Source organism: Phaseolus vulgaris, chromosome 3 (assembly GCF_051622355.1).
Source record: "Phaseolus vulgaris cultivar YP4 chromosome 3, ASM5162235v1, whole genome shotgun sequence".
NCBI lineage: Eukaryota > Viridiplantae > Streptophyta > Magnoliopsida > Fabales > Fabaceae > Phaseolus > Phaseolus vulgaris.
The window spans coordinates 29189831-29261919 of record NC_143500.1 but is presented as its reverse complement, the minus strand read 5'-3'; the positions used below and the strand labels follow the sequence as shown (position 1 = coordinate 29261919).

The 72089-nt window shown below is 37.0% G+C and overlaps 5 protein-coding genes across 8 annotated transcripts in view; 2 read left to right on the top strand and 3 right to left on the bottom strand.

The window, feature by feature from the left end:
- The window catches only part of LOC137806953 (lysine--tRNA ligase, cytoplasmic), a 7393-nt gene extending 5707 nt beyond the window's left edge, over positions 1-1686 (top strand). Inside the window, exons 15-17 of one of the 2 annotated variants that reach the window (XM_068607354.1) lie at positions 1-112; positions 187-270; positions 1458-1686. The exon at positions 1-112 is cut by the window's left edge and continues 32 nt beyond it. In XM_068607354.1, coding sequence (XP_068463455.1) covers positions 1-112; positions 187-225 — 151 coding nt within the window. In that variant the 3' untranslated portion in view covers positions 226-270; positions 1458-1686. Of the gene's footprint in view, positions 271-1457 lie in introns of both variants that reach the window. The other variant, XR_016519654.1, reaches the window with a different exon arrangement.
- Positions 1687-12270: 10584 nt separating this feature from the next.
- Positions 12271-14418, top strand: LOC137806952 (epoxide hydrolase 1). 2 transcript variants are annotated; one of them, XM_068607353.2, is made up of 3 exons: positions 12271-12901; positions 13196-13437; positions 13851-14418. In XM_068607353.2, the coding sequence occupies exons 1-3, from the start codon at positions 12431-12433 to the stop codon at positions 14095-14097; spliced, it is 960 nt and encodes a 319-aa protein (XP_068463454.1). In that variant the 5' UTR covers positions 12271-12430; the 3' UTR covers positions 14098-14418. The 2 variants fall into 2 exon arrangements, with proteins under 2 accessions (XP_068463454.1, XP_068463453.1); XM_068607352.2 differs by having other exon boundaries at positions 12339-12901; positions 13094-13437.
- Positions 14419-40719: 26301 nt separating this feature from the next.
- LOC137806951 (Fumarylacetoacetate (FAA) hydrolase family) lies at positions 40720-44530 on the bottom strand. Its single transcript, XM_068607349.2, has 7 exons — positions 44259-44530; positions 44006-44171; positions 43225-43277; positions 42908-42970; positions 42409-42459; positions 42164-42281; positions 40720-41113 (listed from the first exon to the last, which is right to left on the bottom strand). Exons 1-7 carry the CDS (start codon positions 44364-44366, stop codon positions 40998-41000), a joined length of 675 nt encoding a protein of 224 aa, XP_068463450.1. The 5' UTR covers positions 44367-44530; the 3' UTR covers positions 40720-40997.
- An 8602-nt stretch (positions 44531-53132) lies between these two features.
- On the bottom strand, positions 53133-53753 carry LOC137839460 (uncharacterized). The gene has a single exon (XM_068648574.2). The coding sequence runs from the start codon at positions 53751-53753 to the stop codon at positions 53133-53135; it is 621 nt and encodes a 206-aa protein (XP_068504675.1).
- Positions 53754-57821: 4068 nt separating this feature from the next.
- On the bottom strand, positions 57822-62867 carry BCE2 (2-oxoacid dehydrogenases acyltransferase family protein). 2 transcript variants are annotated; one of them, XR_011080454.2, is made up of 8 exons: positions 62537-62818; positions 62309-62452; positions 62045-62170; positions 60707-61158; positions 60214-60461; positions 59639-59755; positions 58735-58962; positions 57822-58241 (listed from the first exon to the last, which is right to left on the bottom strand). XR_011080454.2 is itself a non-coding variant. In XM_068607348.1 (8 exons), the coding sequence occupies exons 1-8, from the start codon at positions 62684-62686 to the stop codon at positions 58128-58130; spliced, it is 1551 nt and encodes a 516-aa protein (XP_068463449.1). In that variant the 5' UTR covers positions 62687-62867; the 3' UTR covers positions 57822-58127. The 2 variants fall into 2 exon arrangements, 1 of the variants encoding a protein (XP_068463449.1); XM_068607348.1 differs by having other exon boundaries at positions 59639-59727; positions 62537-62867.
- Between the last annotated feature and the right edge of the window lie 9222 nt (positions 62868-72089).

Genomic DNA, 72089 nt, shown 5'->3' with positions numbered 1-72089 from the left:
CTTGGATGAAACATTTTGTACGGCTCTGGAATATGGTTTGCCACCTACTGGTGGTTGGGGCTTGGGCATTGATCGGTTGACCATGTTACTGACAGATTCACAGAATATTAAGGTTTCTACTCTTTCTCTATCTGCATGCTATTTTGTTTCACAATTTCTTACTATGTTCTGTCTTCTTGGTGACAGGAGGTTCTTCTCTTCCCTGCGATGAAACCTCAAGACTGAACCTTGGACCAAATGTGTTTAAATTAGTGAAATCATCATACACAGGTATGTTCTGCCTTAATGTGACTGATAATTTGTGTGTGAAACATGTTGCAGCCTTTTAAATACCAAGTATTTCCAAGAAAAGTGCAAGCACGGCACTAGATAATTTGTTAATCGTTGTTATTGATTTTGAGTATACAACCCCAATAACGATAGCAGTTTAGTGGACCGTGGAACAGCTGCTACATAATGATGGCAGATAGAAATCATATAAATTCCCAATACAGGCATAATAAAAGTGCTCAGAAGTACTAAAAAGCTTCAGATCTTCATCATCACTACCCAGAAGTCGTACCTTGTTGACTCAATCATCATTAACACGAGGTTTAATTAAACAATTTGAAAAATAAAACGGGCTGGGTCTCGGGTGGGGAAGACTACAACTAGGTGCTAACTGACTCTGAAACAGATGATGACCTACCTCTTATGCACCAGATTCAGCTATAGAATGGGGTGGGCATGGTTAGAAAATGGGTGGGCAACAGAGTAGGCTGGCTGCTCCATGAACTAAAAAAAATCAAGTCACCCTTTTTTTTATTTTGGAAACAGGCAAGCGCCTGTTCTGTGTGTAATTTTGGAAAAAAAAAACAATAAAAGTGTTTCTGATTGTTTGCGAAGGGTGGGTTTAAGGGACAGGGATGGACTATTAAAGTCTGCGTTTTTTTAACGTGCGGTCTGGCACGAAGTTGGGCCACTAAATCTGAGAAATAGTTTCCTTGTAGCATGTGCATTAGGTCATAAAAAACAAAGAATTCAAACAATGGAACCAGATGTGTTTTTGTGTGGGCAAAGTGAAAATTTTACTAGCTCGAGTGAGCATAAAACCGAATTTTAATTGAAGAAGAAAGTTTAAACAGATTTCAATCTCCAAAGATGCACTACCTATTAATCATACTATATTTTGGCTACCGTGGCCCTAACACTATTTGTATTGGCAGCAGTCTATGCGCTCTTTGTTCACAGTGTACTGCCATTTGCCGCAATGGATAACCGTACATATTTTTAATGAAAAGGACATGCTTAGAAGTGATATTATTTGATTCAAATATCCACTAAGAATTTTCAGGGGTTAATTCCTATCTAGTATAAATGGCAATGCTTCCTCTCGATGATTAGCGTTGCTGTATGAATTTTCAGTTATGTTACTGTTGGTAATAATTATGACTTTTTTGGCTCTTTATCTCTTTCAGGAACTTGAAAATGCAAGATGATTAATATGGGATCTCAGTTTTGATTTTCGTATTTTATTAGTAGACTTTTGATGAACTGGTCATGCATAATTTCTCAGTTGATTTATATTTTATCTTTTGGTGGTTGGATCGAGTGTGATGTCATATACCATCTTGATTTATTACCCATTTAAGATTTGAGACAATTTTTTAGTACATTTCTAGTTAAGCCAATATTGCTTCTGCTCAATGGGTGTTTTGGTTGAAAAGTTAAAGATAAATACGTTAACTCTCGTGATCACGTTCTTGGTTAGCCAATATTTTTATTTCCTGCATAAATCTGCGGGTTGGTAAAATGCTCCTTTTATTTGAAATTGAGGGTCTTTAATAAAGATAAAAAGTAAAAATTATAAATGGATTTCCTTAAATAACAATGTGTTACGAAATATTTTGTTGCTCTCAACTTGACCAACTTCTCCCTCTCCTATAAACATTGGGGCATTTACAAAGAATTTTAATCAACAATATAAACAAGTCCACCTATATCTTTTTCACGTGTTACTTAATCTTGTTTTCCAAGCAATCACTTCACTTTAAAGATAATCTCTCTTTTCTATTTCCCACCTCTTAATTTGAACTATATTACTTTACCAAAGAAATATTTTCCAATGCTTTATTCCTTTTTCTTCCTCTCCTAAGTCTTTTCTTTTTTGCTTTTTCACCACATCTCGTCAAAGGTAGCACAGTGTGCGTTGGCACCGAAAATTATTCTGAGAGTGAAGCTAAAGGAACGATCTAGTGCAAACTAAAATTGCTCTTTTGAAATTGAGAGGGAACTGAAAAAATATAATCTCGTCACACGTTATTATATACATACTTAAACACGGAGACGTGTATGAAAAAGATGCAAAAAAAGTGTCATAATGGTGTTATGTATTTCCTAAACCAACTTAAAATATGCGTACTCATTTCGAGAAGGGATGAAGAGATCCCTCGCTGAATGCATAGAAGAAATAAAGCTGGAGCCAAAATAATTAATTGCAAATACGAAAAATTATATATTTTTTTAGTAAAGATTAAATTAATTAAAGGAAATACTTGAGGGGTGTTTCAATCCTTTTACAATTGTTAAAACAAAGCACAAGAAAACAATAAAAAACATTTCAACAAACTGAAAAAACTTATAAGAACCAATGCTGATTAGAGGAGTAACTCTGCATTTTCCAGCACTATAGAAAAAACAAAATAAAACATAACATGCAACAAATCCGCATATTTTCAGCACAATATACTTTAAATCGTTTTCCTCACATATTCACTCTCAAAACCATTCCCAAAAAGATCTATAGCGATGGTAAAAAAATCCTTCAAAGCTGCTAAGACAATCTGCATTGCTTTCACTTGCACTAGCATAAACTATTTTGCTGCAAAAGGTATCTCAATCTACACTCATTCTATACTTGTCAGGAATAGCTTTACTTTGCTTTTGCCTTGTTGCTTCCATCCTAAATTGCAGATTTCACAGTCTTTCTGTTCTCTTATACACCATCTTTGATCTTTATCCGCTACATCTTTTTTCGACCAAATGATATTTGTTTTTCACAACCGTGCCACCATCACAAGAAGCTCTAACACGCCCAATGATGCTACACCACAACCTACACATAGAACAAAAACCTTCCACGTCTCTTAGCCAGCACAGGAAAATGGAAAATAAACACTTGGAATGCATAAAAACATAGTAACGTTTGAGTTAAAACATAGAGACAAATAGCATACATTATAGCATACATAGAGACAAATATAAACGAGTAAATTTATTTAGTTGTCATGTTAATGCAAATTAAGGGAGACAACAACCAGTTAGAAAAAGAGAAAATGACCTTCCTTACTTTATGTTTCATCCAAGCCCAAGACTGGACTTAAGCCAAGGAAAAAATTTCCCCTGCATCAAACTTTTCTTGATTAAAACTAAACCTATTTCTATGCTTCCAAATACTCCATGTCACCGAGAGCCAAAGACTTTTCAATAAACTATTACCCTCATTATTGAAACAGGAACAAGAGAACTGTTCAAAATGATTAATCAAAACATTCTGGTTCACTGAACTAATACCGAGCCAACTGTTGCACAAATTCCAAACTTCATTTGACACATGTGTGAAGTTGTCTCCTTTTCCCTCTCACATAGGCACACAGTAACTCCCCTTTTGAAAAAATTATGTTTGGTTGCTATCTTATTTGAAAAATCCCTCCAAACTAGGAATTGTGCCGAGGGAGTAACCTTTAAGCTCCACAACACAAAATGATTTAGATATACTCCCTACATCATGATTAGCTAACTTTGCATATACAGACTTTACTGAGAAGCTATAAGATGGGGGATCGCTCCATAACCATTTATCTTCCTTATCTGAATGTAAAGATGATTGTGATATACAAACCAAAAACCTTTTAGAATATAGGCTTTTCCCATTCGAACCAATCCCTTCCCAACTGAAAGCCCAATTCCAACCTTCCCTAGACCAACTTCTAAATCTATCAATTGGTTATCTTTGATCAGAGAGTTATTATAGATTCTAGGGTACTTCTCTTTGAGCTGAGAATTGTGTAACCACTCGTCTTCCCAAAATTTAAATTTTGACCTAGACCCCACTTGCCAAACCACATTTGAGTGAAACCAATTAGTTCCTTGATCGGAGTTACATACCTTACATAAATCAGTCCACCATCTAGATTTGTACTTATTCTAGTATAGTGCTATTAGATTTACCCTCCTCCACGATCCGTAGTTTAATTCCAGAACATCCTTCCAAAGGCCAACCTTAGGGGACACATCATTCTCCATTTCCATTTCACCAAAAGTGCCTTATTAAACAAATCTATACTTCTAATGCCAAAGGCCACCCTCCGCTTTCGGTTTACATATGTTTTCCCAAATAATCCAAGCATTTTTGTTTCCTTCTGTCCCCCACCCCCACAAAAAACTTCTATGTGACTTTGTGATTTCCTTTCAAACACCAACCGATGCTTTCAAAAAGGATAGGTAGAATAGAGGTTTTGCATTAATGACGAATTTTATAAGACACACTCATCCCGCAAAAGATAGATTTCTTCCTTTCCACACAAATATCTTCTTTATGATCTTTGATAATACGAGCTCCCAAAATGAGCATCTAGATGGATTACCTCATATTGATAGACCTAAGTAAGTGAAGGGTAATTCCATTAAGCTGGAGTGAAGAATATCTGAATACATTCTTACCAAAGGTCCATAAACACCGACTGCACCAATTTTACTTTTGTGAAAGTTTACTCTAAGGCCATAACTTAATTCAAAACATCTAGCATAGCCTTAATAGTCCTTATATTTTGCACGTTGGATTCACAGACAAAAAGAGTGTCGTCAGCGAACTGGAGTAAATCCATGTTTACATTATTGTTCCCGACTTTTATACCTTAAAGCAGGTTCTTACTCTTTGCTTGATGTACTAACCCAGACAAACTTTGAGCCACAATTAAAAACAAGAAAGGTGCAATCGGGTCCCCCTGCTTAGGGCCTCTAGAAGGTTTGAATTCTTTTGTTGGGCTACCATTAACCAGTACAGAGATGGTAGCAGATTCAAGGCATGCTCTAATCCATTGTATCCATTTTTTCACAAAACCCTAATATGCCCAACATGTAGAACAAGAACTTCCAGTTTACCGAATCATATGCCTTTGAAAGGCCAACGTAACAATCACCCCACTCTTTATTTTTCTTTTCAATTTGTCCACTACCTCATTCACAACAAGGACACTGTCTAATAATCCTCTATTTGCTAAAAAAGCTAATTGTGACCCATCAACCACCTTCTCCATAACTTTCTTAATCCTTATTGAGAGCACTTTATCCAAAGTTTTGTATAAACAACCTACAAGTGAGATGCGTCTATACTCTTCTAAGGATTGAGGATTCTCAGATTTTGGGATCAATGTGATGAATGAAGCATTACACCCCTTTTGGATCATCCCTTCATTGTGGAAAGTTTTTACAGCTTCGAACACATCATTCTTTAAAATTTCCCAATGTTTCTTAATAAAGATGAAAGAAACTCCATCAGGGCCCGACCTCTTGTTGCATTTTCATTCCCAAATAACTTCCTTAATTTCAATATCCTCAAAAGGTGCAGTCAATAACATATTATCTTGGGGAGAAATTGTTTTGAAAGTGACATTATCCAACCTAACACCAACACTCTCAACAACTGACATCTTATTTTTGAAGAATTCTTTGACAATGTCCTTCACGAGGTTAGGTTCTTCCACTCAAGTATCTAGATTGTGACTATGCACTCCTTTAATCTCATTTTTCATCATTCTCCACCTAATAGATGCATGGAAGTATTTGGAGTTGGAGTCTCCCTGTTTGAACCACAATGCCCTTGACTTTCTCATATTTATAACATGTAATTGGCTCAAGAGCTTCCTTCGTTCCCTGATCTTGTTCTCTAAAAGGTTATCAACATCATCCAACTGGTATAACACCTGTATTTTATTTAATAGATATAGCTTGAGCCTATCCCTATACCCCAAAACCTCTTTGTTCTAAACCTTCAAACTTGAAAACCAATTTATAAAATGACTTGTAGTGATTTTGAAAACAAATAAGTTTTGATTATGTTCCTTATAAATGTTTTCTTCAATTTTTACAAGTATTTCAGCAGTAGGTCATTTCATCATACATGCATTTACACAAGTGATTGCTAACATTATATATAAACTTAAAATGAACTATGAACAATATGAGAAATTGTTGATAAGAAAACTCAAATATTTCTTCTCTGGCTTGTTTAACATTGGATGAAATACCTACATATTTTATATCTTAACAATTAGATTATGCGTATATATTCATTCTATTTCTTATGTACATATTTAGATTTTGCTAGCTAGTTTTCTTGATTTTTGTATCTTCAAATTTCATAGTCTCTTACTCTTTTGTATTCCTTACTCTGACATCATATTCTTGGTTGTGTTTTCTGTGAGATTGGATATAATAAATTGTGTATATTGATGTTTTTTTTGGACCGAGCTCAAGTAAGTTCCACTCTTAACATATTTTTAATGTGATAAATGTTTATCGTTATGAATATGTTAGAGACTGTAAACTTTGACTAATACTATATTTGATAGTTGTGTAAACTGGTTGAGTTTGAAGGTGTTCAATCCTTAATAAAAGTATTAAGATAAATAAATTTTGATTCATTATAGTTAGCATTGTGTTATGGTGCCGAAATTTGGACAAAATATTATAAAAGAATATTTTACCAATTGTTTTAGATGTATGTAAAGAGTTGAATTTTAGTGATCCATCGATAAGAAATCTCGAGTCGTGAATTTAAAACTAATTTGTTTCAGAAGGTCCAATAATAATTAAAACAAAAAAAAATTATGTTGCATACGAATTTATTTTAGCAACAAGTTTTATTAGTAATAAAACAATTAAAGAGAACTAAATAAGTGAAATGAGTTATGAAAATAATTAGAATAAGCTAATTTAACTAATTATAGGAAATCGCGAAAGCTTTGTTATATGTGTTGGTTATTAATTCAGATTTTATTACCCTTAAATTATTTACTGTTATTATTGTATTAATTGTCAGTTTACAGGGCTGTTAGAATTCCTATTTTATAGCTTCTAGTATTTGTTAATTTTATTATATATATTATTTAAGTAAATCAAAATGAATGAATCAATTTAGCAATTTAGCGCAATTTAGCAATTTGGTGCAATTACGTTCAATCAGTTTCTACAACCTTTTGCCTTCCATTATTTACTTCAATTAGTTTCTACAACTGGTATCAAGAGCCAGTCTGCTATCATGAACTCTACCCAATTATCAGTCCCTATCCTTGATGGAAAAAATTACAGTTGGTGGTGTGTGCAGATAAGAGTTTTGTTTGATTATCATGAGTTATGGGATGTCGTTGAGAGTGGAGTGTATGCATTAACTGATAATGCAACTGAGGCGCAACGAGTAGCACATCGTACCAGAAGAAGAAGGACAAGAAGACTTTGTATCTCATCCATCAAGGGATGAATGACAAGACGTTTGAGCAAATAGAAGGAGCAACAACTACAAGTGAGACTTAAATCATTTTGTCAACCAATTATACAGGTGATGACAAGATAAAAAAGGTGCGTCTTCAAACCCTAAGACGCCAATATGAACTTTTGCAGATGGAAACCACAAAGACTATTGATGTCTATATAAATAAAGTTCTTGCCTTGACAAGTCAGATGAAGACCAATGGTGAAACACATTTGGAGCAGGCAAAGGTGGAGAAGATTTTGAGGTCTTTAACTCCCAGATTTGAACATGTTGTTGCCGCAATTGAAGAGGCTAATGACATTTCAACAATGAAAGTAAGGTTATTGTTCGGTTCCCTACGAACACATGAGCAACGGATGAATGAGAATAAGATTGAAAAGTCAATTGAACATGCTTTACAAGCACAAGCCTCAATTGGCAGCTCCTATCATAAACACGGTAGTTCACGAGGCAATGGACGGGGACGTGGTGGTAGCTATTCCAGCAAAGGTCATGGTGGCCAAAATCATGGAGGCGCTGAGCAAAACAACTCTGGTTCCAATCACAATCCAAGTTCAAATAACTCTTGGCGCGGAGAACGTGGTCGTGGAGGACGAGGAGACATTTATAACAAATGTGGAGTCTTATAACTGCCGTAAACACGACCATTATGCAAATGAGTGTAGATCAAAAGGTGATAATCATGCTGCCAATTGTGCTCAAGAAGATAGTAATCACGAACAAGATGAAGAGGATCATGCAGTACTAGAGGCAACCACATCAAATGAAACTCCAAACAATCAGACTTGGTATTTGGATACAGGTTGCACGAATCGTATGTGTGGTTAGAAGGAGTTATTTGTAGATTTGGATGACTCATTTCGCAAAAAAGTAAAATTCAGTGATGACAGGTTCGTTCCAGTGACTGGAAAAGGGCGAATTCTTATCACATTGAAGAATGGTGATCATAGGTACATCTATGATGTTTTCTATGTACCTGATATGAAAAGTAATTTGTTGAGTATGAGACAGTTGGCCGAAAAGGGTTACATGATGCACATAGTTGAAAATTAATTCTCAACTTTTGATAAAAAAAGGTAGTTTGATTCTTAAAACCTTTTTTTTATCAAAAAGTCGTATGTTTCCAGTAGATTTTCATATGGGTGATTTCAAGTGCTTGAATGCAATAGTGAATAATGAATCGTGGTTGTGGCATTTACACTTTGGGCACTTAAATTTTCTGAGTTTGGAAAATCTCTCCAAACGAAATTTAATGAATGGTTTACCCCATATTCATCACCCTGATCAATTGTGAGACTTGCATTTTTGGAAAGAATCACAAGATACTATTTGTTAAGGAGCTTTGGCGTGCAAAATTTCCTTTGAAACTTGTTCATACAGATGTTTGTGGCCCGATGAACATATCATCAATTTGATGTAATAAGTATTTTTCAACCTTTATTGATGATTTTTCAAGGAAACTTTGAATTTATCTATTGAAAAGCAAGGATGAGGTATTCCACTACTTTAAAATATTTAAAACATTTGTTGAAAGACAGAATGACAGACTAATTAAGATGGTGCGTAGTGATGGAGGGGGTGAGTACAACTCTAATGAGTTCAAGAGGCATTGTGAAGAACTTGGGTTGCAACATAACATAATATGTCCTTACACACCTCAACACAACGGAGTTGCTGAGAGAAAGAATAGAACAATCATGAACATGGCGAGAAGCATACTTAAAGCGAAAGGTATGCCAAATTATTTTTGGGTTGAGGCCGTAACTTGTGCGGTATATTTGATAAACAGATGACCCACTAAGAGTGTTCCTAACACAACTCCGATTGAGGCATGAAGCGGATTCAAACCCAATGTGCAGCACTTGAAGGTATTTGGGTCAATTACTTATGCTCATATCCCCAAGGCAGCGATATCGAAGTTGGATGACAAGATAGTGAAAACCATTTTCATTAGATATAAGCATGGAGGATACAAATTGTATAATCCAATGACAAAGAAGGTGATTGTTAGTCGTGATGTTACATTTTTCGAAGATGAGGAATGACAATGGAATGCAGCAGCTTAAATGGATTGGAAAAAACGATATATTTACGTTTTGACCGATGATGTGGAAGATGGAGTCATTCTTGAAGCACCTGTAATTCCACCTAAAACTGTAATTCAACCTGAAGTTGCAGCTCCAATTGCAACTATGATGGAGCGACCAATCAGGCAACAACGACAACCTGTACACCTTCAAGATTGCGAAGTAAATCTTGATGACGAAGTTGATGACAATGGAGATTTGGTTCACTTTGCTTTTCTTGCAGATTTAGAACCTGTTACTTGCATATGCCATTCAACACCCCAAATGGCAAGAGACTATGAATGACAAATTGATGGCGATTGAGAAAAACAATACATGGCAGCTCACTGATCTTCCAAAAGGACACAAAGTAATTGATGTGAAGTGGGTGTACAAGATTAAAGTGAAAGCAAATGGTGAGACTGATAGATACAAGGCAAGGTTGGTTGCAAAGGAATTCGAGCAAAGAAAAGGCTATGATTACGTAGAAATATTTTCTCCTGTAGCTTGAATGGAAACAGTGAGATTAATCATTGCTTTAGTTGCACAAAGGCAATGAAAAATTCACCAAATGGACGTCAAGTTTGTGTTTCTAAACGACCCACTTGATGAAGAGGTTTCATACAATCTGGCAAAGAGGAGAAGGTGTACAAACTAATTAAGGCTTTATATGGTCTTAAACAGGCACCAAGAACTTGGAACAAAAGGATTGATTCATTTCTTCATGCCACTAGATTAAAAAAATGTGCATCAGATCATGGTCTTTATGTAAAGATTAATGATTTTGGAGATTTGCTAATTTTATGTCTTTGTGTTGATGATTTGATTTTTACAGGAAGTAATTTCAAAATGATTGGTGACTAAGCATATGATGATGATGAAGGAATTTGAGATGAATGATGTTGACAATGTCTGCAATTAATCTTGCAAAGAATCCGGTTTTTAATCAAATAAGTAAACACATTGATATTCGATATCACTTCCTGCAAGACCAAGTTGGGAAGAACATGATCAAATTGGAATACTGCAGATCAGAAGATCAGATTGCAGATATTCTCACTAAGCCATTGAAGATCGATTCTTTCATCAAGTTAAGAGATCTGTTGGTTGGTCATGAAGGTTGTTCCAAATCAGAATTAAGGGAGGATGTTGGTTATTAATTCAGATTTTATTAGCCTTAAATGTTGGTTATTAATTCAAATTATATTATCCTATAATTATTTATCGTTATTATTGCATTAATTGTCAGTTTACAAGGATGTTAGTATTCCTATTTTATAACTTCCAATATTTATAATTTTATTATATATATTATTGAAGTAAATCAAAATGAATGAATCATTTTAGCAGTTTAACAATTTTGTGCAATTACGTTCGATCAATTGTTTTTCATTAGTTTCTACAATATGCACTACGGGAGTCCAAAGTCATGGTTTGTCTATTTCTTAATGAGTTTCTGAAATCACATATTTGTCCTTGAAGCTTGGCCATGCAAAAATTAAACTATTATTTGCCAGTTTTCTTAAATTATGATATTTGTAAAAGTGGGTGAATTCTCTAAAAACGTGCTATATACGTTGTTTGATGGGGTGTGAACTCTCTAAATATTATATGTGATCTGCAAAATATTTATCTATTATGATTATTGAGGGAAGCAACAAAGTCCACGGGTAGTTAACTTTTAGCAAAAACACGAGGACATTGTTGTTTATTTATTGCATTTACAATGGTTATGTTGTCAAATTTGGGTACCACACTCTCACGGATTACTAAGACGCACTATATTCTACTTCCAAAAAAAATTGAATCAATCAATTTTTATTTAACTTAAAATACTTTTCTTAATATAATGTGAGCTTTTTATTGATCAAATTTTAAAATTATAAATATTCAGTGACCTATCTCATTTTAAGAATAAACTTATAAAAGACAATCAACGAATGAACCTTGGATTTTTTAAGTGTGTATAATAACTTGTAGACTTGTACAATGTTAATCAAACTATTTTTGTATTGTTAATGTTTGTTATTTAATGTATTCATTTTAGTTAAGATGTAAGAATAGAATTTATTGATATTAGTAAAATTTTGTCTAGAATTGGATTAGTTTTCATTTTAGTTAGTTATTATTTTAGAGACGTTATAGTAAGTCTAGTGAAAATTCTCTCCAAAAGTTTCTCAAACACATAAATGAGTAAGGATATAAGTACATTTAATTAGTAAGTAAATATAAAATATTAAATAAATATATTTTGATACCTTTAGTATAATTTCACGTTGCTTAGAATGGAAATTAAGAACATTTTATATACTATTTCACCTTTCAACAAACTAAATGTTTTCTAAAAAAAATCGTGAGACTTCCAAGCAGAAAAATAAAGAATACTTTACTAACTGCTACATAATAATTATAACTATATTTTATTCTTGCTTCCTGGATCAATCTCCTGGCTAAGATAACGAATCTCTCCTTCACACTGTTCCTTTCGTACCACTCCTGATTTCCACTCATTCGGGTTTTGAGATTCGTGAATCACGTTATGGAAGTATGGTTCACTGATCCATATAAATTATAATTGACTTTAGCTTTATCCTTTTCTCTCTGCAGTCATAAATAAGATTTGCTTGATTTCATCACCATAGTACCCTTAAAAAGATATTTTGATTAGGTTATAATATTTTAAAATTAAAAAAAGTAATTTTTATAAATAATGAAAATATTAATATTTATTAGAATAGGGTAGAGCAATGGTGTTAAATAAACATTTTTGATTTTGATTAGCATCTAACTTGCGCATAATTATTTTGGTAGACAAGTGCATTGAGAGTTAAACATGGAGGGTGTAAGGCATCGAACAGTGAACGTGAATGGCATAAACATGCACATAGCTGAGATGGGTGAAGGCCCATCGATCCTCTTCATCCATGGATTCCCTGATCTATGGTTCTCATGGCGCCACCAGATGAAAGCTCTTGCTTCCCTCGGTTATCGCTGCGTGGCGCCGGACCTCCGAGGGTACGGAGACACGGATGTGCCGGCCTCTCCTACCGCCTACACCAGTCTCCACGTCGTTGGCGATATCGTTGGTCTTCTCGACGAGATAGCCGGCGACAATGAGAAAGTGTTTGTGGTAGGTCATGACTGGGGTGCCATGACTGCTTGGGTTCTTTCTCTCTTTCGCCCTGATCGAATCAGGGCTCTTGTCAACTTGAGCGTCGCTTTTACTCCCCGAAACCCCAAGAGAAAGCCTCTTGACACCTTAAAAGCTGTGTATGGAAATGACTACTATATTTGCAGGTTTCAGGTTTGTTTTGGTTTGGCTTGGTTCTAACTGAGTTTCAGTTATATATACATGCAGAATGGTGTTTTGCTGTGGTTGTATTAATTACAGTACCTGTCTACCTTAAGCTAAGCTTGAAGAGTGGAAATTGAATTCCATGTGATGCTGGCAAAATAATATGGTTAAATCGTGTTTGTGTTTGAATATAATTTTTAGGTCTCAAAACATGGCTTAAGTAGAAGTGAAAAAAAGATGATTTTGTGTTGGGGCAAACCATGGTTTTCAAAGTGGTTATGTTGCTCAAGTGCGTTATTGCAGGAGCCTGGGAATATAGAAGCGGAGTTTGAGCAGATTGGCACTGAAAGAGTCCTGAAGGAGTTCCTGACATACCGCAATCCTGCTCCAATTTATCTACATGAGGGTAAAGGGTTTGGTCATCCAATTGATTCTCCCTTGAAGTTGCCCTCATGGCTATCCGAAGAAGAATGTCATTACTATGCCAGTAAATATGAGAAGACTGGTTTCACAGGGGGATTGAACTACTACAGAAATTTAGATCTGTATGTCCTTCTTCACCCATGAAATGCACACGGTTAACATTTTTTTTTCAGAACTTGCCTGTTGAATGTTCACAGAAAACCGTGATAGAACAAAATACATTATATATTTATTCTTTTTTTATCAATTCACAAATTTCAACATGTAAATATTTATAGATCTGTAAATCTACTGAAACATTTATTTAGTTTTGGATATGACCTTATCATTCGTCTAATTTTAGTTCCTCATGATGCTGTATTATTTATGATATTTATGTGTAGATGGTGTTTTGAAGAAGAAAATGGCGAGAATATTGTATTTTGAAATTCATCATATATTATTCCAAATGTTCATGTATAATTTTTATAGTGATGGACGTCTCATAACAATTTCATATTTATATTTGACCTTTTCCTTTCCCTTGCATTTGTAGAAATTGGGAGCTGACAGCACCGTGGACTGGTGCTAAAGTGAAAGTTCCTGTTAAGTTTATTGTGGGTGATCTTGACCTGACCTACAACGCACCGGGAGCCAAGGATTACATTCACAAAGGTGGGTTGAAGAGAGATGTGCCACTTCTGGAGGATGTAGTTGTAATTCAGGGGGCAGGACACTTCCTTCATCAAGAAAGGCCTCATGAGATAAACCAACACATCTACGATTTCGTTAAGAAATTCTGATTTGCTATGCTCATGTTAGATATGTATTCCCCTGTTCTTGGTTTCATTGCATCTTTTTCCTTCAGTTCGTGCTGGAATCTGTATTCTCAAAGTGGATATGCGTATGTCCTCTCATAACTCTTGCTTTGTGTATTCTCATGTATGACTGTGTTTGTGGTTTGTTTGAATTGGGGAGTGGAGTTGAGGGTGTAGGAGAGTAAAAATATGAAGATTTGAGAAGAAAGTGAAAAGAAAGTCGAGGGTGTTTGAATTGAGGTATGTTAAAGTGGATGTGTAAAGAAAGTTTATTAAAATAAGTGGTGTTTTTTTTTTATCAGCAAAGAATGAAATTAAATTAAAAGGGATACAAAAGGGTATCCCAACCCATTTACACTAACAAAACTACAATAAACAAGACAAGAAACATAGGGATCACCCACTAAAGAGATATCTCCCAAGATCTAAGCTATAAGAATCTAAGCCTAACACAGACTTCTACACCTCTAGACAAAAACGCAACCACAAACAGACATGATCTCCAAACTTCCTCAAGGACCAAAAAACCTCCATCCTCTTCTTACTGTGCAATGTCTACATTCGGATGCTCCACGTTGAGCTTTGGGTGCGCCCTGTAATTTTTTCAGCCATTCTTTACAACCTAACAAAGTTAATGGCCTTCTTACAGCCAACACCAACCTGCACCCTGCAATGTATAACAACACACAATGACAGCAAAAAACCAGGAAAAACTAGGGAGATAGGCATCAATGCCAACTTTGGGAACTTTGAGACAACGATCTGCACCAATTCCCTGTTTCTACCAATTCCTTGCTGCTGCTACATAGCCAACGAGTCTTCCCTGATCTGCGCAGAACCTGCAATATGAGCACCAATAAAGGGACCCAGACCGAATCCTAAACTTCACATTAGCATCAAAGGTGCACCAGTGGTTCATCACACCAAAAAGAGGACCAGTTTGACATCTCTGATGTTGAACAACACAATACCTGCAAAACACTACAAAAAACATTAGTTCAAGCCTGCTAGTAGCTGTTGCACGTCATCTTTATCGCCATATGTTTTTATGCCTGATCCAGACGCATGTTGTACGCACATGACAGCCCCAGCATGAGCTAAAGCAGCCATGCCACTACTCAGCACACCAAACACAAAACATCGCTCCACCCTATTGCCCGAAGAGAAGGATCAAAGCTATTAGTACACGGAGGGCAAGGAGGAAGCCTCCCCCGGTAGAAACTGTAGCTCACACCAAACATATACACTTCTCCTGACAAAGAGGTATTAAGTTTCCCTCATCCAAGAAATACTGAGAGACGTCTAACACAATATACTGCATCCTCCCGGTTTTGTTATACATAATCCCACCCAAGAGCCGAGCATATAACTGATTTAAAGGTGAACTATCTTACCAAGGAAAGTTTACCAGCATCATACTTCTGCCATCCTACCTCACCCCAAACTTGACCAGAGATACTTGATCTATCAGAGCAAAGGAAGGCATATCAAGACCTATCCACTTTCCCAAGCATGACTTCTACCGAAGCCAGGAAGAAAACTCCACCTTATAATTGCTAAGATACAACCTCCCTTCCCTGATATACCTTTCCTATTCCAGCATTCACACCCAACATTCTACGAACCAAGATAAAACACTGATTCGGATCCAGGATCCAATCAGAAAAAGCATACGAAAAGCCAACTGTGTTGTTTTTTAACCATAACCAGGACTGCAGCTGAGCATTCTGGAACATCTCATCAGCGTCAGGGACCCCCTGTCTGAAAACCACCAAGTTCCTATGCTCCCAAATATAGCTAACGATAGCTGCCCACAATCCTAACCACACCTGATTTTGTTTACTAGAGAAGTGCACTAGTTGGAAATTCATAAAATGGTTTGTTAGATCCTTATTATGGGCCCCTAAAACACCAATCCAACGATAGCACCGTGACCAAACTTGTTGTGCAAACACGCATTCTAGGAATAGGTGTTGGGAAGATTCGTCCGACAGATTACACAGTGCACAAAGGGTTGATGTCACAAGCACTCCTCTTCTTACCAAATTCATTCTGCTAGGAATTCTGTCAATAAGGATTCTCCACGCCGTAGTGAGAACTTTGGGCATGGCTCTTGCTTGCCATAGGAGGCTAAACACACTTTCCTTTGGAGCTGGGATTTGGTGGTTAGCCAACATAGAGTAGGTTGATTTTACCGAGAACGTACCCTTTTGGTCCCCCTTCCATAGTAGTTGGTCAGGGGAGTCCTTGCACATTGCACCCAAACTTAGGCTGGATAACATGTCGACCTCCAAGTCCGTCTCCCATTGAAACCTGTCCCTCCTCCAATTCAAATTACACTGCCACCTATTGTCTTCCCATTCGCCTACTTCTCCCACCTTTTTACCTTGGTCGAGAGACAATGAAAATAGTCTAGGATACGCCGATCTAAGGCATTCGTTCCCAAGCCACACATCCTCCCATAATCTCACTACTGCTCCGTTCCCTACTTTCCACCCAATGGCCTTTTGGAACCATCCATGTACTACACCTTCACCACATACTTTGATGAGGTCCTTCCACCACCATGATTGGTCTTTCAATCTAAGCTGTATATTTTCTGCAGCAGAACCGTATTTGGAAGATATAATCTCTTTCCATTTTCCACCTTCATTGCTCATGATTCTCCATCTCCATTTCGCCAGGAGAGCCACATTAAAGTTCTTCACTTCCTTCACCCCCAAGCCTCCTTCCTCTAAAGGCTTACATACATTATCCCAGCTTACCCATGGTATCGATTTGCTCTGTTTTCCCCACGCCCATAAGAACTTCCTCTGAATGCTACTGATTTTATTGCACACTACTACGGGGGCTTTGAAGATAGAGAGATAGAACAAAGGTATGACAGTGAACACCGATTTTAACAGACAAATCCGTCCTGCCATTGAAAGGAATCTTCCCTTCCAAGAGCTAAGTTTAACTTCTACCTTTTTAACTACCGGATCCCAGAACTGTTCCTTCCTCGGGTTCCCTCCCACCTCAATCCCCAAATATTGGAAAGGTATCTTCATTGTATTGCAGTTCAGAGTTTTAGCGTACGTGCTCATAGCAAAGTTGTCCACTTTAAAACCAGTTAGCTTAGACTTATGGAAATTAACTTTCAAGCCCAAAACCAGCTCAAAACAACGGAGTATAGCCTTGATTGCAAAAATGCTATCAAAGGAGTCCTCATACATAAATAGCGTGTCATCTGCGAATTGTAGCAAGCAACACTCCACATTATTCCTTCCCACCTTTATGCCCCTAAGAGCATCCATTCTCAATGCTTGTCTAACCAAACCTGCTAAACCTTCAGCAACCACCAGGAAAAGGAAAGGAGCCATTGGATCACCCTGTCTCAACCCCCTGGAGGGTTTAAATTCCTCTGTAGGGCTTCCATTAACTAGCACAGATACTGACGATGAGACCAAGCACCCTTTTACCCATAAGATCCACTTTTCCTGGAAACCTAGCCTCTGGAGCATATCGAACAAAAAGTTCCATCTTACTGAGTCGTATGCCTTTTCGAAGTCCACCTTGAAGCACACCCCACTTTTCCTCTTTCTCTTTATCTCCTCAAGGACCTCATTAGCCATAACGACGCTATCCAATAGTCCTCTATCACAAATAAAGGCTGACTGGCACTAATCAATGATTAGCGGCATAATTTTCTTCATGCGACTCGACAAGACTTTTGTGATGATCTTATAGATCACTCCAACTAGAGAAATGGGTTTGAACTGATCAAGCGTAGACGGGTCTCTTACTTTTGGAATGAGTGCAATAAAAGAAGCGTTACAACCTTTCGGTAAAGACCCTGTTGTGTGGAAGAGTTGCACCGCTGCCATGACATCCGCCTTAAGCACTTCCCAACAACTCTTAATGAAATTGAAATTGAACCCGTCCGGGCCCGGACTTTTAGATCCTCCACAATCCCATACTACATTCTTCACTTCTTCCTCGGAGAAATTAACAACCATATTTCTACTTACCTCCAAAGGTAACGACCTGAACTCTACCGAACCCAAATGTACACCAAAGTCTAGCGTAGCCATGAACCTATTCTCAAAAAAAGACTTTGCTTCCCTCCTTACAACTTCCGGTTCCTCACACCACTGAGAGTCTACCTCAACACCTTTAACCTCATTATTTAGCCTTCTCCATCGAATCGCGGAATGAAAAAATTTAGAATTGAGATCCCCATGTTTAAGCCAATTCACTCTTGCTTTTTGCCTGTACATGGAGTCTAGTTTTTTATTAACTATCCCCAATTGACTAAGCATTTCTAACCTTCTCATCCTCCCCTCGTCCTCTAAAGCCTCAATGTCGTCCTCCCCATCCAGATTCGCAATTTCCATCTCGATACGTCTCTTATCAGATTCCACAGATCCAAACACACTTCTATTCCACTCTTTAAGATCCACCTTTAAGAGTTTCAACTTTTCTTTAAGAGCGGATATGCTATTACCTCCCACCTGATACGATTCCCACTTCCCCTTTACCATTGCCGTAAACCCCGGTTCCTTTAACCACACATCAAAGGTTCTGAAAGGTTTTGGCCCCCAATCTTTAATACAAGATTTTAAAACTAGAGCACAGTGATCCGAAACGACTCTATGTTGCACATACTGTTTCGCTGCCGGCCAAATTTGAAGCCACTCTTCGGATACCAGAAATCTATCTAATCTACACTTTGCAGTGCCATTTTCTTTAAACCAAGTGAACTTTTTCCCTACACACGAAATATCCATCCAGCCATTGGTTTCAATAAAGTTGTTAAAACCTTCCATTTCCTTCTTTTGACTTGACTGACCTCTAATCCCTTTCCTCTCATCAGCCTTCCTTACGGCATTGAAATCACCACATAGACACCAGACCGGGTTCTGGTGAGGTTGCTTGAGCATCGTTAGCGCTTCCCACAAAAGGATTTTGTCATGTATATTACATGCTGCATAAACATTTACCACCACACAATGTCGTTTTGCCTTTACGTGATAGCCTTCAATAGCAATAAAACCAGTACCTTCAACATGGCTGCCGTATTCAAAAGCTTCCTTGTTCCACATTGTTATCATGCTTCCTGCCCCGTTGATCCCTTCATGGTGGACCCAACCGACGTTACAACTTCCCCACAAAAGAAAACATCTAGCATCTGAGAACGAGGAAGTTTTCGTTTCCTGCAAACAGAGAAAATCAGCACACTCCTTAAACACGAGATGACTCAGATACCTTACTTTCGTCCCCCCTCCCAACCCTCTAATGTTTAGGTTGACAACAATCATTGTAACTCCTTCACACTGCCCACTCGAGAATCCTCTTTATCATCCTTGTCCCTTTCCTCTAAATGGTCCAGTTCTCCAACCAAATTTCCCTCACCCCCTGAGCACTCCATACCTAGGTTGCGTCCCAACTCCCAGATTCTAACGGATTCTGCATCTTTGATATCCAATTTGAACCGATCGTTGCAATGGTGAATATCAGTACTCGATTCCGCGAAAGAACAGAGGCTTAGCTTCGAAGAAGAATTTGCCCCATGATGGGGTGATCCTACTCCCCCATTCGACCTCCACTTTGGTTGAGCATTTTGTGTGCCATGCCCCCGCATAGACCGTAACCTTCGGAATTTCGGTGATAACTTGCGACCCACAACTCCGTCAGATAGAGCCTCGTGTTCATCATTTGTTTCTTCAGCGTTGATCGTCTTGTTGATGCTTCCGCTTGATTGAGGATCTGAGCTCCCCGTAGAAGATCCCCCACTCTCGCTGCTACAGCGAATTGCATGGCATGGGTTGCCATCGGATTCGCACTTCTGCTTTTTCGACACTTCACAGTGATCCCCGTCTTCCCTTGTTTGCTGAGCGGTTGCCAAAGGCATGGAGATGGAGCCTTCCTTACCACAACGCTGATTCATTTTTTCCCCTCTGCTTCCTGACGTTGGGCCCCTTACGTCCACTTCTGTACTAACTGTACCGCTCTTAGCTAGTTGGGCCTCACCTTGCTTAAGCCCAGTAGCTGATGAATTGCACCCGTAGGCCCCTTTCATTAGGTTAGCCAGCGAATCCTGAATCGTTTTACAAGCTTCGTTGACTTGATGCACGGTAGCTAAGGCTATCCCTCCTTTAGACCCTCCATGCACACGTTTTGCCAAATTAAGGAAAGAAATGCCACTTTTAGACTGACGCCCCTTATCGCTCAGAGCCTTATTCCCTATAAACTTCTAGTTTGTTGGTATCGAGGTCGGGGTCTGCCCCACCGCCTTGGGTACCTCGTCCCGCCACATACCGCCGCATCCGAGGTTGTCGTCTTCATCAGACGACCTTCCAGAATGATAGGTTTCTTCCACTACGGTGTCCGAGGACGAAATGCTGTCGGACAAAGCATAGTGGTCACCGTAGCATGAACAAACACCTCTTTCTTTGCTGGTTATCTCTTCTGTGACGATAATATTACAGAGCTTCCCATTAATCCAGAAGTCCCTCACCATATCAGCTTTGCATTCTTTGCGTAATCTAACCTGCAGACGAGCGTACTCCACGTTCTCCCACAGTCGAGTTGACTCATCAATACTAACCAGAGATGCTACTTCTCCAACCACCTTCGAGAAGCACTGTTCGTTCCATAGGGTTAATGGGATTCCATAACACCTTACCCATACTATTTTATGCTCTGCTACATAAGATTCGGACCAAGGCTCAATATCATAAAAAAGGGAAACAAACCATTCGTTATTAAGCTTAATGATGACATCCATACTATCACCATCTTTGGGTGTTAAAAGCAATAGATTATCACCCATAAATCTAAGCTTGATACCACTCATTCCCCCCTTGACAAACTCTTCACTCAAAGAGTCGAAAGAGATGTCAGGAGACATCCACCCAACTGCACTCGAAACCAGCCACGACGATGCATTTGACACGGTTTCAAAAGCAGGGCCAGTCCATCTACCTTTTAAAGACTTACGTATAGCCTCAACATAGGACTGTTTAGGTTTCAAAGTCTCACCCTTTCGGATTGTTCTGTGTTCGTGCCAAACCTCCTTTTCCTTCTCCTTCATCCTACCTTGAGGGCTCCTAGCTCAAAAGACAACGTTCCTAGATGCACATGGCCTCCCCTTCATGACTTTCATCTCTGCTCTCCTATATTTTGGAAAGTTAACATATAGTTTAAAGTTGCCAATGTAAATCCGGTCCAGTTGTTTATCTAGCTTAGCCTCATTAGGACCAGGATAAAATCTCACGAAACCATATCTTCTTCCCCACCTATTTGGCCTTCTGGAAATAAAAACCTCTTTTACTCTAGCCCATTTTCTGAAGATCCTAAACATATCATGCTCTCCATGGCTGTCAGGGAAATTCGAGAAAAAGAACGTTATTGAGTCCCCTTCCCTAGACTTATTCACCGACGATGCTGCCTTAAGGTCTGCCTCTCTTCTCCAGGCCTCTTCCCTCTTCCCCCTCCACCTTACCTCCTTTCCTCTACCGTAATCTCTCATTGTAGCTTACCTCGTTAATGTTATTAAAATAAGTGGTGTGATAGTTGTAAGAGTGTTTTAAATTATTTGTTAATGGTATAAATTGTAAGATTACAAATTTACCTTTATATATATAAAAAAATAACAAAATGAAATATTAATTAATTTAAAAGACATTTTAGTTAATTAAAATAATTTGTATTATATTATTTAATTTGTATTATATTAAGTTATATATAATAATGAAGTATAATTTTGTCCGTGTCTATAGAAAATATAAAAAATAATTAATTTTGTGCATAATTTAGTTAATTAAAATAATTGAAATTTTTAATTATAAATTTAAAAATAATATAAAATTAAAATAAATAATTAAATAAAATATAAAATTAAAAATATATAAAATCATTATATTTGATGTGGAGAGAGATAAAGACATGTTAATTTGTTAATTATTTTGAAATTATGTAAAACATAAAAACATAATAAAGTTAATTAGAAAAAGAAAACAAATCCCCAATAATAACATTTTAATCCTTCTTGTAGAGACATTCAAATGTATTTCTAGAAGGCACATCTTATTTCGTTGTCTGAGAATGATTGCATCTCTCTCATCGACAATGTCTCCAATGCACCATTCGAAAAAATTATAGCCTAAAACAATGCTACTTGTAATCTGTTTTGAAAAAAAGAATAAAATTTAACAATAAAAAAAGTTTAAAATAGCATAGTTAAGTTTGCATCAAACCTAATTGAATTAAATTTACCTTGTACTTGGGACAACCCCAAAATCGTTTTCCAGCATTTTTTTCAGTTGTTACTGTTCTCATAACAACAAACTGTCCACAATAAAAAATAGGAGTAACAAACGCACTTGTGCTCCCAACACCATGGGTAAAAGTACCACGTGATTTCGCACCACAAGCAGTACAACTAAAGGACAATGTGATGTCATGCGCAGACATTGAAGGCCACCTAATCAATGCTCTTGATTGTCCAATTTAGGTAATGGCCCCAAATTTATAATTAATCATAATAGAAATCAAATGTTAAAGAAGTTGCATTTAAAATAATATAATTTTCTAAATAACTACCATGAAAATTATCATAAAAGCTTAATATTAAATAAGAATTTCTCAATGTTGAAGGTGAAAAATAACAAAAACAATAAAAATAACAATAACAATGTTCAACATGAAAAATACAAATAAAAATAACAATGACAATAACATAATGATAAGACAATCAATGACCTTGATGACGATGAATATCATTCAGAGTATCCTCAATTCGGTCCATCCTTTGATCAACCCTGTCAAAACGGGTATTAACGTTCCTCATACTTTCTTTATTTCTTGCATCCCCGCCCAAATTTAGGTTAACAGTTCGGTTTGACTGGGGATTGCGGGCTGAGGTTCAGCACCTTGAACATCTTGTTCTGCCAATTGATCATCTTCATCATCTTCTTCGTCCTCCGCTTGAGGCCTACCAAATTGCCACACACCATTGACCTGAAATATATTTAATTTCGTCATACTCTTTTTTTCCAAAATAATGATTCCATCCTAGCATTACTGCTTGCTCATTTGACAAGTCAAAGCCATACACCTACAAGATGCGTGTTATCAAAATTTCATACGACAGAAGCATGTTGTTATCCCGACATTTCATCATGTGTTGCATGATGTAATGTGACCAATTAAACATTATATTATTTTTGATGCACCACAACATGAAAACATCTTCATTTAATAGTTATGCGAAGGTGCTCCCACGAGGGCACAAAATATGCACCCATGTGTAATGTAATAGCATGTCGATTGGGCCTGGATAAGACCTGTACGAATGGCGCTTTCCCAGGACAGGCCCAAAACACGTAGCAGGGTTGCTACACAAAGTAATTTTATACACTTGCTTAGAGATATGTTTAGGGTGGTGAATATAATCTTGCTAAATATAATATTGTTATTATTGTGCGTGTTGTTATGATTGAGGCAATATTTTTCTATTGCATGTCTCTGTTGCATATTTATTACGCGTGGCTAGTTGCTATAACCCTATTAAAGTAGGGAGATGCGTTGGCAACAAAAAGGGGCCTGCGGATGGCACCTGAAGATCAATGGTGCTCGTGGCAGGTGATTTTTCTGTTAGAGATAAAAGATTAACGTACTGAGAATATTTTTAGTTAAGATTTGCTTATCTCCAGGGAGAATGGTTGCATGTTGATGTGCGACAATAAAAGGAGAGTAAGTCTCTAGGCAAAGGTACATTGTATTTGATACATTTTCTCAAACAAGTTGCTTTCGATGAGCCCTTACTGACTTGATCGTTGGAGTGCAATCAATGGATATGGCGCCCTTTGTCCCAACGGAGCCTTATTCTAGTGCAACACGGAGGCATGAACTCGACTCCAGAAGAGGTAAATCCAAAACGGGGTACTTAACCTGAATTCAACCGGTGACCCGGTCAACATGCAAGAACACAAACCATAAAACCTTTTAGGATAGGCTTTTCCCATTCTAACCAATCCCTTCTCCAATTGAAAGCCCAATTCCAACCTTCCCTAAACCAACTTCCGAATGTATCAATTGGTTTATCTTTGATAAGAGAGTTATTATAGATTCTAGGGTACTCTCTTTGAGCTGAGAATCCCCACCCTTAAGTTCACAACCTACATCCTCCATCTTTGCCACAACAACGTCTGTTGCCCTCCCTTTCATTACGCCACCTACCACGATTCCTACCCTACCTCGACCCCCAAAAATCCAATTATCTTTCTCTGATGGATTTGATCTGCTAGATTGGCTTTTTCAGGCTCACAAGTTTTTCTAATTTTAATATATTACTTGGGAATCTCGCTTACACATGGCCGCTTTCTATATGCGCGAAGATGCTCTTAGTTGGTTTAAACGGATGTACCAAAATTATCAATTAAGTGACTGACTCTCATTCAGTCTTGCCTTAGAGCTCTGGTTCGGTCCCTCAACTTACGCCAACCATCAAGCAAAGTTGTTCAGACTCCGCCAAAATAGCACAGTCACTGAGTACCAAAAATATTTTGAAAAATTGTGCAATCAAGTCTTGGGCCTCACACCTGAGATGATCCTCAATTGTTTTATTTCAGGTTTGGTCCCAGAAATGAGAAAAGAGATTGTTGTTCTTCAACCTACCTCAATCACCCAAGCCATGGGCCTTGTGAAGCTCTTGGAATCTAAAATCCATGATTCAAGGAAATATTACCGTAACCCCATCATTCCACAACCATCCCCCCATCTTTTACAACCACCACGTCCCCCTTTTCAACCCCAAACAACAACCATTACACCCACCTCTCTACCTATAAAAGAAATTTCATCCACCCAGTTACAAGAACGTAGAGCAGCCGACTTATGTTACAATTGTGACAAAAAATTTTTCCCTAGTCACAAATGTATCACCAAACATTTCTTATTGCTGCTTAATGAATAACCTACACCAGAAACCCCCTCGAAACCTTCACAGTCTTGGATATTGTTTCTGACACTGAGGACCCTACTCTTATACACCTATCTCTCCAGGCCTTGTCTGGAACCCCCTCGGCCCACACCTTCAAACTTTAGGGGTTTATTCATCATACACCCGTTACCATTTTAATAGACACTGGGAGTTCACATAATATCCTCCAACCTTGCCTAGCCCATCACCTCAACCTTTGCACCCTTCCTATTAAACCTTTTTTCATCATGGTTGGAAACGACAAGAAAATTGATTGCACACATCTCAGTCCTACAGTTACTGTTTCTATACAAAATCATTGTTTTTCCATCTCATTTTACCTCATCTCAATTGAGGGAGGAAATGTAATCTTAGGAATGGACTGGTTGCGCTGCCTTAGACCCCTACAAACAAATTTCTCTACACCACAACTCTCTTTCCATCACCAAGGCACCCTCATAACCCTAGTTGGAACCAACAAACTCTTAGACACACACGCTTCCGTCACCAATATTTGTCACCTCCTACATACCAAAGCCATAACATCACTTCATTTGCTCACCTTTCAACTAAATCCCTTACCATGCCCCAACCCTTCCCCACCAAATATACACCCCGCGATTCAAACCCTACTCCATACATAACATTCAGTTTTCTCACCTCCTCACGGGTTGCCTCCCCACCGCCCCCATGACCATCACATTCCCTTGATCCCAAACTCCACCGCCATAAATTTCAAACCCTATCGTTATCCCCACACCCACAAACACACTATGACTTCTCTCATTCAAGAAATGTTATATGAGGGCATCATACGACCAAGTACTAGCTCCTTCTCTTCCCCTGTCATACTCATAAAAAAATAGATGGATCATGGAAATTTTGTGTGGATTATGGAGCTCAAAATGCTATCACAGTGAAGGATAAATTTCCTATCCCCACAATTGAGGAACTCTTGGATGAATTAACTGAGGCATGCGTGTTCACTAAACTGGACTTAAGATTTGGCTATCACCAAATATGGGTACACCCCACAGACTGCCACAAGAAACATTTTCGGACCTTTAATGGTCATTACGAGTTTTTAGTTATGCCATTTGGCTTATCTAATGCTCCGTCTACCTTTCAAGCTGCAATGAATGACCTCATCCGACCTTACCTAAGGCGTTTTGAACTAGTTTTCTTTGATGACATCTTAATCTACAGTACATCCTTGACAAACCATATTCAACATCTCAACATTGTTCTCCAATTACTTTAGACTCACCAATTTTTTGTTAAAGAATCAAAATGCAATTTTGTAGCCCCTACAGTTGCCTATTTAGGCCCATATCATTCAACAGGGAACGATTTCCTCAAATCTAGAAAAATTTCAAGCTATTCTACAGTGGCCCGAGCCCAAATCATTCACTACAATGCGTGAATTTTTGTGCATTACGGGGTTTTACCGGAAGTTCATCCGCATATATGCCACTCTTGCCTTTCCACTCACGGATTTACTCAAATTGAAAGTTTTTACATGGAATCACATGGCCAAATGATAACTGTCGTTTTGCTGTCAAATTAATATGATTCTAGCGTAGACTTGTCTAACACTAGAGAGATGATAATATAGTTGTGGTCAAATGACCCCAAGTCGTCTCCCAACGAATCCAATAGTAATTCAGTTAATCGAATTCAAAATCTATCTACAAGTAATGAAAAGTTAGTAATAACAATAATAATAAAAGGGGGGTTAAGATAGCTATGCAGAAAATATAAAAGAGATTGAAATAGAAAATAAAAAGAAGTTGATCCCCAAGTTCTTCCACCATTGAATTCTTCACAGGTTCTCTAAAGATTAATCTTTTCTCAATCCTCCAACAAAGTTAAACTAGATTGAACATGCACCAATCTAATTCAACTGAAACTCACAAGTAAAACATGCGTCTACTGGTTTAATCAATACCCACTTTGTTCCATGTGTATACTCCATGGGAATGCTTACCTCCTCTCTCTTGAATCATGCGCCCAAGAAATTAATTAGAACGATGCGAACTAACTAAGAAACCAAAGTTTAAGACAAAGAAGACTCTCAATCATGCGTTCAAGTACAACCTCTTGTTAGAATGTATGTCTTTAAACTAAAGGGGGGGGGGGGGGGTGAATGGTTTAAAGAGGGTTTACTCAAACTTTTTAGTCTAGAATGAAATTCCTTCGAGAAAACTTGATTCAGAATTCAGTTTGCCAAAAACACAAAGCAATTTAGCACAACACCAGAAAAGCAATCGGTTGTTTATACCAGTTAACAAATATAAACTGAAATTAAAGAGTTCAAGGGATAGAGAGATGGCACACACAGTTTATACTGGTTCACTCTTAAACCAAGAGCTACATCTAGTCTTCCCAGAAACCACTAGGGGAAACCACTAAGCAATCAAACCTAGATTACTTACACACACCACCAAAGAAGTGACCTTGATCCCCCCAAGACACACACTTCCTTTGGCTCAGCACAAACACCACCAAAAATGTTGATCTTGACAACCTCAAGAGCACACAACACTTCTCGGCCTCACACAACAGAGTTTACACAAAGTACAGAAGGATTACACTTGTTATAGAATGATCTGAAATCAATACAAGATGAAAATCCTATTCCACTCTCAATCAAAAGCAATCTCCAAGCAAACTCTTGAAAAACAAAAACAATGAAAAACTCAAATATGTTTTTCTATGATTAAATCTCAGTTCTTGTTTGTTACATAATCTGAAAAAACTCTTTATTGCTTTCAAAAACTGGTCAAAGCATTTAAAACTGGAGCGCATTCAGTTATAAAATCATTTTAAGTTCAGTCAAAACACAAAACAATTTTCTGTTATGGTTCCAAAACAAACAATCGATTGAATGCTCGAATCAATCGATTGTTTTGGTTTGACAACAAGTCAACCACCAAAAACAGTTTTCAACCTTTCTTAAAACACCTAAGTATAAAACAATTGGTTGTTTCGACAAAACAACAGGTTGTTTTTCACTTAGTTTAAAAACACTTTCAATTAAAAAGGTTTGAGAATACTTAAGCTTTGGATTCAATCAAGAGTGGATTAACACAGATAATCTACTCCAGATCCTATTCTAAAACACCTCAACAACAACAAGCACATCAAGCCTTCCATCAAACTCAAAAGGATTTGGTTTCTTCAAAGCTTGAACACACTTGATTCAACACCTCTCACAAAAACTAGTTTTCCAGTAGATTAGACAATAAAAACAACTGCTATAGAGACTTAAAAATCGAAACTTTTATTGAACAAAACCTCATAACTCAATGTGAAATTACAAAAGAATCAACCAAAAAGGTTTAGCCTTCCATGCGGAGGCAAAACAAAAGAATTAGAAAGAAGAAAAGAAACTAAGAAAACCCTATGAAGCTCTCCTTTTTCTCCTTAATGCTTGTGTCCTTTTATAGGCTTTTCTGCTCCAAAGATCTTGGTAAAATAATGCAGTTTAGATTTTGTAAACAGTTTCCACTTTCCATAATTCTATTTATTTTGCAGAAGATTTACTTCCAATTCTGTTTCTGGGATCTTGTAGCTTTTCTCTTTCTTCTCCTCAAAATTTGTTTTCTGTTTTGATTCAAAGAAACAACTTGGACTTTTGCATATTTGGCCCATTCACAAAGGTAGATGCAAGCCTCTCCATGGGCATGGGCATCGACGCGTGACCTTCCCCGGGCATACAAGGTCGCCCAACGCAGTGAAAGAAACGGGTATAGTACAGGCAAAACAACCAAAGCATGTGAAGGCAAAGAACGAAAGTAAAATCACACAGGCGGAATTCCTTATCGCAATGGTACGAAAGTAATCATGCAAAAACCCAAAGTTGTAACGAAAGTGCAGACGATTCAAAGAATTACAAGTTTATCAAGGAAGGTTAGAACAAGTGTAAAGGAATAAAATGATGATCGAGGGTGGCGGTTCAATCGTCCATTTCCAGGGGCACGACTTTTCCATCAACAATGTGGTGAGTGGAATCGCAGTTGGAAATGTCGATCCCCGGATTCATGCAGACAGCTTGGGCCAGAGCCTCCTGGAATCCCTCCTCGAAAGTGCCCGCCATGTCCTGGATGAGGGTCTTTTTGTCCTTCTCTAGCTCCTCAATGGTGGCGTCCCCAGAAGCTACATGCTTCTCCAAAGCCTTATTCTCCACGCGGAGTCGGATGACCTCGACCTGCAGTTTGTCGTAGTCAACCTGGAGAAGGCCCATAGCTTTGGCCTGGGTAGCCATTTCCCCCTCCATCCGCTCCATCTCGTCAGCTTGCTCACAGCAGCGGGCCTTCAAGTCCTTTTGAACTTCTTCGTAAGCTCCGACTATGTCTTGAAGGCTCGTTACCTGAACTTTGAGGGCGACTTCCCGAGCGTAGAAGTCGGCCTGGAGCTCCACCGCCTCTGCCAGTTGTTCTTCAGCCTCTGCTTTGGACTCTTGCGTCTGCTTCAGGGTGGTTTGGTAAGCTTCGTTCTGGCGTCCCAGAATCTTCTTTACCTCCTCCAGGGCAGCTACCCTTGTTTCCAAGGCCTGGAGGGTTTGAGTTTGCAGAACAGTGTTTCTGGCCTGGGCGCGCCATTCAAGGGCCACCGCCAAGAAGGCCCCAAGTAGAAAGGCATGCCCTCCTTCCTGTCGGAGCCCTCTGGCATTGTTCCACCACTGAAGCCCCTCATCAAATGCATGATTGGAGGAGGGATGGCGATAAAATTGGGGGCGGCAGCGACGGGGGCAGGAGAAACAGAGACCTCTGCTGGAGGCGGAGGTGGAGCAGACTCGGCGCCTTCGCCTATATCCTCTTGGACGGTTGTGGGGGGAAGGGAAGTAGCGCTGGGAGGGTTGTCCCTGAAAGAATCCTCTCCCTGGGACGACGCCGCCGGCAGGAGGGGAACCCTTGCGGATTTCCTCCTCTTGAAGGGTGCCACGCCATCCGAGTCTTCATCGTCGGATATGATCTCCAAGACCCGTTTCCCTTTGTCGAGGGGGGTTGGGGCCGGCGATGAGGCCACGGCAAGAGGAACGGCGACGATGGGCAGAGGAGAGCCGGGAGTCTGAAGCGCCTCAGGGCTATGTGGGGACGGTGAAGATGAGCCTAGTGGAGCTTCAGTAGGGGTCGGTGGTGGCAGAGGCAGGGTTGATGGGGGGTTCGGGTCAGCAACAGGGGCGGAAGAGGCGCCCGCTTTGGCCGCACGAGCGTCCTTTATCGCCTTCGCCAGCATCATCCTTTTGGAGGCGCCCATCACCGATCCTACATTCAGATAAACCAAGCAGCAGAAGTCAAAGCCAAAGCAATTATGCAAAATCACAACGCATAGAAACGTGAGACGCGAATCACATGGCACAATGGAAAACAGGTGAAAGAGGCCAGAGGAACAAACATCTAGTAGCAAGGTACAGATAACAGAAGATGGTAAGGGGAGGGTCTCCCTACCAAAATATGTGGTCAGGGCGTGAGCATTGTATTCGCTCGCGATAAGCTTCAATGTATCAAAGACGATCCCCAGGCCAGCCAAGGCCTTGCATACCTCCCTGTCAGCAGGGGATAGCTCATCCAAGGCTTTGGCCCTGAGCAACTTAGGGTGCTCCGTCCAGTACAGGGAAAAGCCGTCTAAGGCTGTGGGGTCGTGCTTGGCGCTGCACACCCTGAAGAATTTTCCTTTCCAGTTTTTATAGGAGTTCTGGAAGAGGGAAAGGATGATCCTGCCCGCGATCCCGAAGAAGCTTACCCAAAAGCTTTTCCCCTGTTTCTTCACTTCGAAGAAATGCAAGAAAACATCCACGGAAGGAAGGATGCCCAGGTGCCCGCAGGGAATTTGAAAACCCCTTACAAATGCCCAGCTGTTGGGATGGAGCTGGGCGGGGGCTGTGTTAATCTCGGTGAGGAGTTCCCTCTCAAAGGGTGTGAATGGGAGGCGCACCCCGACGCGTTTAAACACCGTCTGGTACATGAAGAAGAAGGGACTACCCTTTCTAGGTCTGTCATCCACACACACAGGTTCCCCCGGTCGGCCGGGACGAACGGAGATGTGCGCGTCATGTGTGCGGCAGAAAGCATTAAAGTTATACAAGTGGGGATCCCCACGATGATTCTCCAGGTCCTGAAAGGATGTCAGGTTGGTGCACTCGTTCAAAAGCTCGTCGGGGGCTCATGTATAGAAAGCTTTATAATTGGACTTGGGGGTCTTGGGGGAAGAACCAGACTGGGAGTTCGGGCGCGTCATGGTGTGAATAAATAGCTGGAGAAAGAAGAAGGAAAAAGGTTTTTAACAAAGTGATGCCAAGACAGAAAAGGGGGTGAAACCCCAGGAAATACCACCCACGCGAGAAAACCCAGAAAGAAGGAGAAGAGAACAGAGAAGAAAGGAGAAGCGGAAGAACACAGTAATACATAAACGTAAACAGTCCCAGGCAGTTCAATAAACTATGCAATGCGATGAAGGAGAAGAGTCGGGATGTGCAAAAATCATACCTTTGTTGTCGAAGTGAGGGAGGAAGGAGAGCACGAAGGAAAGAGCAGGAGTCGCAGGGAAAGGGTTTGAAGACGATGAACAGTGCGGAGATGCAGAGAGAAAGGATGTAACAGTGGTGTGAGCGCGGGATTTGGGGTAACTTGAACGTTACATTTGCAACCCAAGAGGCGCTAATCAGGAGCCGTGAGATCGTGCCGCGTGTCAAAGGATTAAGCGCCCAAGGGGAGCGTAAGAGACCCTAGAGGCTGGTCGTGTGATGAGCCACGTGGCGCGCGATTAAGCGTAGCCCCAAAAGGTGTTATTTTCCCCGCTTCAGAGGATGTCCAATCAGCCATTAAGAGCACCCCTATGGTTCAGAGAGTGTCACGTCAATAATTCGAGAAGTGTTGAGTCAGCAGGGAATGACACGTCATCAGGGTGGCACGTGGACGGCGTGGGCGAGGCCTTAGTCTTTGCGCTGAAGACAAGACTTCGGCTTAAGACTGGGGGGCTTGTGTACCGTCCCGTATCCGGGCGTTGACAAAGTCAAGGTCAAAGTCAACGCCAGGAGTCAAAGTCAACACAAGGCGTCGCCTAGGTGAAGAGACGCCAAGTACCAGCGTCGCCAAGAGGAAGCGTCGCCAAGGCGAGGCGTCGCCTAAGTGGAGGCGTCGCCCAACCAGGGCGTCGCCAAGATCAAATATCATTAAGTCAAGGCAGTCACAGCGCGGTTCCCCGATACCCATGGGTAGGAAAGACCATGGAGGGAGCGACGCCGTGGGAAGGCCTCAGGTCCCGATGATCCGGGGTAGTGATAAAAAGAAGGAAAAGGTGGCTTCAAGGCCATAGTGATAGCACCAGTGTAGGGCAGCCTGACTAGTGAAGTACCCCTGCCGCCCCAGAGACGCCTTTGGGACAGATACGACTCAAGGGGAGGGTCACGCCCAGGGTAGCCAGGTGCAGGGTACGAGAGGAAGGCATATACGCTCTCAAAGTGAGTGACTAGATGATTGGGGGCATGAGTTGGCACCCAAAAAGTCACCCCTTGCACAGTAGCACTCCCAAGCAGGAGGACTCACACGTAGAAACGTCCCCAGAGGGGGTCATGGCGCTGTGAGGTCCTCCACGTGTACGACAGCCAGGTCAGAACAGAAACACCATTTAGTCAGGTACCAGGTAATTAAAGTCATTTAATACAGTTTCTGTTTCGAGCGTTTAAGGTACTATAAAGGCTCCCAAGTGTTTCAACGTCTTAAGTGCGCTACGTTTTCTAATTAGACGCGTTAATTAAGTGCGTTACGTTTTATGATTAAAAGCGCTTTAAGGCGCTTTAAATGCTTGGGTAGTTTAAATAGCGCCGAGAATGTTGGAAACAGAGTTGGAACTTTTGGCTAATTTTCCAGGAAACACTCTAGTTGCTTGCTCGAGCCTTGAGGTTTTGCACAAGGGACTAGGGAAGGATTTTGGCCAGAACGAGAAAATATACACTAGACACAGTTTCCTTTTTACCACCTTCAGAGTGCCATACGCGGTGCTCCGATACGGAGGTGCATAGTTTTTGGTGTTTCTTGCTGGCTGACTTGAGCGTCGGAGTGCAAACGGCCGCTAGGGCGCCCTTTTTTTCCTTCTTTGCAGGAATCCACAGGTGACTAGTGGGAAGGAGTCCCTAGCTGACGGTTGAGGTCGCGCACGAAGACGTCCCAGGTCAACCGGACGGAACAGCAGCTTTCAAGGCAATGCTTCTCACATGCTTGTCTTCACTTTCTTGAACATTGAGTCTATTCATCTTTAACTCATGTTCTCTAAGCTTACCAAACAATGAAGCCGTTGTCAAGGATGTCAAATCTTTTGATACAGAAATTGTTGTTACCTTAGGTTGCCAAGATCTATCAAGGCACTTGAGAATCTTGATGTTTAGTTCTTCTTTATCAAAGGTTTTCCCAAGGCTCATTAGATGGTTGATGATGTGAGCGAACCTCTTTTGCACTTCAGCAATAGATTCTCCCTTAAGCATTTTGAACATCTCATACTCTTGTATTAGAGTATGTTTCATTGCTCTCTTCACTTCATTTGTTCCTTCATGGGTGACTTCCAAAGTGTCCCACATTTCCTTCGCCGATGAATATTGTGATATCCTAAAAAAATTCATCTGAATTCAAAGCAGATGTTATGATATTCTTGGCAATACAATCAAACTTGGCCATTTTATTTTCAACATCAGTCCATTGGGACCAAGGTTTTTCAATAGAAGATCCATCCTTTTCAAATTTAGGAATAAAAGGGCCATTTTCAATTGCATCCCAAATTCCTTTATTAAGAGATTCAACAAAGATTTTCATTCTAACTTTCCAGAATTGATAGTTCAAACCACAAAACAGATGTGGTCTGTTAATTGAAGCACCCTCCCCAAAAGGTAGTTTTTCAGCCATTGAAAAAACATTTTAGGATCAAACTTGAGTATTTTTCAAGTACCAAGCTCTAATACCAATTGTTAGAATATATGGCCTAAAACGAGAGGGGGGTGAATTGTTTAAGAGGGGTTTTTGAAAACTTTTTCAACTAGAACAAAATCCGTTGTATGAATCTTAATCAGAAATTCAGTTAGCCAAGATATAAAGCACAAAACAGCAAAGCACTAGAAAAACAATCGGTTGTTTCTTCGAAATAATCGGTTGTTTATACCAGCAAAGCAATAACAACTGAATTTAAAAGAGTTTAAGGGAAGAAAGAGATACAACTGGTTCACTCTTAAACCAAGAGCTACATCCAGTCCCCAGAAGCCATTGGGCAATCCACTAAGCAATCAAAACAGATTACACACAAATCACCAAAGAAGTGACCTTGAACCCTTCAAGAAACAAACTTCCTTTGGCACAACACACACCAAGAATGTTGATCTTGACAACCTCAAGAGCACACAACACTCCTTCTCAACAACACCAGAATTTACAAAATGTTCATAACGAATTACACTTGTTTACAGAATAATCTGAAATCAATACAGATGTAATCATATTCCACTCTCTCTTGAGAAAACCCAAAGCTTGATGTGAATGTTCAAAAACTTGAAAGCAATCTTTCACAACTGAAAAACTCAAATCTGTTTTTCTTATTTGTTATAAAAGATAAACAAATTATTTATAGTTTTCAAAGATTGGTCAAAGCATTTAATAGAGGAGCGTATTCAGTTGGAAATCATTTAAAGCACACTCAACTAACAAAATATAATTATGTTAGGATTTTCAAAGAATCAATCGATTGAAACCACAAAACAATCGATTGTTTTGGTTTGACAACAAGTCAACCAACCAAAACAGTTTTCAACCTTTTCAAAAACACCTAAGAGCAAAACAATCGGTTGTTTCGACAAAACAACAAGTTGTTTTTCACTTAGTTTGAAAAAACACTTTAAACTCAAAAAGGTTTTAAAACACAAAGAGTGGATTATACAAATAAACTACCCAAATCTTATCCTAAACACAACAGCAACTCCAACCTTGCACCAAACACTTGGATTTGGAATCTTCAGAGCCTTTGATCACTCTTGATCAATACTCTCAACCCCCGTTGCCAACACCACACCCCAACGTGACCCAAAATCCCACACCAAACCCAACACACATTCCCAATATATTTCCACCCTCTCACATCCACCCCCACACCACATAAATTACTTTGGCCCCACATCAAATATTCCAACATTATTTCCCCAAACAAGCACCCACCAAAAATCCAACGTGGCCCAATCCTTCTCCCCCCAAACACCAACATTTGCTCTCAATAATAACCCAACAATAACCACACCACCCCGTTTTTGTTAGCAGCAGAATTTCAATTGTTATTTTTGAATTTATTTAATTAAGTAGACTTATTTTTTTGTTTTAAATAAGTGGTTAATTACTGGCCTAATTTTCAGGAATATAGTTGTTAGAAAACCACCCATTATTCAATACATGCTATTAGTGGGTGCAGGTGTGATATTTTTTTTTTTTTTAGTCTGTACGGCTATATAGCCTAACTTGCATTATGAATTCAACAACACAAATTTTTATAAATCAGAGAGAGTTTAAATTTGTGTTCAACAATTGGTATTAGAGCTCCTTTATAAGGGGCCTGATCCAGAATTTGAGTGTGAGAGAAATAGTTGTGAGTGTTTGATAACATTGGTGTGAGTGTGAGAGAAACAGTTGTAAGTGTGTGCCAACATCAGTATTATTCCAAGAAGAAGGAAAGACCAAAAATGGCAAATTCCAGCAAATACGTGCAACCTGCAATTCCCAAGTTTGATGGGCATTATGATCATTGGGCAAAATTAATGGAAAATTTTCTACATTCTAAGGAGTATTGGAAGTTGGTGGAACATGGTATTTCAGAAGTAGAAAATAAAGCTATTGCATTAGAAGCGAAACTCAAACTCATGGAAGAACAACGGTTGAAAGATCTGAAGATAAAGAACTATCTTTATCAAGCCATTGATTGAGAAATCTTAGATACTATCCTCAATGATGATACATCCAAACACATATGGGATTCTATGAAGCAAAAATTTCAAGGTTCTACTCGAGTGAAGAGAGCACAATTACAAGCCCTGCAGAGAGATCTTTTAACTCATACTTTGCCCGTACTTTGAAAATTGCTAAAAGCATGAAGGAGTGTGGTGAAAGCATGCTTGAGAATGTCATTACTGCAAAAACTTGCGGTCAATGATTTCTAAATTTAATTATGTTGTGTGTTCAATTGAAGAATCCAACAACTTGGACACTATGGACGAATTGCAAAGCTGTCTTTTGGTTCACGAGCAAAGAATGACATATCAAGGAGAAGAAGAACAAGTACTGCAAATTACAAGTGAAGATAAGGGAGGAAGAGGCAGATGAAGAGGAAGAGGTAGAGGTTCTTTCCGAGGTAGAGGAAGAGGGAGACAATCATTTAACAAAGCTGAGATTGAATGCTTCAAATGTCACAAACTTGGACATTTTCAATACAAATGTCCTACCTGGGAAAAGAAAATAAATTATGCTGAAGTGGAAGATACGGTGGAACAAGATAATGAACTTTTGCTAATGGCTCACGTTGATGTTAAGCAACAAAAGGAAGATGAATGGTTTCTTAACTCCGGATGCAGTAATCACATGAGTGGTAACAGGGGGTGGTTCTCAAAATTAGATGAGAACTTTCGCAATACAGTAAAGCTTGGAAATAATGCTCGGATAGATGTGATGGAAAAAGGAAGTGTTCAATTAAATATTAATGGAGTCGTACATGTCATTTCACATGTGTATTATGTTCCTGAACTTAAGAATAATCTCTTAAGTGTAGAACAACTTCAAGAAAAAGGCTTGACTATATTGATTAAGGAAGGGAAGTGTAAAGTCTATCATCGTGAAAGAGGACAAATTATAGAGGTTAAGATGAAGGAGAATCGGATGTTTGTGCTGACAACCACCATGATATCAACAAAGTCTTGTTTTTAGGTGGAGCTAGAGCATAATTCTGAGCTTGGGCACAATCGACTTGTTCATTTAAGTTACAATGGTTTGAGAACGCTTTCATCCAAGAAATTGGTAAATGGGTTGCCATCTATCACTACTACAATAGATCTTTGTACGTGTTGTTTGGCTAGGAAGCAGCATCGAAAGTCTATACCGAGGAAAAGCCTATGGAGAGCATCCAACAAACTTCAACTTGTTCATGCAAACCTATGTGGACCTATCAAACCAATTTCAAGTAGCAACAAGAGGTATATTCTAAGTTTCATTGATGATTTTTCTCGCAAGACTGGGGTCTACTTCTTGCATGAAAAATCTGAAACTTTCTCACTGTTTCAAATTTTCAAAGCCATGATTGAAAAGGAAGTTGGGATAAACATTGTCTGTCTAAGAACATATAGAGGTGGTGAATTCACTTCAAACGAATTTGGAGAATTTTGTCAGGGTCAAGGTATACGCAGGCAGTTGACAACGGCTTACACACCTCAGTAAAATGGAGTTGTTGAGAGAAAAAACAGAAAATCATGAATATGGTGCGTTCTATCTTGATTGGAAGACAAGTTCCTAAGGTATTCTGGCCCGAAGCTGCAAGATGGTGTGTACATATTCTCAATAGGTGTCCTACAACAGTTGTGCAAAACAAAACTCCTGAGGAAGCATGGAGTGGAGTGAAACCAACAGTAGATTACTTTCGAGTGTTTGGATGTATAGCACATGTTCACATACCAGATCAACATCGAGTCAAATTGGATGATAAAAACAGGCAATGTGTTCTTCTGGGAGTAAGTGATGAATCCAAAGCATATAGTTTATTTGATCCAGTCAACAAGAAAGTACTGATAAGTAAGGATGTGATATTTGAAGAACAAAAGGGATGGAATTGGAAACAAAATGAGGAATACCAACAGGGCATTCTTGATTGGGGAGGAGATGAAGAATATATGAGTGACACTGAAGAACAGAGTGAGGAGAATGTTGTGGATCATAATGATGATGAAGAAATTGAGGAACAAAATGAAGAGGATGTTGTGGACAGTTCCATAGGCACTAATGCTCCTCCTAACAATTATGAGACTCTAGTTGAAGGGAGGGTTAGAAGGAATAGGAGAGAGTCGGTCTGGATTATTGATTATGAAAAAGGAGAAGGTCTATCAAATGATGTTGACCTATGTAATGCTGGAGATGATCCAATTTCATTCGAGGAAGCTATCAAAAGTTAGAAATGGAGAGATGTAATGATGAAAGAGATGGAATCCATAGAGAAAAATCAGACTTGGAAGCTGACAGATTTGCCAAGAGGAATGAAGCCAGTTGGGGTAAAATGGATCCTAAAAACCAAATTTAAAGAGAATGGAGAGATAGACAAATTCAAAGCAAGGCTAGTGGCAAAAGGGTATGCGCAACAATATGGCCTAGATTACACTGAAGTATTTGCTCCGATTGCTAGGCTTGATACTATTCGTATAATACTTGCAATAGAAGCACAATATGGTTGGATTTTTTTAAGTTAAATGTGAAAAGTTCCTTTCTTCACGATGAACTTAAAGAGGACATTTATGTGCAACAACCCACTGGTTTTGTGAAAAAGGAAGAAGAAGACAAAGTGTACAAATTAAAGAAGGCGTTATATGGCCTTAAACAAACACCTAGAGCTTGGTATAACAAGATAGAGGCTTACTTTGTTGGTGATGTCTTTGACAGATGTCTTTGTGAACATACATTGTTTACAAAATCAAAAGAGGGAGGTAAAATTTTAATTGACTCTTTATGTGGATGATTTAATATATACTGGAAATGATTGCAGTATGTGTGATGAGTTTAGAAGATCTATGATGTTTGAATTTGATATGACTGATTTAGGAAGAATGAGATATTTTATTGGATTTGAAATTATGCAAAGTTCAAATGGAATTTTTGTATGTCAAAGGAAATATGCTCATGAAGTGCTATCACGTTTTGGTATGGAGAATTGTAATGCAGTTAAAAATCCAATTGTTCCAGGCACAAGACTGTCAAAGGATGATGCTAGAACCAAAGTTGATGCAACTATGTTCAAGCAAGTAGTTGGCATCCTTATGTATTTGACTGCAATCCGACCAGATTTAATGTATGGAGTCAGCTTAATCAGCAAATTTAAGTCCAGTCCTACTGAGTCTCACTAGTTTGCAGCTAAAAGAATATGGAGATACTTGAAAGGAACAACTGAATTAGGCATCCACTACAAGAAAAGGAAAAACACAAATGTCGTGGCCTACACTGATAGTGACATTGCTGGAGATATAGAAGATCGGGAAAGCACTTTTGGATTTGTATTTTTACTAGGTTCTGGAGCAATTTCATGGTCCTCAAAGAAGCAACCAATAGTATCATTGTCCACCACCAAAGCTGAGTATATAATTGTTGCCTCATGTGCATGTCAATGTATTTGGATTCAAAGAGTGTTGGAAAAAATGTTTTTTAAATAGCAGAAGAACACACAGATTCTATATGACAATAATTCCACTATACAACTATCTAAGAATCTAGTGTTTCATGGGAGGAGCAAACACATTGACATTAAATTTCATTTCTTAAGAGACTTAATGAAAGATGAAGTTGTTAAGTTAAAATATTGCAATTCACATAATCAAGTTGCTGATATCATGACCAAGCCCGTCAAATTGGAGAAATTCTTAAGGTTTCACAATATGTTGGGCATAATTGAAGCATAATTAAACTAAATGCAATTTCATCTAGTTTAAGGAAGAGAATGTTAGCAACACTAATTGTTATTTTTGAATTTATTTAATTAAGTAGAGTTGTTTTTCTATTTCAAATAAGTGGTCAATTATTGGCCTAATTTTTGGGAATATAGTTGTTAGGAAACCACCCATTATTCAATACATGATATTAGTGGGTGCTGATATTTTCTTATTTCTGTTTTGAGTTTGTACGGCTATATAGTCTAACTTGCATTCTGAATTCAACAACACAGATTTTTATAAAACAGAGAGAGTTTACATTTGTGTTCAACAGTTTTACCTCCCGCACCCGTAGTTTCTATCCCACTGTGTCATCCACCACAACTCCTTCACCAAGTTCATTCACCAAAACCTTAAAGAGAAGGTTATTCTGCAGGGCCAACTACATCTAAAAGGATTTCTTTTGTCCTTTGTTGGGATTGGATTCCCTTTTTTGTTAGAAATTTTCTGTTATACCTTTTCAATATTTTCAGCACAGCTGTCTATTAGGACAATTAATTTTTCAAAGGGTATTATATATCCTAGTAGACGAGGAGGACAATTAACTTTTCAAAGGGTATTATATATCCCACTAGACGAGAAGAGTATGCATGTTCTTGGTTATGTTATTTTATCCTAAAAGTTGTTATTTTTATTCTGTTATATATATCTCTATCCCAGCACTTATTTTTCTAGCTTTATGTGTTCTTCCCCTTCTCCGCTTCATCACTGTATCAGAATTTCTAAAATCCTTTTGTACTCCACAGACAAGGAAATTGAAGACCTTTAAACATCCTCGTAGTATACGTAGAGAGAGATCTTTCGTCATGCACCAACTCTTACTTTCAGCTTGCATCGTATCAAAATTAAAATATTGATTCTTCTATGCTTGTTTTTTTTTCAGGGGTATTTTGTTGTCTAAATTGCTATTTACATAGTTATAGTTATATCCATGACATCATTTCATGATAATTGAAGACCATTTTTTTTTAATTCATGGGCTCTCAGTCACCATTATCCACGGTATATAACAGCGCGCTCATATCATCATAACCATTATAGTGACAAAAGTCTAGAGCAGCACACCCACCAAGATCTAGAGCACTAAATCGAAGACCATAAATAAATTGAAAAATAAAAAATACTGTGCCAAGTGTCAGTAAATCTGAACTCTGAAGTCCATATAACATTTATTGAGTCCCCTGTTTCTCGTAGAACTGAAGTAGCATCCAGGGTTTATCAAGAATGTATAGGCCTTGCTCTTTTCTCAACATTGAACTGTACATCCACAAGGTCTGTAATACCGGCAGTAATTGTTTGACCCTCTTTCACTGGTCCAACACCCGGGGGAGTGCCTGCACATCATCAAAATGTCTGTTAACTGAGCAAGGGTCTCAGATTCCCCTATTTAATTCATCTATCCCTGCAATGCATGTATTGTATTTAATCAATAAAGGAACCGGACAAAGAAAGGGAAGTGAGTCGAGCTCTAAGCCTAGCTCAAAGTTTAGCTTCAATAAGAAATAGAACCAATTTTCTCAGCTCAAGTTTAACTTACCTCGAAGTCTCAAGTTACTCAATAATTAAATATTTTAGTTTCAATATGCTCAAAATTTGAACTTCACAAAATATATATTTGCCACATTATATATGTATATGCCTGTATATAGTATGAAATGTCAATAATTTTAAATAATAGACAGCTGTTCTCCCCTTACACCAACTGTATGTAGTTGAATCGAGATTGGCGTTGCCTGGGTCAACTCTCTCCTATCTCAAGTTGCTATTTTTAAATATTAAATGCTAATAAATACATATTACTAAATTAAGACATTATTATTATTCTTTTAATAAAATGTGAAGACGTGCAAATATCAAGCCAACATTTTCAACTAGTTATATTAAACTGACTGTAGCTCAATCGGGCGCATTACCCAATGCTACCTTCTTGAGCTAGACATTCAACGGCTACAGAGCAAGCTGTGACTAGGGTTGTGCATATTAAGATCTTGTAATCCTACGGGCCTCAATAATGATCCAATGGAGGAGGATTCTGAGGCAAAATAACTTCACTGCCAGGTCGTAATAACAAAGTTTCCCATCACCACTGTGTGATAACAGAATTAGCATAGTTCTGTTTCTATGTATGAAGGTGTAACTTTTTTTATTGCAATCTGTTTTACTTTTATATACCTAAGACATGCCATAAGTTTCAGTGAAGGCTTATAGATGAAGTAAAAACCTTTGAATCAAGAATGCTCGATTCTATCAGTTGAACCAATTCCCATTTGCCCAAATGATAAGTTAAATGACACACAGTATGCTAAGATCACTATTGACCTTTTTTCATCAATTAAACTAACACATAGGTATAAATATGCAGATAGAGAAGTAATGCCACATACCAGTTAGTATAACATCTCCTTCAAACAATGTCATTACAGAGCTTATATAGCTAATTAGAAATGGGATCTTAAAGATCATGTCCTTGGTTGAGCCCTTTTGCCGAATTTCCTCATCTACCTATATCAAAGCAAGTCCATTTCTCTCTTCAATTAGTTATGTTTCTGATGCATCATTGAAGCAATGCACAATCAATTATATTAGAACCAACCAAATGATAATGAGAAAAGTATAGAATATCTCAAACCTTCAACCATAATTCTAGATCATCAGGGTTTGGCACTGCAGTCTTTGGCAACTGCATAAAGAAAAGTACAGTGGAAGAATATGGCTCGTTATCTAAGTAGATGAGCAAGATCATGTTCACAAGTGAACACATCTCATCCATTACTTGTACAATTTTAAATTTCACCTTATTAGAATAAAGGGTATAACTGAATTACAGATCTATTGACTACAGTACTACTTATGCAAAAGAAGCTGGTAAAAGTTCTTTTATTGCAAAAGCCCCACATCACCAATTTTACCAGCGGTACATGTCTACTCCCAGATCTGCACCAGGGTAATACTGGCGAATGTAGATTAAATATTCTTGAAAAAGTTATGAACAGCTGAAATTTGTATTATCATTCTCAGTAGTTCTCGACTCCTTAACACTATCTATGACCAAGTGAACATGTTTCTCTAACAACAGCATTATAAAATAGTTTCAGCATAAATAAGCATTGTAGCATGCAATTTCTTACAATTGAACTAATTGGAGTGAAAGTGTCCTGGCCTTTTGCCAAACTCCATGGAAGACCTGCAGACTAAGAATAAACGAGGAAAAGTAAACATCGCTGATCAGATTACGAAAATAACATGTCTAAATCATACGTGCAAAACTATTTGAACACAAAATATGACACATGCCAAAAAACAAAAGGGAATTCCCACACAAATTTCATATTTGTTAACATCCCAACATTGTAACTCCAATTGTTTTACAGGGTTTTTCTTTATGTTCTGCAACATAGTAAAAATAATTCTCTAAAAACTTGATTGTATTTAAGTTCCAAAATACCTTTGCAGCAGCTTGAAGGTCCCTAGCAGTCATATCCAGAGCCAGTGCATAACCTGATATACCAAAATGTATCCATCTTTATTTATCCATTGTAAACATAGTTTTGTTATTTAATGAAAGTTTAGGTGAATCCGTGGACTACCCAAGCCAGGGCATGCCACATGATTCAGGGGTGCTCATAAAACTAACAACTTACTCACTAAAAATGTCCTCACATCAGTAATGTGGGATGCTTTTTTCAAAGGAGTTCTAATTTATCCTTACCAATTGTACCAACTTTCTTTGGTATTATAACAAGAGTTGATTTCTACGTAGAAGTTTTTACATTATCAACCAATCAAAGAACCTGACTTCTAAAGTAATATCAGGAAAAAACAATCAACTCCCTATTCATACCAGTTGGACGAGAGTCAAACTTTCACAGTTTTGAATAAACTTTTTATATGCATTTTTTAAGAGAAAAATACAAAAAGAAAAAGAAAAAAAAATTATAAGCTCAAATTAGCATAAGCTTAAGCTAAAAACCATCTTCTAGAAAAGCAAAGATGAGAAAATATCTACAAATTAACTCATACTTAAAAATAACTTTAGCTCATGAAAAAACAAATTTAATTTTTCTCCTAAAAAACGTTCAAAGATGCAAAAATCCTTTGATATACAGAGTATATTATTTACCATAATTTTCTTAGAAATAAAAGAAACAGGACTAGGATATTGAGAGTGATCTAAAGTAAAATAGCAATAAGGCACATGTAAGGGTTAAGGTAAGATGAGTGAATACCGGCGACGTAATCCATGGCAGAGGATTCTGACACATCACGCGCTTTCTTGGCGATGACTACGGCGAGCTCAACCTCATGGTGCAGAGAGCCCTCGTTGTGTGGAATTTGGATGGTTCCGCCGTTTTTCAAGTAAGACGACGTCGGTTTCAGAAACAACACCGGCTCCTGAGAATCGAAAACACTTGCAATTCGTAATTAGATTATGAAACATGGGAAAGGGAATCTGTGTGTGTGCAGAGAGAGAGAAAGTACCTTGGGAACGGCGTTGCCAAGCTCTTTGGCGTGGGCAGCGTAGTTTCTTCCAACAGCGACGATCTTAGTGCTCAATTCCAGAATCTTCTGACAAGCTACCCCTGCCATTTCACAACCTTCTCGCTCTATCTAAACTCCTCTTCTTTTACTTTTGGTTTCTCTGCTTTCTGTTCTTCAACGATCTCAATTACCACTCATTTCAAACCCAAGCAATTTAAGGAATTATTTATTTCATTTTTTTTTGTTTAAGAAATTTTTCTTAGCACCTGTATTCAAGTTCAGCCTATTATTATTATATTTATGAATTTATTTTTTTAACTTTAGAAAATACTACAAACTTTTAGAGAGGATAAACTATATTCCTCATATTTAAAGTTTAAATACTAAATTAATTAATGTACAAATAAATATAAATACTAAAAACAGGTTCCTCCAAAAATAGGGGTAATGTGAAATTGGTTGAATGTACAAGGTTAAAAATCAAACTAAATAATTTAAAACAGTTTTTTTTTCCTCCTTTTTCTGTGTTATAATTTTTCCATTTCATCATTTAGGTGTGGATGGTATAATTGTAGATCCTGATGGTGTAAATGTTATAGGACAAACAATTATGTAATATAATTATATAAGTAGGACAAACATAGATATCCTGCTTTTTTTTTTCCTTCTTACAGACAGACATGCTTTGTAAAGAAAACAGTTTGCTCACTGCAATTTAATTCCAGGACCAAATTAAAAAAAAAATAAAGGATCCAATTAAAAATATATATTAAATTATTTATGGAGTAACTATAAGAAAATTACTCTTTATTCTTATATTTTATTTTCCTAAAATGTAATGGATAAAATAAATTACTCTTTAGAACCATTAGATTAAAGAAAATAAATTATGAGTTAGAAAGTAATTTTTTCAAGTTACTTATTGAAGTCAACTAATTATTTCTCGTTAAAGAAATATTAAAAAGACCTAATTAAAAGTTGTAAAACAATTGGAAACCTATCTGTTATTACTATACTAGTTTGAACACTGACATGAGTATTTTTACGTGCGATAAAAAAATTTGATATTTTAAATATAACATGACACTTTCTTGTTCTCTCTACCTGGATGGATGTCGGGACCGAAGTAAAATTGTCTACTTGGTACACAATCCGTTGTCGTGTCAATAGTCTTTCAATCTCTCAAAGCTTTTTTTCTCTAATTCGTGTGTTCCGCTGGTCGGTGGGGTACCTACGATTGCACTCTGACGCTCAAGTTTGTGCTAGTGTTTAGTTTGTTTTCCTAAAATATGAAAAAGCGTACATTTTCCCCATCAGAAGTCTTATTTATAGGTTGACTTGGGTCTCTTCCCACGTGGAACAGATAATTAGTTCACTAAGACGTGTGTAGTGGTCTTCAGGTTGTGTGTAGTGGCTTCCTGATATCACGGGAGTGTCTTTCGCAGTGTGTCCTTGACTCATTCAACGTTAGTTGTAACTACTTTCTTGCCACATATTTATCATGTTATATTATTAATTCATATCTACGGTCGTTCGGGGTTCGACCGATACACTTGCCCCCCAGGCTCGAGGAGATGTAATGCCGAAGAGTCGTATAGAATGGCTAGGGATTTTAAGATAATGCGCGATAGGTGGCAAATTTAAATGCTTAGCAGAGATGTGATAAGAGGTGACGTTTGGTAGAGCCGCCATTTCACGTTGCATTGTTTCATTGGATGCCTTTGACAGTGGAGATTGCGTGTCGTTTCGCATGCCGAATGATATTGACCATTAGATCATCTTAGATCCAACGGTGTTGGACGAATGAGGAGGATTTCTCTCTCTTACTATGATGGCTATAAATAGCACTTTGCTGATAAGTTTGAAGGTTTACACTTTCTCTTCTCTTACAAGGCTTGCGTTATTTGCTCCGAGTGTCGAGTCTGTTTTCGTCGAGGTTAGTAATGCCTTCTTCAGTAGAATCTTCCCATAGTACTGTCAATGCCGAGTAGTCTGTGACTCGCACCGCATCTAGTAGTACGAGTCAGTCGTCGGACGGTCCAAGCTATAATTGGGTTGATCCGTCAGTCCTCAAAATCCCAACTAGGGTTAGGACCTCTGATGACTTAGATAAATTTCTTTATGCAAATGATAATTTTTTGACACCTGACTGCCCATCCGAGGCAATAACCGCGGACATTTGTGGCGTGACCGACCGTGTGTGCCACGGTCTGGAAAATGCGCCACATGACTTCTTTTTTGTGTATAGTACGTTTTTTTCCAACCTACATGTTACCTTTCCTTTTGATAAATTTACTATGGGAGTCCTTCGGATTCTTAATGTTGCGCCCACGCAGTTGCATCCCAACTCATGGGTAATTCTTCAAGCATTTCGAGTGCTATGTCATGTTTTTAAATTTGAGCCTACCCCTGAGTCGTTTCTATATTACTATAACACGCATCCAAGTACCCCTGTAAGTTGGTTGTTGTTGTCTACCCAACCGGGGAATGTCCGTTTCGCTGCCTTTACTACCTCATATAAAAATTTCAAAGAAAACTATTTTAAGATTTTTGTGGAACCTGACGGCCGAGACCTCTTTTACAATGCGGATGAGACGACCAAATTTCCCTTCCATTGGACGGAGAAGCCCACCCAACTTGGTAGTTGGTTGTGGTCGTCGTTGTCACCCTTCGACAAGGAGATCTTAGTGGTCATTAATCAATTGCCTTGTAAGCTGCCCACCCGAGAACTGGTAGCTTTGTATGGGTCGTCCAAGAAATGGGCAGATTTAAATGGTATGTGAATTTCTTTGCGTTTGGTCGTCCTTCTACTAAGTTAATATGGTTTAATTGTACATGTATTTTGCAGAAATTATCTTGAAGATGGATCTTTCTCTTAGTAAATCCATGAAAAATATGAAACGATAGGTGGACGGGCGGAAGCTAAGCAGTCTGACCAGGATTGCAACCTCTAAAGCTGTTGTGGAGGATATAGTGCCGCCCGTGGTAGCGGTTGCTCCGGCTGGTAACCGAAAAAGGGGGCGTCCCCCAAAGACCCAAGTTAGTCCTGACGTAGGATCGTCGTCCGATGGAAAGCCACTTACCATGTTGGGTTTGTCAATCAGAGTAGCTCCTACCATGCAATTCGATCTTTGTCCTGAAGATGAAGGTGTGTTGGTGGCCATTGCTACCAAGGATTTGGTAGAAGAATTGGTGGACTTACAATGTCGGGTGGTCGTCGTGGGTAGGACGATTGGGGACGAGTTGAATAGAACCCAGTCGGTGGTGGTTCCCAAATTGAAAGCCAAACTCGAGGACTCGGCCCTCTCCTTAAAGAATGCCCTAGAGGTTGCAGATGCCTGCCGAGAAGAGATGCAGAAAAAGGGTCAGCTGGCCAAAGAGGAACAAGAAGCTCTGAAGGCCACTCTTATCAAAGTGATGGCTGGACGAGATGATCTTTTGAAAGAAAAAATTGATGCGGAGGCCCGGAAATAATCTCTTAATGTTGAGATTGAAAAGTACCAAGAGTTCATGATGCGCGTTAGCGAGGAAAGCTTCAATCAAGGCGTTCGTCAGGTAGCTTTCTTCCATGGCGTGCTGGCTGAGGACTCGTGGTACGACCTGGAGAAAGATGTTGTGAACAGCCAGTTAGTGCCACTTGGGGAAGGTACTGATAATTCCAACCAAACCATGGAAGATCAGTCGATTGAAACCGCTCAACCGGATGAGACCATCGAAATCATTTGAATTAGAGTTTGCCTGGACCTGGGTTGTGGGCTTAAAACAATTTATTGCATTTCTAACTGTTTTAGTTTAAATTGCTTTGAACAATTGCCTTTATGACTATGACTTTATATAACTATGTTTCTTTTGAGCAACTTTGATCTCATGTTTGACCTAACACTTTGATAAATAACAATTAACACTTAGGTTTTTTATTTCTGACCGAAGATTTGGTAAATAACATTTAAGTTACTAATTCCTGACCGAACGCTTCGGTAAATAACAATTAACATTTAAGTTATTTGTTTCTGACCAAGGATTTGGTAAAGAACGCTTAAGTTATTAATTTCTGACCAAACGCTTCGGTAAATAACAATTAACATTTAAGTTGTTTGTTTCTGACAAATGATTTGGTAAATAACGCTTAAGTTATTAATTTCTGGCCGAACGCTTCAGTAAATAACAATGAACATTTAAATTGTTTGTTTCTAATCAAGGATTTGGTAAATAACGCTTAAGTTATTAATTTCTGACCGAACGCTCCAGTAAATAACAATTAACATTTAAGTTATTTGTTTCTGACCAAGGATTTGGTAAATAATGCTTAAGTTATTAATTTCTGACCGAACGTTTCGGTAAATAACAATTAACATTTAAGTTATTTGTTTCTGACCAAGGATTTGGTAAATATCGCTTAAGTTATTAATTTTTGACCGAACGTTTCGGTAAATAACGATTAACATTTAAGTTATTTGTTTCTGACCAAGGATTTGGTAAATAACGCTTAAGTTATTAATTTCTGACCGAATGCTTCGGTAAATAACAATTAACATTTAAGTTATTTGTTTCTGACCAAGGATTTCGTAAATAACGCTTAAGTTATTAATTTCTGACCGAACGCTTCAGTAAATAACAATTAATCGCATATGCTTTTCAGAAATGACTTTTAAAGTGCCTCGTTAAAACCTTCTCGGTCGAAAACCCTCGTTAGGGATAAAATAACCGAGCGAGGAAAGAGTGCACTAATTTTATTTATCAGCAGTAGTAGAATTTGAGATGCGTGGCATTCCACGTTCTCGGTACAAATTTTCCTGATAAATATTCTAAATAATATGCTCTTCCGGCCGCTGTGTCGGTAATGCGGAATGGACCTTCCCAGTTGCTTGGAAATTTTCCGTCGTCCTTCCGGGCGTCGCTGCGCATACGCCAGACTAAGTCCCCTTTTTGGAAGCTTCGTGGCTTTATCTTCGAGTTTTACCGCCTTGTTGCTCGCATTTTGCATGCTTCTTCTCGTATTTTGCACTTGTCTCTTAGCTCGTTGATAAGGTCAAGGCCGACCAACAGGCTTTCCTTGTTTAAGTCTAAGTCTAACGTTTGTCGTCGTAATGAAGGTTCACCTATCTCGACTAGAATCATGGCTTCAGTGTCGTACGTCAAACTATAGGGCGTCTCTTGAGTTGTAGATTGTGGGGTACACCTGTAGGCCCACAGAACCTCCAGAAGTTCCTTAGTCCAATTTCCTTTGGCTGAACCAAGTCTCTTTTTAAGTTAGTTGAGGATGACCTTATTGACGGCCTCTGCTTGGCTGTTGGTTTGTGGGTGCTCGACCGAGCTTGTAATGTGTTTAATGTTGAGTTTGTCGTAAAACTCCGTTAAACCTCGGTCGGTGAACTGTTGACCGTTATCGGTGATGATAACCTGGGGTAGGCCAAATCGACAAACGATATTCTTCCATACAAAATTTTGAATGTTTCGTGCAGTTATAGCTGTCAAGGGTTCGACCTCGATCCACTTAGTGAAGTAATCAATGCCGACCAGCAAGAATTTACATTGTCCCTTGCAAAGTGCGAAAGGTCCGATTATATCCATTCCCCATTGTACGAATGGCCATGGAGACAAAATGTAATGTAGATTTTCAGGCTTTTGGTGTGACAAGGTGTCGTACTCTTGGCATTTTAAGCATTTCCGAACGAATTTTGTGCAATCCCCTTGCACGGTCGGCCAATAATACCCGACCCGTAATACTTTGGCGGCCATGGTTCGCGCCCTCGAGTGAGTTCCGCATATCCCCTCGTGCAACTCGGTCATCACGTAAGTGGTTTGTTCAAGAGTAAGGTACTTTAAGAGTGGACGAGTGTATCCACGCCTATAAAGGTCTTGGTCAATGAGTACAAACCGAGTGGTATGTTGTTTCATCGTTTACTCTAAGTGTGGGTCACATACTCCATCCATTAAATACTGTTTGATGGGGGTCATCCAATTTGGCTGAGTATCAGTCGCCATACATTCTCCTATGCCAACATTGGCTTGGTCAACGTAACGTGTACGACTAACCGATGAACTCCTTTATGTTTTGGTGGTGGCCAATCGTGATAGAGCGTCCACACGAGTGTTATTTTCTCTTCGGACGTGTTTGAACGATACCTCTTCAAATTTGGTTAACAGATTTCGAATGAAATGAAAATACTACTGAAGCAAAGTTTCCCTTACATTGTATTCTTCTGTAAGTTGTCCGACCACGAGTCGCGAGTCGGTTTTGCAAATTAATTTAGTTACTTCTAATTCATTGGCCAGGTAGAGCCCGACTATGATGGCCTCATACTCGGCCTGATTATTTGAAGTCTTGAACTCAAATTTCAGAGCATGCTCAACGAAAATTTCACCTGGTCCTTCCAATACTACTCCTGCGTCGCATGATCGGTTATTTAAAGAGCCATCTACATATAAAATCCACTTAGAATGTTTGTCCTCAGCCGATTGTGGAGTTAGTTCTGCTGCAAAATCGGCGAGGGCCTGAGATTTAATTGCCCCCCTGGGCTAATATTGAATATGAAATTCGGACAATTCGATTGCCCATCCTATCATTCGTTCGGCCAAATCTGGCTTAGTCAAGATTTTCATAATGGGATAGTTTGTCTTAACTATGATTTAATGATTTTGGAAAAACATTCGCATCCTTTGGGCGGTGATCACTAAGGCCAATGCGAATTTTTCAACCATTTGATATTTGATTTCTGCGTCGTGAAGTACTCGGCTAACAAAGTACACCGATCGTTCCTCTGCCTCTATATCTTGTACTAGGACCGAACTTATTGCTTCATTTGACACGGTAAGGTAGACGATAATAAGTTCTCGTGTGTTAGGTTTTTGGATAATTGGTGGGGATGTCAGGAATGTTTTCAATTGTTGAAAAATTTGTTCACACTCAGTGGTCCACTCAAACTTAAACGCCTTTTTTAGTTGTTGGATGATCGGTCTCGTTCGTTCTGCCAATTTCGGAACAAACCGAGACAAAGAGGTGAGCCGTTCGACTAACCTTTGGATTTCTTTAATGCTGTTTGGACTGCGCATTTCTGCAATAGCTTTGCATTTCTCAGGGTTTGCTTCTATGCCCTGATGAGTGAGCATAAAACCTAAGAACTTTCCTCCTTCCACACCGAACGCACACTTGTCAAAATTTAGGCGCATGCGGTACTTGCGTAAAGCTTGGAAAACTTCTTTCAAATCTGATACATGTTATTCACATGAGTCAGATTTGACAACAATGTCATCAACATATACTTCAACATTTCTTCTGATCATGTCATGGAAAACATGATCCATTAAACGTTGATATGTGGCTCCAACATTTTTTAGGCCGAACGACATGATTTCATAATAAAAATTGTTAGAGTCTGTCATAAAGGTTGTTTTCTCCATATCCCGTGGGTGCATCTGGATTTGATTATATCCTGAGTATGCGTTCAGAAAACTGAGGATCTGATGCCCAGCAGCTCCGTCGACCAGCCGATCGATAGTCGACAGTGGGTAAGAATCCTTGGGGCATGCCTTGTTTAGGTCCGTGTAGTCTACACACATTCGCCACTTACCATTAGACTTCTTTACCATTACTACGTTAGCTAACCACGTAGTGTAGTGGGCTTTCTAGATGAAGTCGGCCTGAATCAACTTATCAGTTTCTTCTCAGGCGACCTTGCGTCTTTCTTCGCCTAATTTTCTCTTCTTTTGTGCTATCGGTCTGGCTTCTTTATATACAGAAAGACGATGAGTGATGACATTAGGATTTACCCTGGGCATGTCTGCAGTGGTCTAGGCAAAAAGATTTGCATTTTCTATCAAGGTTTTGCTTATCACCTCTCGATCGTCAGACTTCAGGGATGTTCCTATGTATGTTTTGCGGTCGTTGTCTTGAAGGAATATTTGCTGAAGGTCTTCTCCAGCCTCCATGCGAGGATCATCCAGCCGTGGATCCAGATCTACTAGGGCAACCAAGTGTCTTTTGGAATTTTTGCCCCTATAACGCCTCTCCAACGATCGTCCCCTTCTGCTGGGGGATCAGTCGTCTATCGTAGTATATAATTGCCTAGTTGGCTCGACTTTTAGGCTTGCTACATAGCACCCCTGTGCAGTCTTTTGGTCAACATGCACTATTGCAATATCTCCATTGATAGAAGGAAATTTCATAGCCAAATGAGGAGTAGAAACAATAGCCTTTAACCTGTTGAAAGAAGGACGTCCGAGCAGTATGTTGTAAGAAGTGTTGGCATTAACCAACAAGTATCGGACTTTGATTGTCTTACTAAGATAATCATCGCCAAAGGTGGTAAATAAATCAATGTACCCCTTAGTATCCACCCGTTCTCCTGAAAATCCAACTATCTATTCATCATAAGGTTGTATCTCTGCTTCCGAAATTCGCATCTTCTTAAAAGTTTCCCAATATAAAATGTTGACCGAGCTGCCCTGATCCACCAGAACTTTAGCAATCACAAATTTGTCTATCTCCACCGTGATGACCATGGGGTCATCTTGTGCTGGATCGATTGCGGTGAAGTCATCATCGGTGAAGGTGATTGAAGGTATGTGCGGACGTTTATGTGTCGAAGTTGAATGGACGGATTGAATCGCCCTCAGATGTTTCTTCCTGGCAGAGTTAGAGCATCCACCACCTGCGAAGCCGTCTGCAATATAATTAACCTCCTGAGGTGGTACACCGAGTGACAATGGGCCAACGATGGTGTTAATGACTTCGTGAACCTTTTGTTTGGTTCGGCTTCTGTGCTCAGGGCTCTCACTTTGGGGGCGAGTACGCCTGACCGAACTCTCACTTCATTTTTGCCAGGTCGTACGGTGATAATCGTTACAGCTTCGATTGTCCTTTTGTCCAAAGTGCTATTTGTCTCTGGAATAGTCAGTGTCACGCTGAGGTGACCTTGTTTTAACAAACTTGCAGAGGTGTCCTGCTTGGACGAGTTCTTCTATCTTATCCTTTAATGCTTGGTAACCTTTGGTCGTATGGTCATAATTGCGATGATATTGGCAACGTTTGGTTGTATCTGCATTATGTGGTGTTTGCGCTTGCTTGAGTGTCGAGATAAGCTCGGCCTGTAAAGCTTCGTCCAGCACCTTCCCTCTAGGTACTGTCAGAGGGGTGTAATGGTGGAACCGAGGACCTCGGTTTGACCGGAATTGGTTGGTTCTTGTCATGGGAGGACGAGTGCCCCTATTTCTCTCTCTTTCTTTTTCGGCGATTTCGACCTGTGTTTTCATGTGATAGTCGATGTGCTCTTCTATCTGCATGAATTTGGTGGCCCTTGTCCTCAGTTCATCCATGTTGCACGGTGACCGTTTTATGAGGCTTTCAGTGAATCGACCTGGTAGTACGGCCGAGACCAAGTGATGCATTGCTATGTCTGGATTTACATTCCTAATTCCCATATAGACTTTGCTGAATCTGTCCATAAAGGCTCTCGGGGATTCACCTTTTTCTTGTTTCACATTGAGGAGAGACATGGACGAGACACAATGAGGTCTACTCGTTGCATATTGGGTAGTGAACTTCGTTTCCAAAACTTTGAAGTCCGTCACATAATTAACAGGAAGTCTTGTAAATCATCCTAAAGGACCTTCCCGAAGAGATGTCGGGAAGACCTTGCACCATACTGTCTGATCGACCGTGTACAGGGTCATTTGGGTTTTAAAAATAATTTAAGTGTTCGTCCAGGTCAGTGGAACCATCATAGAGGTTCATAGTCAAACCTCTCCACTTATCACGGAGTGATGCAACAATTATGTCATTTGTATAAGGGTGGCCTTTGGGGTTTTCTTCATTGTTGAAAAGGACATTTTTGGAGCTTTGGTGAGTTAGATGTGTGGGGAAAGTGTGATTCGTCTGATGAATCTGGTGAGTTTGATGGGTTGGTGGCCTGGATGCGTGGGATTGTTCCTCTCTGACCGACTCTCCAATCTACTCTAACAGTTTCTTGTTTTGCTCTTTCAAGTGAGCCATCTCATCTGCCTGCCGACACCACTCTTCTTCCTGTTTGCGTTGATCCTCTTCGTGACGCAGTTGATCCGCTATTCCCTTCTGTCGCAGTTCCTCCATCTGAGCTTGGAGGGCTTGGATCATCAAGCTTTGTCCTTCCGCCATGCCATCATTGTTGGTGTTGTTCATCGTCGAAACCATCGTTACCTCCTGAAATCCTTGCGTCTGGGAGGCTAAAATTACCCGGACCCCACGGTGGGCGCCAATTGTACCTGTATGGATGTTGGGGCCAAAGTAAAATTGTCCACTTGGTACACAATCCGTTATCGTGTCAGTAGTCTTCCAATCTCTTAAAGCTTTTCCTCTCCAGCTCGTGTGCTTCGCCAGTCGGTGGGGGTACCTGCGATTGCACTCCGACGCTCAAGTCAGTGCTAGTGTTTAGTCTATTCTCTTAGGATATGAAAAAACGTACTTTTCCCCCCTCAGAAGTCTTATTTATAGGTTGACTTGGACTTCTTCCCACGTAGGCCAGATAATCAGTTCACTAAGACGTGTGTAGTGGTCTCCAAGTCGTGTGTAGTGACTTCCTGATATCACGGGAGTGTCTTTCGCAGTGTATCATTGACTCATTCAACGTTAGTTGTAACTGCTTTCTTGCCACGTATTTATGATATTATATTATTAATTTATATCTTCGGTCGTCCGGTCCGACCGTACATTCTCTTTACAAATTTGAAAGGACTAAAAAATCATGTCTCGTATTTTTTTTTTCTTATTCTTTTTTCTTATAACAAGAAAAGAAAACGTCTATTTTATATTTTCCATCCCTCCGCGTTCTTTTTCCCTTCTTTCAAACAGATATCAGTATTACTACAAGTAGATTAACCTAGTCTTGAAACTAATGTTTAGTAATACTACCTCTAATATTGAATATAAACTAATAAAACTTGTTAATCCATTTAATTTATCATTATTTTTAAATTTTACTAATAGGCCAAATTTACTATCCATTAATAAAAACGCACATACTCGTAGTATTTAATAAAAAAAATAAAAATAATAATATTATATAGAAAGTATAAAACATCCTATCATCTATCAAAATATGCCTACTAAAAATAAAGACGAAGTGATAAACAATAATTCACTTTTTTTCTAATTTGTGAGAAGTTATGAGACTCAGACACTTATCTTAAATGACATATCCGTGTCAGACACACGTATCGATGTCGACACTCGTATGACACTTATCGGTGAAGTGTTCAATTCAAACATATTTGTTGGATTTTTTAAAATTCTAGCACGATTCTAACACAATTTTAAAAAGTATAAATACAATAATTTTCTAAAAATCAAATTTATTATATAAACTTTTATTATGATTATAAAAATAAGGAACAAATTTTTTTGAACCAGTCATGAAAAATATCTTTCTGCTCCCAAAAGAATATGAAACATACTTTTGCACATAAATATTTATTTTCAATTTATATAATTCAAAATTATATAATATATAGATCTGTGTCCCCATGTCCTACATTTTAGAGATTATACGTATCTCCGTGTCCATATCGTGTCAGTGTATCCGTATCTGTGCCACATAGATTAGAAGAGAAAATACATATGAAGTTTAAACTGTTAATGGCCTTTTCTTTTATTATTGGGTTTGACCCATTTTGTACGTTAATTCTACTTCAAGGCTCTTCTTTTCCTATATATGAACGGTAGCTTTTACTAAATAACAATAATAAGCTTTTACGTTTTCTTTACTTAGTTCTCGATCTTTCTCCTTCACTCTATCTCTCTTTTTGTTCTTCGCATTCACTGTGCACAGGGTTTGCCACCAGCCAATCTTGCACACACTGTTCTTTACCTCTGTTTTCCTGCTCTACACCTTCACTATGGTATCAGAGCTCTTCGTATGAAGAACTGTTGCGCTACTCTGTTCTCTCCCTTTCGCTTTCGTTTTATCTTGCGTTTTCCATTTTTTGGATTTCTTCGTTTATTTTCTTAAGCGTTTTGATTTTCTCTTTTTCTTGCACAGATCAATGGCTGACAAGGAGGTTACGTCGCCCATCCAATCGGAACAACCGACAAACAATTTCTTGTATTTGCACCCAAGTGAAAACCCCGCAACCTCTCTGGTCTCACCAGTTCTTGACTCCACAAATTACCATTCTTGGAGTCGTTCAACTATTACCGCCCTAAGCACCAAGAACAAGGTTGAGTTCATCCTCGGTGATCACCCTCGTCCTTCGAAAGATGACCCAAATTTTTCTGCGTGGTCACGATGCAATAACATGGTGGTTTCCTGGTTAGTTCATTCTGTTTCACTCCCAATTAGACAGAGTATAATATGGATGGATGTTGTTGTTGAAATTTGGAACGATTTGAAAACTTGCTATTCTCAGGGTGACTTATCCGTAGTAGGTGCAGACTTTTCTACCAGATTGGTTTCTATAGTTTACCAAAAAAATCACACAACAAAGGATTGGATGAAATAGTACGACTAGCATTAGTACTATAGAACAACAAATAATTGACGTTCTTGTTGGACAACTAGAGAAATTTTTTTTTTGAATGGGAGATATAGGATCCAAGAGCAAAACATGTGAACGAATGTTACTGTTGATCATTCAAACCCCTAAGGAATTGCATAGCACGATCTTCACCTTTTCTTTGGTTTATCACAGCTTGAACAGAACACGAACACTTAACAGAACAGGTGCATAGAAGGTTAGGTCGAAAATTTTCCAACTCATCCCAAATAATACACAGTTTGGTAAAGTAGTCAGAAACCTTGACTTAAAGAGACAACTTCTAATTGTAAATCAAAAATACGGAATAAGTTACCCTGAGAATAGCAAGTTTTCAAAACGTTGCAAATTTCAACAACAACATCCATCCAAATTATACTTTGCCTAATTAGGAGTGAAACTAAATGAACTAACCAGGAAACCACCATGTTATTGCATCATGACCACGCAGAAAAACTTGGGTCATCTTTCGAAGGACGAGGTGATCACCGAGGATGAACTCAACCTTGTTCTTGGCACTTAGGGCGGTAATAATGGAATGGCTCCAAGAATGGTAGTTGGTGGAGTCAAGAACTGACGAGACCAGAAAGGTTGCGGGGCTTTCACTTGGGTGCAAATACAAGAAATTGTTTGTCAATTGTTTTAATTGGATGGGTGGCGTAACCTCCTCGTCAACCATTGATCTTTACAAGAAAAAGAGAAAATCAAAACGCTAAAAAATCCAAAAAATGAAAAATGCAAGATAAAACGAAAGAGAAAGGAAGAGAACAGAGTAGCGCAGCAGAGCTCTTCATACGAAGATTACCATATTAAAGGCGGCGCAGAGCAAGAAAACAGAGGCAAAGAACAGAGTGTGCAAGATTGGTTAGTGACAAACCCTGTGCACAATGAATGCAAAGAACAAAAAAAAAATGAAGGAGAAAGATCGAGAACTAAGTAAAGAAAACATAAAAAAGCTTGTTATTATTATTATTTAGTAAAAACTACCGTTCATATATAGGAAAAAAAGAACCTAGAAGTAAAATTAACGTACAAAATGGGCCAAACTCAACAATAAAATAAAAGAAAAGGCCATTAACATTTAAACTACTCAATGACCCTGTTTATTAACACATTTGGTCATTACATAGCGTCTTTTACGGTTCACGGGTAGTATCTGCAGTTGAGATATGGCAAAGCATTATTTTCCAAAAGAGCGATTTTTTTTACAGAAGAACCCGGGTACGCTACAATTGTCCCTCTGCTACCTCTTAAACCAAACTTGGAAAAGTGAGGTTTATTTAGATCTTCATTTACTTCTTATTGTAAACAATACAGAGATACCCCATATAAATTACACTCAGTAATTGTTCTTTCATGTGATTTTTATCTCAAATACAGCGTGAGGAGCTCGGGATTTTCAATTAGTTGCTTCCACTCGTTACAAAATCTTGCAACGGTTGCTCCGTCCAAGACTCTGTGATCTGCACCAATATTAACCTGGAAGCAGAAAAACAAATAAAGAATTGCTGTTCATTTCATCTTCTAACCATGCAAAAATCATTATAATTAATAGCATTTAGTTAAGAAAATACACGTTGACTAATTGGGGAAAAAATGAATTCACACTTCAAATCTGTGTTTACTTGTCAATCAAACTATGAAGTACTCTGTTCAATGCAAATTCAACCTATACATTTAATTTAACTTATCTAACTGTAACTATGAAGACAAACGAACTATAAACGCTAATTTTGCAGTAAAAGTAGAAAATCTAATTAGCTATGAAGCCCTTTTTAACAGCTAAAATAGGGTATTCTCTATAATCACATTTTTTATTTCTCTTCAGCGACATTACAAACTAAACAGTCATATAAAAAGTGGAAAGCTACACACACAAAAATCGTCGGAGATTATTGTAGTTCTCTGTATAAAAATGTATTTCTTTTCATTGTTCATGCAGTTTACCAGTGAAAAAAAATGCAAGACTTACAGTCACGAGTGATGCAGGATACACATTTCCATTATCAGCGAACCGTGGAACTTTCTGAATTTTACCAATGGCAATAATGGAGACTTCAGGCAGATTGACAAGTGGAGAACCAAACTTTCCACCAATTGCTCCAATGTTACTTAAAGTAATAGTACCACCACTTATATCCTCAGAAGTTAACTTGTTATTTGAAGCCAATTGTTGTAACCTTGCCAGCTCTTTGGTTATCTACATAAAAATCATGTACAAGGAAAAATAGGTTAATAAGAACATGCACAAGAATGTCTTATTAGATGGCAGGCATTGTTACGTACACTGAACTCACACAGATACACCACAAAGACACACACAAAGACACAGAGAAAAATACTGAATGACCTCTGTATTATTGAAACTGTGCAATGTATTCGAATATCACCCAAGGAAAACACGTTTTCCTTCTCCACAGGAATTATCCTGTTTACAAACTGAAATCACAAAATCCTAAAGACCAACCTTTCTAACCACTAACTGTCACCTACCATTTATTTCTCCTATGATACACTTTCCAAACATCATATACACATGATGTGGGACCTATGCAAATAGATCTTCATCAAAGGAAACAACAACACCTGGTCTTGTCTCCAAATCTGAAATTATTATTAAAACTAAAGGAGTCCGAGAAAATAGTCTCTTCATTTTTTATGAGAAGCAGCTTTCAGAAAACCAACAATTAAGCTCAAGCCAGAAATGTAGATCAAGAATAAAATTATATTTCATTCAAGCAATTGAAAATATGAACAATTTGTCTTCATGGCCTGTAACTAAATCGCAACCATGGACATGCACTTCAACCAAAACAAGAATGGCTGAATAAAGCAAAAATAGGATAAAACCATAACCAAGCCTTTCATAAACTAACCTCCAGTATGGAAAGAGACTGGACATTTTTTATGTTTGGCACAACTAGACCATGTTGTGTCGCCATAGCAATTCCAACATTGTGTGAACCTACAGTAAATAAACCTCCGTGTCAACTCTGGCACGGAAGCAACTGCCTCAAATAAATCATTAAATTGATAACCACCAGATATCAGTCAACACAAAATGGAAAAGGGTTTAATACCATGTACTTACGGGTGATGTGAAACAATATTTAAAAATATTATCAAGAAAACTACGAAAACATTATCCTTGAAAATCCCTTAAGCAAGATAAGATAATCCTTGTTTTAAACTCATAGATACAGTAGACGAGGTAAAACTTCTCAAACACTTGCACCATAAAACCAGAGTGACAATTGGCTAATGAAAGCAACCTCTTTGACCTCACCATATTTTTTCAATTTCTAAATAATTGTAGCTTTTTCCTTGAACTTGTACTTTTAACTTAAGAAAAAAACATTATGTACACTCTACAAAAAATTTAAACATAAACAAGCTACAAAGGAAGCAAAAATATAAGAATCATTCATCAGATTATGTCTGAGAAACAAACCTTTGAGAACGACCTCCAATGCATCCTCTTTGAAGCAACTGTTCATAAAGGGGTACTTACTGAGGGCCATTGATAGTGATTTGATTAATATTGGAAGGAAAGTGTACTTAATGTCTGGATAAGGATTATTTTTCTGAAAAGATGTTTTAAGCTCCACTAGAGCATCACAATTTATCTCATCCACATAATGAAAATGTGGGACTTTGGCAGCCAGAGACATTGATTTCACCATAGCTCTTTGGAATCCTCTACAAAAAGAAAAGAAAAGGTCATTAACCTATTATAAGTATATCTTAATTCTAATTGAGTTATAGAACTGAGAAAGGGAAAACACTTTCATACTAATGCAACACTGAGGTCCACAGATACTCAATTTTCCATGATTTGACATAAAATGTTTGCGCAAAAAACTTTGACAGATTGACACCCATCACCATCTCTCAAGAAAAAGAAATCAAGAAAGGATTTAAATTATGCTTGCATCTAGCTTTACCTAAAGGAGACTGTCCTGTCCTCAGTTGGACTATAAGATTTAGTTGCGATATTGTAGTTGTATCCTTCAGCTCCCTGAAGCTGTTCTACAGAATCAGTATGCAAGAGTGCAGATGGATCTTTAATTATTCCTTTGCTGACAGCAAAATTTAGCACATCTTCTTTTAAAACCCTTCCATCTTTTCCAGTTCCACAAACTTCAGTTATATCTATACCATGTTGCTTAGCCAGACTTCTTACAGCAGGTGTTGACAGAATTCCAGTCTGTCTTCCTTTTCCGGGATCAGAATCTATCAACTTGGCATTGTCTAAATCGTCAACTACTGTAGTAAACACGGGCACATTAACTAATGTCTTATCAGAATCAGGTGACTTTGCAGTTTCTGAATCACCAAGAGTGACAGAGGGTAATGCAGAGTCGTCAACTAATATCTTTAATAGAGTTTCTCCAACCTGCAATTTTATCCAACAGAATTTAAATGCCTAATTAAATTTGCAGCCCCATATAGAACTTAACGAAATGATTCACGTAAAATTTAGATCATCAATACATTCCTATCTTCCTCAGTTATTCTGCTTCGAAGAATTACCCCATAAAAAAACCAGGCAGGTCCCTTTTGTATTTGCAACATAAATTGCAGCACCATACCATCTCCATGTGTCATGCTCTTGTATAACCACAAAGAGGCAGCATGGGAAATTAAACAGTAAATGGATGGTTGGACCCTGGAGTAAGCTGCGGGGGGTATTTTTCTCATCTAGTAGCCTCCGGAATCCGAAGAGAATGTATACCAGAGACACATTTCCAAAACATTGCATATCAAATAATTTAGCTTTGAACAATCTTTTGAAAAAGCATATGTTATCTCTGGATGTGTTCTTGCATGAATTTAGATGGTCCACCCACAAATGCCTCCTACATCGTAAAAAAAAGCTTCCATTTCTTCCATGCACGCATTTTGTTATTCTCTCTATCTACATTCTCTTTCTCTCATCGACCATCTCACTCGAAACTCTCCAGGAAAAATTATAGGGCACTTCTCTTTTTTCTTTACACCCACTTCATTGACTCACTTCCTTCCTATTTGCTGCTCAGGTCCCTCAATTCCTTAATAATAATATAATGATAAATTTCATCGCTTAATAATTACTAATATGCCGGGAAACGTTTCCTACTTTTTTGGGGCATGGACAAACCACCACTGTAGCACTACCTCTTCTTTCACCAATCTACTCTAAAAAAACACTTTTACCAATCTACTCTAAAAAAACAATTTATAAATCCACAAACATAATCTTAGTTCAACTATACCCAACAGAATGAGATTTAATAACTCACCTTCACAATATCACCAGGACCGTAGAGAATGTTGGAAACTTTTCCTTTGTAGCGACTCGTTATTTCAATAGTAGCTTTATCACTTTGAACTTCACATAGCGGTTGAAAGTCTTCAACATAATCCCCCTACCAATATGAACCAACAAATAATTCAGAAAAACCAATTTAGGGCATGCTATGTTCTTGACACGAATCTCAATAAAATCAATTTCTTCTTGAAACGAATCTCAATGAAGGTACAAACCAAGTAATGAATTCACTGACCTCTTGGACATACCATCTGAGAAGCTCACATTCTGCAATACCTTCGCCGGTTTGAGCCAACGGCACGTCCACTAACTTGCTAGCGGGAAGGTCTAGAGCGGGTTGAGTGGAGAACCAACACCTGTTCACACGTGGAAAATAGAACTACAAGTGCGAAATCAAAAGCAATGAATCAGTAATTTGTTAGTAAGAAGAGATGAATCAAATTGGAAAGGGGAGAGAACTAACAGTGACATGTGAAGAAGGAGCATTAGGTTTGACAAAGCGAAAAGGGAGCGTAGGGGAAGAAGATGATGAACAGTGGGAAGAGGCAGAGGCTGAAAAGACGGTTCTGGAAGAGATCAAAGCCCTCCTCTGCCATATGCGGCTTCTGAGCATGTTGCGTGGAAGGGTTGTGATGAAGAGAAATGAAGAGAAACGTTTCGAATTGAAAATGGGACAGAGATGGAAAGGCAATTGATAATTTGAAGCAGCAGTTGTTTGCCTTGCATGCTGAGTAGTTTCTGACAGCAAATAATAGATGATGTGGATGGATAAGAACTAATATTAATATATTCACATTATGTTTCAAATGTTAAAATCATGGATTTACACCTTTTTCATCTTATATTTACAATAAATATTAATATTGAAAATAAAAAAATTAAAAAAAAAAAAAAACCTTCTTGATAAAAATATACAAGTAAAATGTAAAATGCTTCAAAATTTTAAAAAAATTATAAATTTTTAGAGTATGGAGCTCAAATAAACATTTTTGTAAAATCATTTCTTATTATCAATAATATTTTAACTATCAATATCATTTATTTATTTATTAAAATATTTTTTTCAAGCACGTTCTTCATACGGGTTTCTTTCCTGTTTTTTTTTCAAAATTATCTATACCGAGTTCCGTGTATATTTTAACTACTACTTTTTATTTATTTATTAAAATCATTTTTTTCAAGCATGTTCTTCATACGTTTTTTTATTTTTTTTAAATATGTTAAAACAGTTATTAGAAACTATTTTGAATGTAGAATTTTTTAATTTAATTTTTAAAATATAATTTTATTTCTTTAATTTTTATGGACGGTTATTGCTTTTTAATTTAAATTTTTAGAATTTTATCACTGTTTTTTTTTTCTCTTCATTCTTTTTCACTTTATCTTTTTTATTTAAATTAAATTTTTTAAAATCTAATAACATGACTCTTATATGCTCTCTTCGTACGAATATATATAAATCTATATTTCACTTAAATAAATATAAATATACATAAAAAAATTGCATGTAAATTATGTCTAGGTTAGTATAAATAAGAAAAATAACTAAATAAAAATATTAATATTTTAAAATTAATTATTATTTCTTACTTTTTGATAAAAACGTTTTTTATTGATTTTATTATTAAAAATATTATATTCTTTTTGGATAAATAATTTCTCTCTTTCATACTATATATTACAAAAATAGTTATATTCAATAAAATTTTTTATCATTCAATATTGTTATTTTAAATGTTCTGAATAATTTTATTAAAAAATCTGTAATGTTTACTTGATTGTAAATAATTTAAAAATTAAATATTATTTATTAATTTTAATAATTGTGATATGCTAAGTTATAGATATTAAACAAGAAAACGACACATAAAATAAGAGGCGCACGAATAATTATTCACTTTTAATTTCTTACATTTTTTTATCTTTGATTCTTTAGGTATTTTGAGGTTTTAATATTGTTATTTTAATGTTTTGAATAATTTTATTAAAAAAGGCATAGCTACGGTTAATTGGGTTATGCTTTGTTCTCCTTTTGAGAATGACAGTTTGAAGATTATTAACCTTCACCATGAAAATAACGTTTATCTTCTTAAGCTTGCTTGGAACTTTGCTTATAGCAATAAACCTTGGTCTTTGTTCTTGAAACTCAGGATTCTTAAATCAAAATACAAACTTAAAATGATTTATAGATCTTCATCTCTTTGGCCTAGAATTAAGCAGTTTTATTCTACTATACTTGATTATACTTCTTGGATTGTTGTACAAGTTCTTTTATAAATTTTTGGAATGATAAATGGTGTTCTACTACTTCTTTAACACATAGTGCAGGGATATCTGATGGTTCTAGCATTTCGAATATAGTTTCTCAGTTTTGGACAGGTTGTTATTGGAATATTCGGTTTTTTGACCATCATGGGGCTTTTTTATTTGTTTTTTACCAAAATGGGGTCGCTGTAAAAAAACATACAAATCTGGGGCAAGTCGTGCCAACTTGGCACGACTTCATATGTAGAAGTCGTGCCAAGTTGGCACGACTTTGCCACGTCAGCCTCAAGTCGTGCCAACTTGGCACGACTTCTGTCACGTCAACCTGAAGTTGTGCCAAGTTGGCACGACTTTGTCCACATCATTTTTTTTAAATTTTCTTGTTTTTAAATAAATAAAAATATATTATAATTATTTAATTATAATTAAAATTATAAGTTATGTAATATTTGAAATTAATTTGATAAATAACTTTTTTATGAAGGAATAAATACATAGGTAAAGAAAATGAGGAAATTAATAATCAAACTTGAAATTGAATTTTATTATCTAGCTTGTTTGTGCGGACAATTGTTTTTATTGTGACTTTCGGTTCTGCAATATGAACATTTTCTTTTTGTTTATTTAGAATTGAATCATCTATTTCATGGATTAAATTAGACCTCATAAGCTTGGAAATATTGTGGAGACTGTACACTGGGGCGATAAATGTCGTTAGTTGTAAATGACAAAATGAGCAAACAACAATTACATGTGGACAAGAGAGACGTATAGCTTGAAATTCCCCACAATTCTCTATTTATTTTCCAAATAATTAATTCTCATTTCTATTTATTTCCAAATGCAATAACAATTTTTTCATATTTTTTATTAATCTAATAACCAAATTAATATATTACATTACGGTTAAACATGATCCATACACAATTATTCATTTTTTTATTTCTTAAAACTAACACCCTTATAAAATCATGTATCAAATTAATTTTAAACATTACATAACTTACTACTCAATATATAAATAAGAAAATAATAAATATATATATATATATATATATGACGTGGACAAAGCGTGCCAAGTTGGCACGACTTTAGGGGTTGACGTGGCAGAAGTCGTGCCAACTTGGCACGACTTGCCTAAATTTGTAACTTTTTTTAAAACGACCCCATTTTGGTAAAAACGGAAAAAAAAATGCCCGATGGTCAAAAACTCGGAATATTCCATTGTCTTTACAGCAGATGCCTCATCTTTTTAGTCATATTACGGTGAGGGCAGAACACGATATTCCTATTGGGATTTTAGATGAGTCTGGTCATTTCACTCTTAAATTGGCTAGGACTTTCTTCCTGAAACCAAAAGTTCCCTGTGGTTGGGGTAAATTAACTTGATCTTCATTTATTCCGCCTTCCAAATCTCTTGTACTTTGGAAAAAATTTTATGGGTGGCTTCCTACAGATCAACATATTTAGAATAAAGGTTTGCATATTTGTTATATGTGTACGCTTTGTGAAAAGCACGAGAAATCTATTCCACATTTATTTTTTGAATGCTCTAATGCTTTGAGTATTTGGAGTTGGGTTCGAGATTTTTTTCTATTTCTCATTTCTCTAATAAAGATGATCTTCTTTCTTTTATTAAGAGTGATGGTAGTCCTTTGGTTAAATTGATTAAGCTTGCTATGATAACTTTTTTCTATTGGGATGATATGGCGTATGAGAAAATTTGCTTGTTTTCAGGATAAGATTGAGGTTTTTCGGTTATTAAATATTTAACTTGTTTGGTGGGTAACTTGTAAAATGATATGTTGGATTTCAACGTGATCAAGTTTTTTGGTATTAATACTCGTACTAGTAAAGTTCTTTGTCCTCTTCCTGTGAGATGGGAGTTTCCTTCATCGGGCTGGGTTAAAATTAACATTGATGGGGCTGCTAGGGATATCCTAATTTTGCTACTTGTGGAGGTATTTTTCGTGGGAGTATGGAGGAATTTATTGGAGCTTTCTCTGCGTTCCTTGAAGTTCAGACTGCTCTAATTGCTGAGTTTTATGGGGTTATATATGCTGTGGAGGAAACTCAAAAGATGGGGCTTACTAATGTATGGTTGAAATGCGATTCTGCTTTGGTTTGTGCTACGTTTACTGATAGAACAAATGTTCTTTGGATGCTTCAGAATCGATGGATTACTTGTCTGAATTATTGTGGGAAAATCAGGTTTAGGGTTATTATGCATGTGGTGATAAGTTGGCTAATTATGGATTTATTCATAGAGAACCATTTTATTGGTATAATAGGCTTCCATATAATCTATTCTTAGAATTCTTTATGAATAGATATAGTCTACCTATATATCGTTTTTGTTAACATATGAATTTTAGCCTAGTTCCTCATATTTTTTTTTCTTTTTTTAATAATAGTTTTTCATGTGATGCCAGAAGATTGTTGTTACTTAAGGTCTCAGCCTAACTGAGATGTCAAGTTGCATAATAATGCCTAACATGAAATCATTTATATATAAAAAAATATTATTAAAAAATCTGTAATGTTTACTTGATTGTAAATTATTTAAGAATTAAATATTATTTATTAATTTTAATAATTGTGATATATTATAAAAGAAAACGACACATAAAATAAGAGACTCACGAATAGTTATTCACTTTTAATTTCTTACATTTTTTTAATCTTTGATTCTTTAGGTATTTTGAGGTTTTAATACGCTTACATCTAAACACATTGTTACGTAAACCTTACAAAAACAAATTAAATATCAAGTTCTATAAAAACAACTTGTTCATTTCGAATGTATAACTATTATTGTAACACAATCTGATTACATGTAATTTTAAATATTTTTACTACTTTTATCTAGTAAGTAATAAAATTTATTTGTATTTAACTACTTATAGAACATAATTAATTATATTTTTTCTAAATATTTATTATTAACATGCATAAATAGAAATATTTATTATGAATTAGTGATTTTTTTTATAACATGTATTCGTGATGTGATATTTTTTACTTATAGAAAAATATTTATAATTTATCAATTTAAATATATTTTGTATTAATATTTTAAAAATTTATTAATATAATTAAAATTAGTTTGAACATTTTATATTAATTTTTATACTTATAAATTTATCACATGAAGTTATAGTCCTGATCTATCAATGTAATTAAAAAGATTCTTTATCTATTTTCAGCTAGAACAACAATTAAAAATGTATTCCTATACATATAAATGAGAAAAGGAGAAATATTATTTGCTTACCTTAGGAAGTATTTGCTACCCTTCGCATTTAGCCTAACTGTCTTTATTAATATAAATGCATTTATAACTTATGTTTTGGAGTTTAATTTTAATTTATACTTTGAGAAAAATGATTATTTCACTATAATAAAATAATGAAATAAAAACCAAATTTAGAAATAAAAAATAATTAGTTGCTATAACTAAATTAGAGATCATTTTAGAAACTAAAAAAAATTAATTTCTAAATTAGTTTCCATTATTGTTAAATGATTTTTAAAATTGGTTTTTATTTCATGATTTTCTTTTAGTGTTTTATAAATATTTTTAAAAATTATATTTCTAAATACATTTTTTACTCCACTTTTCCATAAACTTTATATATATATATATATATATATATATTAATACTTAAAAAAAAGTTTACAAAATCACCCGTACTTCAAAGAGTTTTATATACTTAATATGTGTATTAAAATAAATTAATATTTTTATTTTCATACTTTATTATTTTATAGGTTGAGTTATTGTATCTCATAATAACAATCACAATATATCTTGTGTACATAATAAACAAAAGATAGTTAAAATATTTTTTTATAATATTAATTAATATTAAATACGTTATATCATATATTATAACTTAACTCATTCTACATTTTATAGTACCTTTAATGTGCATTATTAACATACTAACTAAAACTATTATATATGTATTAAAAATGTGTAATTAATTCAAAAATATATTCTATTTGAAGTATTATTAACAATTCGAAATTTAATATACGATTAAATAAGATTAAATTATAAATTTAAAACATATCTCAATTCAATAAGAACAATTTTAATTGTTTTACCAAGTTTCTAACAGTCCAAAGTTATTTTCAAAATTATCATATATCAAAATCTCAAATTTGCACCTGCATAAACTTAACCATCTAATTTCAAATTCAACTAAACTCTAAACATAAATTCATTTACATACTTCATTAATTATAACTTTTCTTACTTAGAGAGTAACTTACACTCTAAATAATATCTATGGAGGATTTTACAAAATAATAAAATTCGATAAACCTAAAATAACATTTTACATTTGTATGTAAATTGTTTCTGTTATTCAATGAGTTAAAAACTAATTTAGAGTGATTGTTTCTAAATTCACAAATGATTCTATACATGGAAACTATACACAATTTATTAGCTACATGGATTATGAAAATGAATTATTTTCACAATGTAAGCGTGGAGTATTTACTACTTGTTAATATTGTTATATTTTTTAAACATTTGACAAGTCATATTCATTTATATCATTGAAAAAACACAAAGTTGTGTTCTTTTATAAAGTATTTAAGGATATATCTGAATACACATTTTATGAGACTATGAATAATTGTGCAAATAGATGCCTAGGGAGTATGTAGATACTACTTGTCTCTCCTTGAAGTTATACGTGTGTAGTAAAAATATTTTGAAAAAAAAACTTTTAATCTTTGATATACTTAAATTATTAACTAAATTAATTTTAAATTAACAAAATAGTTATTTTTTTAAATATAAACAAAACATATTTTTTTTAAAGACAAAAAATAAAGTAAACACGAGCATGTTGTTCTTAGGCATAATCTACAAGCACGACATCTTCGAGTTAGGAGGATCTGATTTGTATTTTTAAAATAGTTTTTTTTTTTTTTTTTATTTCTATTGTTTTAGCTTGTTTTTTATACATTGATGGAAACCACAATTCCATTGTATGTTTCGTTTTATTCAAATAAAAATGTGGAATTTAATTAAAAATATTATTCGCTTGGTGGTTATTTTGTTATTTTATTTTAATTTTAATGTTAAATGAAATTTTATTTATATAATGTTTAAGGAGATGCACTAGTGGATCGAAAGTATTTACTTCAAACAAGATTAAATAGTAGTCATAATATTAATATTGCCACTTTTCGCCTATTTATTACTCTAGAATAAATTCACATTAAAAGGAGTTCATTCTTATAGTCCATGTCTTAAATAGGCTTAAATTTTAACTCTCTACTCTTATCAATATAAAATATACTATTACGGATTAGTGATAAAGTTATTTAAAGTATTTTTCATAAATTTTGATAACAATGTTATCATCAACACTATCACTGTAAATTTTGTAAAAAAGAATTTTAATTATAAATTTAATATGAAGTGAATTTTAAGTCTAACTCAATTTTATCTCTAGTTGATGTAAGATCTTCAACATACCTCCTTATGCCGAGACCTGTCAACTCGTGCATGACATTGTATATGTCAAATTCTCCCTACACTTCCATACCTTTTCCATGTACCTCTATAGATTATTTTAATTTCAACAATACTCTTCCAAGTATGGTGGAGAGTGTAGTGTCTTCTTCATTTTCAAGTGGTAGTTGTTTAGGTTGACTGGTGGTGGCTAGTGGTGGACATTGGTGGTTGAAGTAAGTTTCATGGTATTTTTACTGGTGGTGGTTGTGTTTTCCTTTGCTTGTTCTTTTTTCATTTTTTTGGTGTATAACATATTGTACAATCCGTAACACCTCCTTAATTAAAATTGTATTCCAAAGTGTACAATTCGGAAGCCACAAAACAAAAACAAAAAACCAGGAGTACAAAACTAAAAAAAAAATTATCTTTGTACAGGAAAACATTGAATACAACGAATCTTCTCGCCAACCCTCTTACATACGCTCAAATGATGGAACTGCTCTCCCAAACGCTACAGTTGGAGAAAAAATGGAAGTGTTGTGGCTGGAAGGGAGGTATTGGAGTGAGGGAGTGGAACCAAGGTTATTTAAAAATGTGAAGTTATGTTTCATCTAGGTTTATTTAAATTTTTTAAAAATGTTAAAATCGATTTTTCACAATTAACATGGAGGTGCAAGGGGAGATATAGGGGTGGAGGGAGAATTTACCACTATATATTTATGAGAGGTCCGATAGCAGGTGGCTTGATAAGCCCAACAAAATCTTATTATGATAGACTTTAAATAACTCTAATAGTCTAACTCAACTTTATAAGATAAGTTCATAAAATAAAGTTTGCACCTACTTATATACTGTGAAATATTCTTATTTTTAATGAATGTGAAATCTCCAACATTTAAGAATATTAACTTATAAGAATCGTATATGCAACAATATATAATTGTTAGTCTTTTATATCCTTTAGTATAATTTGTTATTACTATAATACAATTCATTCTATCTATGATTGAGCGTGACTCAAAGTGAAGAAACATAAAGTTTTTTTTATATTAAAATCGAAGTAATGGAACACACCCCGATGCAATGCAGAAAAGGCATTTTACAATCACTTTTTAGGCCTGTCAAATGAGAACCAGTGTAAACAAAAACACGAAGACATTTTTGTAAATATTTGCTATATATTACACCGGTTGGATAGCCCAATCGGTGTAGGTCTAATACTTAAAATTTTTTTAAATTTTTTTTTATTGTTAGCATGGTATATTACACCGGTTGGACTATTCAACATGTGTAATATATTCTGCCAACACTTAAATATTTAAAATATTTTTTTTGTTATAGCAAGTGTATATTACACCGATTAGATAACCCAACCGGTGTAAGATATCATACTCACACTTAAATTTTTTTAAACCTTTTTTTATTGTTGTGAGTATGGTATATTACATAGGTCGAGCCATCCAACCGGTGTAATATATGGTGCCTAGAGAAAAAAATTCAAGAATTTAACTCTGGGCATCATATATTACACTGGTTGGATAGCCCAACCGGTGTAATATGTAGAGCCCCAGAGGAAAAAAAAATATTTAAAAGTTTTTAAAAAGGTATATAACACCGGTTGCGGTATACAATTGGTGTTATATACCACTTTGAGTAAAAAATATATTACACCGATTATTACTAAGAACCGGTGTAATCTATATATTTTTAATCTATTTTCAAGCACACACCTCTCTCCTCATTTGCGCTATTCTACTCTTTCTGCTCCATTATGCTCCTTTGTCTTCCACTGTCGATATTCATTCGCTTTTCTCTTTGCCTTCGTTTGCTACTCTTGTGTGCCTCCATTTTTCTTCCTCCATCGCTGCCCCCAACTTCGTTTATCTCCTCTCCATTACCACAACCCTTTCAAAAATTTATTTCTTCTTCGCGGCCACCACTTTTCCTCTTCGGCGCCACCGTTCTTTCTCTTTGGTGCCACCATTCTTCTCTTCGGTGCCACCATTCTTCCTCTTCGTTGCCACCAATTCTTCCGTCGCTGCACCTCCATACTCGCACCACATTACACTTGTTCCGCGGCCATAAATCTTTCGTTCATGCTCCAAGGCGAGTTTTTTTATTTTCAAATTTTTTATAATTTTATTTGTAATTTGTAATATTTAATTTGTGATTTTAATTTTACTTTTACTTTTAATTTTAATTTTAAATTTTGTTTTAGTTTTAATTTTAATTATTAATATAGTTTTAATTATTTTTATAGATAATTTTTTTT

Excerpts from the sequence above, each read along its gene's own strand:
- LOC137806952 (XM_068607352.2), top strand. The coding sequence starts at position 12,431 with ATGGAGGGTGTAAGGCATCGAACAGTGAACGTGAATGGCATAAACATG. Across the intron at positions 12,902-13,093 it reads ACTATATTTGCAGGTTTCAG|GTCTCAAAACATGGCTTAAG; the intron begins GTTTGTTTTGGT and ends TATAATTTTTAG. Across the intron at positions 13,438-13,850 it reads TACTACAGAAATTTAGATCT|AAATTGGGAGCTGACAGCAC; the intron begins GTATGTCCTTCT and ends TTGCATTTGTAG.
- LOC137806951 (XM_068607349.2), bottom strand. The coding sequence starts at position 44,366 with ATGGCAGGGGTAGCTTGTCAGAAGATTCTGGAATTGAGCACTAAGATC. Across the intron at positions 44,172-44,258 it reads TTGGCAACGCCGTTCCCAAG|GAGCCGGTGTTGTTTCTGAA; the intron begins GTACTTTCTCTC and ends TTCGATTCTCAG. Across the intron at positions 42,971-43,224 it reads ACCTTCAAGCTGCTGCAAAG|TCTGCAGGTCTTCCATGGAG; the intron begins GTATTTTGGAAC and ends GTTTATTCTTAG.
- LOC137839460 (XM_068648574.2), bottom strand. The coding sequence starts at position 53,753 with ATGTCTCTCCTCAATGTGAAACAAGAAAAAGGTGAATCCCCGAGAGCC.
- BCE2 (XM_068607348.1), bottom strand. The coding sequence starts at position 62,686 with ATGCTCAGAAGCCGCATATGGCAGAGGAGGGCTTTGATCTCTTCCAGA. Across the intron at positions 62,171-62,308 it reads TCAGATGGTATGTCCAAGAG|GGGGATTATGTTGAAGACTT; the intron begins GTCAGTGAATTC and ends TCATATTGGTAG. Across the intron at positions 58,242-58,734 it reads ATCCTGCATCACTCGTGACT|GTTAATATTGGTGCAGATCA; the intron begins GTAAGTCTTGCA and ends TTCTGCTTCCAG.